The sequence below is a fragment of the Juglans regia genome, chromosome 2 (genome assembly GCF_001411555.2).
Source record: "Juglans regia cultivar Chandler chromosome 2, Walnut 2.0, whole genome shotgun sequence".
NCBI lineage: Eukaryota > Viridiplantae > Streptophyta > Magnoliopsida > Fagales > Juglandaceae > Juglans > Juglans regia.
The window spans coordinates 27,171,352-27,232,299 of NC_049902.1; the positions used below are offsets into that span (position 1 = coordinate 27,171,352).

Sequence of the window (60,948 nt, forward strand, 5' to 3'; positions counted from 1 at the left end):
TCAAGTAGTTATATACAATGGTTTTTTTTTTCCAGATTAAAAAGAATTGTTAATGCTTTGTTTATACAATTTGGGTTAGATTCAAATAGGCTGTGGAATAATTTTTATTGGGTGTGGAAGGAATAGCTCAGATCTGGATATTATTCTTGTTTTCGGAGATTAATAAAATAGATGGAAGGAGGAAACTTGGGTTCAGTTGTTTTTACCATAATTTTATTTTCTGTACTTTGGTTTCTTCATTATCTAGGAAATTGGTATAACCTTTTGGATGGACTTGACAGGGTTAGATTGGCTTGTTTGATAATTTATCTGATTTTGCCTCCAAGGTATTTAAATTCCTGTTGACTTTTTTATTCGATTCGCTAGTTACCTTGAATTTTATGTTGAACCAAGCCATAGCATTGAACGGTATAATCTCGTGTTCAAGTTTTCTGAAAACTTAAATAAAAAGTGAAACTTAGCTATTGTCGAGAAATGAAGTTGTAGAAGTACCTCTTGTGCTGCTAAGAAATATGCTGCACCGGGTATCGGATTAAAGCTTGGATGACAAGAAGTGATCATTTATGCATTGTAAACAAAATCAGCGTGTATGCAAGGACTGGTGTCTTCTTATTGGCTAACTTTAGGTTTAGGAATGATTAAATTGTTATCTATCTTTGGAATTTCAAGGTTTTCATTATTCTTGGCATCATTAGTAGTGGGTCGAGCTCCATTTTTAGGATCTGACAACTCCCATGTTTTTTCTTTGGAAAACACACGTGAGAATAAAATTATAAATCCATTTATGGCTGAACTTTACTTAAAGGACCTTTTATGCTTTACCTGATCTATATCTCTCTTTGGCATTTGTCCATTTATCTAAATGTGTACCATTCCGAATGGGATGGGGTTATTGCAGGAGGAGTTTGAGGAGCATGCTGAGAAAGCCATGACCCTGCCGGAGTCTACAACAAACGAAAACAAGCTTATTCTTTATGGGCTGTACAAGCGGGCCACTGTTGGAGCAGTGAACACCAGTAAGTGTCTGGCTCAATTTAGTTTCTCATCATTTTAAATTTTTTTTCAGTCTTTGTTTTCCTGTTGCTTTCTAGACTAAAAGCTTTTTTTTTTAGGGAACTTAATTTGCACCATTCATGGCCTTTTGTATCTGATTTGCAGGCCGTCCTGGAATGTTCAGCTTGAGGGAGAGAGCAAAGTGGGATGCATGGAAGGCTGTTGAAGGTAACGGTTTCCCTATCACAGTTAAAGCAGTATGGTTATAACTTTGTTGTATCTGTGGTCTATTCTAAGAGACGTCAAACCTTTTTGTTTTCAGGGAAGTCCAAGGAGGAAGCAATGAGTGATTACATAACCAAAGTGAAACAGCTGCATGAATAAGCTGCGGCATCGGCCTGATGTCTTGTTCATGCAGAATGCCTCTTTGATTCCTTGTGTTTTAGAAAACGCAAATGTAATAATAAAAAAAACAGTATCTGTAGTTTTCAAACTTTTAGCGTGTCGTGTCTAAGTCCTGTGGAAGTGATTATGCCATGTTATATCTTTAAGAAATATGTTCGGTGTCTTGTGTTTAAAAGTTATCCACTACAGGGCCTGCTTTAACTAAGCTTAAATTATGCTAGAACTCTTGATTTCTACTCGACTATTTGGGTGGGCAATTCAGCTTGGGAAGCTTAATTAATCCCTTTGGATCATGTTACCCGGCAGCATCCAAACCTGAACTAATTGCCTGTTGTGGTCTGATAGTTTCTTTTTATTATCGGACTGAGGGGAATTTCCTCTGGATCTTCTGCCTGAAGTGTAAATTTCTCATTTAAAAGTTACTTCAGGTGAAAGCTTTAAACCCTGCCAGTGTCTATTCATTCACGAAAGGCAATCTTTGGTCTATAAATCAGGGAAATGCTTCCATTAGCAACATAAACCCCGAGTGTTGGTTCCAGGTGTAACGTCTCGAAAACGAATGACCATTACTAATGGAGTAAATGTATCTTAAAGAAGAAACAAAGAAGTCAACCAAATAAAAGAAGTAAATAGGGGGAAAGTCAAATCACATAATCGTGCCAACCGGTCATCTTCCTATGTTTTCGCTTTCTCTAATCGAAGATCTTGAGATTGTAAATATCAGTCTCTTCGAACATTTCATACTAACAAAATGCAGTGTACAATCATCATCTAAGACGACGCCCTCTTTGCAGGGAATGGGTGGGGACTAAATTTTTGGACCTAAAACCTGATCTATTTTTTACTTTTGCACTGTAGTTGTTGTAACGGGGTGTTTGTTGGGAGAACCCCACCCCCTCTTCTTGTATCTCGATTTACTTGTGTTATTGAAATGCATGCTTGATTAGAGAAGAAAAAGAGGGGCAAAGGGGCAATGTCTTTCATTTGTTGGGTCGTAGACTCGGGAGAGTTTGGAAAAATAAGAATCTAAGAAGTTAAAGAGAATCTACCCTTTTCTCAAAGGAAAGAAGGCAGGCATGTATAGGTATAAGAAGAACAATGCGTGCAATAGTACTGATCACCGTGAATATAGGACTTCAGCAGTGCCAGTGGAAAGTCCTTTCCAACTTCCATGGGGCCTCTAATAAGTTGTTCAATCTTGGGTCTGATATTATGCAGCAACAAAGTATATTTTCTTCTTGGTTTTGCTAATTTCGTGTTTAATGGGGCATCTGAAGTGGAATTTCTACAAGGACAGGGATTAAGTTCTACAAGGACAGGGATTAAGTTATAAATGGTAGAGTTTAGATAGTGAAAGAAGACGTGGTAAGCCATAAGTGAGGCTGTTAAAGGTATTCATAAAAAGAACTACATTCTCCCACCAAAAAGCATCAAATAAATAAGGATGATTTAGGGCTTGTTTGGATAGGGAAATGATCTCATCTCATCAATTCAACTTTTTCAAATTCTCACACAAAATATAATAAACAATTCAATTTTTTCAAATCTTAAAATAATAATAATATTAAAAAAATAATATTTTAATAATATTTTATTCAACTCATCTAAAACCATCTCGTCTCATCTCAACGAGCCCTTACTTTAATATAGACAGCTCTCTCTTCCTTGGGGTACCCCCAAAAATGTAGGTGTACTCACTGGCTTAAAGTTCCAATGCCCCACTTGAACCTAAACTTATTAGCAAACATTAATGGCTCCATCATCTTCCTGACACCAAGGAAATAGCTTTCAGAGTAGTTGAGAGTTGGGTTGTTTGGTTATCAACTTAAAAAGAATGGGGTATGGTATTAAACTTGATTGAGTGATATAGTTAGAACCAATTTATAACTATGTTATAATTCGATGATAAAATAATATTTATTAAAATTCTATTCCATTTTAAAATGTTTCATTTTGGCAAGGACTGACTATGATTTTGCCTCCCTTGTCTATCTTGTCAAAATGAAACCTTTTACGTGTAGATATGAAATTGACATTACAATGAGCTTTCAAGGATGAGGGAAAAAAGAGAAGAAAACCACATATCTTGCAGGAAAAAGGGAAAGTAAAGACTACACCCACCAAGGGTGTAGCCGGTCCCAATAAGGCCAAATGCCTTTTTTTTTTTCATTATTTTTTTAATACCCTTAAACATTTAAAAATAAAATTCACAATATCATTAAAAAATACTTCCTTAATCACTTTAAAAAAAAAAAAATTGTGGGGAGAATTCATCGGACCAAACTCTTGGTGACTTCAGCTTTTTCCAAGTAAAAATGACCAAAGAGGGTAGCAATTCCTCGAGATTGAAAGAAGGAATCGTCCAAGTTATAAATCTTTGGAATCACCTGACATATTCTATAACAGCAGTGTTCATACAAAAATTAAGCCAGAACTGCATAGATCATCACTAGATCTCAATATTTTCCTGTTGTCTTGGGATGGATGTTAAAAGTATGTTTCCCAGTTTACCTTTGCAATTATGTGTAGAGTAAGTTTTGAAGATCTAGTAATAGGTTAAGATGCTACCATAAACAAAGTGGAAAGTTAATTTACATGAGACATCTAACTGCCACTACGGCTTAGAACAGTATGATACCAACAGAGGATATATCTTTGTTTGGATCGAGATGGGTTGGATATCCGATATTCTATTGAACGAAAGGATACCTTGAAAGATAATAATCCCTTACACGAGAAGCACCATCTCTAGCAAGAATCCCTTCAAGATCTCCTATAATTCTGGCCAACCATATCTCTAAATTCCTCTGGATTTCCTTTAAGTTGTTCATGATCGAGTCCAAAGATCTCCTTGTGGTCAGTTTGGCCTGGCTCCCCACCTCATCCCCATAATAACTCTTCGCAACTTCAGTTTGTAATGCCATGAGCTTCTGTCCAGTTTCTGATGCACGTTGCTGAAGTCGAAATGCCTCGAGTAGAAACTCTGTTTGCCTTTGCGTTCGAAACTCTGGACTAAGGGTTGGTTCACAGGGATCACTAGCCTGCTGTAAATATGTGGTAAGCAACTTTTAGCAACATTACAAACGGAAAAGTAATTTTACCTATAATACAAACAGAACAAAAGAAGAACAACCATTTGTAGGGGCAGGCTGAGGTTTGGGGTGGTGTTAAGGGGGAGAGGATCATTTACAGGCACATGCTGAGGGGAGAACTTGCAGTGTCAAAGGAATGTTTCACCGATCAGATCAAAGGAAGCACCGAGTGCAAAGAGGAATACCAGTCACAGGGCATATGATAGAACAACTCCTTGAGCTAACAAACTTTTGGGCCCCAAAAGCAAATGTATACTCTTCCACATCAAGATACTTCTAAAATTACTCAGTAATTGTGTCACATAGGATTTTGGCTCAAATTTTTTCCACAGGGCGAAAAGGCACATCCTTTTAGCTTCAATGCGCAGGACCAGCCTCATACATATGATATGGAGCATGAAAACAACGAGTCCCACATCCTATATGGAACAACCAGAGCTAAAAGGACCAAAGGTACACAGCCTTGTATATTTGAGGAACAAAAGTGTTTTTCAAGATAATGCTTCATTTGATTGATAAGGTATCTAAAAGGATCGAATGATAATCAAAGACTGCCCATGATTATGTGAAAGCACAAAAGCAATAAACTAGCAGCAGTTGAGAATTACCATTCTTCTGCATAGATCATCAATCTTCTCCGAAAGAGCTTGGCATCTCTTTGCCTGCTTCCTCATTAATGATGGTACTTTTGATAGATCACTCTTACCAACTTTTACTAAATTCAGTAGTTCCTGTTCAAGTAACTTTAGTTTAGAGGAAACTCCGGTGGATTCACCATCTACCTTCCAAGGGGATTCCCTTCTAGACAAGAAAAACATGTTTCGCCCCTCGTTAGTTGTTGAGTGTTGGCAATACATTCTTCAAAATGATCAGTGCTAGGCTGTTTATAAATTACCTTGGTACAAAATGCTTCATATGATACAATGATTCGAGGGATTCATACTGTACACCCTGCAAGATTAAACATTCAAACTTCAGGTCCAGAGGAAATACCTGCATTTTCTTTACAAATGTCCTTTTATATGTCAGTCACAATGTCAAATGCCTTACCAGTTTCTGAATCACTTATTGCATTCTATCTATAAAATTTGATCATTTCAACCTGTAAATGGTCAGAGAAAATCACACAATAGATGTTTGATAACTGCCAATTAAGTGTGATTTGTGAAGGCTTAATGGTTCATTATGTTTTACTAACTCTCAGGGACAGTATCCCGAGAACAGATTTCTGCCACAGAAGTCTTCAGTCTTTTAGCGAGTGCCTAAGATGCCACGTTTCAAAAAACCCCGGAGGAGCAGTTAAAGGGTGGAGGCAAAGAAAAATAGAAAACAAAGTAATAAAACAAATAAAGAATAAGGGACAGTCTGTAATATACATTAATAGCATTGGTAAACTGGATATAATTTTATTACTGCAAAAGTCACATTTCCTCTCTGAAAATAAAAGCTTAGATTGACAGCATGCAAAATGTTTGGCTAGTGATGAAGCTGATAGACCTGTGTACCAAAGATACAATGTGTTTCTGTATTAGTGGATAACTTTCAAACACAATTAATGGCTTTAGCAGTCAAGATTTGATGCCTTCGTCCTCTACTGATATTTACTTTAGACAGCCAACCTTAAGTGTTAAGAAGCAATATTAAAAGAAGAAAATGACCTCATAACTTAAGATAAGGGTGGTCCACCACTATCATTAGGCTGATTTGGGGGGATTTGAAATATGTTACTGTTCAACAAAGCTTTGTTGGGGAAATGGATTCGTATTCTCTAAGGGGAGAGAAGAGAGGGTGATGATCTTTTTTTGATAAGTAAAAAAAATAGGTTGATTATCCGGTCCTAGAGATGTATTTTTGAGGTTACAACCTGTTTCAATGCCCATCCCTTCAATTGGCTCTTCATTTCCTTGGAAGTGTATTTAGAGAAATAATGCGCCCTCGAAGGGTGCCTTTTCCCGTTTGCTTGGCAATCCTAGGAAATATCCCACCCACTGATAATTTAAGAAAGAGGCATATTGTAGTATTGTATTGGTGTTCCATGTGTAAACAAAATGGCGAAAGCATGAGTCAACTTTTCCTACATTATGAGCTGGCTAGGGAATTATGGGGAGAGATGTTCAACATTGTTGGGCTTTAGTGGGTGTTGTCCCAACAGTGGTGTGGAATGGTTGGCATGTTGGCAGAATCTTTATGGTGAACATAGAGATTCCAATGGAGGATTATCCCCCTATGATTACTGTGGTGTATTTGGCAAGAACGCAATGCTCAAACTGTTTTGAGTGTCAAAATGTTTTGAGTCTGGTTAAGGACAACATGCGAATCAAGGAAAAGATGCAAAATATAGATCAGTAGTGGTTCTAGTGACCCACTATGGAAGAATATCACTCCAGACCCATAAGAGGTACCAATGATTTAATTAATTTGAGTTTCGAAGATACAGCTTTCTCGATCAACATACAAGCAGAAGATTCACAAAATCACTTTCTTTCTTTTCTACAAGGTCGTGCCTATTCTCCAAGTCTGTGACAAGACTCTTAAGTATCCCTAACACAGGATTCTTCTATCCACGATATAAGAAATAGAATCCAAAATGACAATACAAGTGAACCAACGTCCACAGCAGAGGCCCTAATGTCAGAAATTGGACTTGACTTTAAGACCATCAACAACTAGGATATTATGCAATTATTCTGATCAATTTAAAAAAAAAATGTTCTTATAAATTTCTAAAGTGATGGTCAATTCAAATAAGGCTCATAATGTCATAAATTCATTAAGCAAGAATATATCATCTACTTTGTTAATATTTTCAGCAGTTCTTACTGTTTGCAATTTTTTTTGTTTCTCGCAGTCTACTCCAAAAACTAAAGGGTCCTAATTTTGAGGTAACCCATTTTATAATGAAGGATTTTAACCCAAGATAAATAGCCCACTATTCTCCAACAACAATCAAAAGGGTCCTTAACTGCCATTTCTCTCTGGTCTTGATCACCCAAGAATTAAATTGATGTTATTTTCCAACCATTTCTCAGCAACCAAATGAAGCAATTATAAAATAAGAGGAAGAAAATTGGGCAAACAGCATCAGTTTCAAATATAAATGAAGTAACCTTTTCTACAATAGATAGAAACAAAGTTTGCTGGTTTTGGGTTGTTCCCAGATTAGATAGAGGTTTCTCATGTAAAACAAGGCAGAAACTGTCAATGGACAGCTTTGCTGTCCATAATTCTTCTTTCCTTATTTTACTTATGCTTGTACACTTAGCATACAATTTTGACAGAATATAGTTTCCATATATAGGGTAAGAATCAGGGCTAGAATCATTTGGGAACTTACTTTCTTTCCATGTATAGCATTCTTGTAAAGTCTATATATAATATACAGAACACTCAAGGTCAATTCATTCGGCCATTCACACAATCTTGACAGAAACTACTGCCGAGCTTGTGCTTTTAAGTTCTGAAAACTAAACAAGCAGACCACCAAGCTTGATTTTTAAGATGAGCTTTGCTACTTATCATCCCCACACACCACACATTTTTTTTTTTTTTTTGTTTTATTCTTCTTAAACTAATTGAATTATTTTACTCATCATCCATATACCATACATTTGGTAAGAGAGAGAGAGGAGAAAAAAAAAAAAAAAAAAGCGTGGTGTGTGGGGATGATGAATAGAATTTTTCTTTTAAGATTAATTGCTCAAGGAGCCAGGCTTGACAAGCAGTAGCATGGGTCAGGCTTGATCATTTGTCAGGCGATTCATTCATGTTCGGTCGATTTAAAAATATCTCTTGGGAAAGCATTATAGTTCCTTTAGTTAGTAATCAAGAAATCATGACACGGGAGTAAGATAGTAAGAAGTTCTGAGGGAAAAATGCCCGAGAGTGAGGCAACCCAAAACTAAGCTCGTCAACTTAAGCACTAGTTTGCCGTGAGTTTCCAACCATTGAGTCTAATTCTGAGTTAAGACTTTCTTTGCAATAAACATATGATGTTATAGCAACAAAATTATGCGTTCCATCAATGTTTCTTTTTAGTTTTTTTTGCTGGCTCGGCCATCTATGTCAGTCAAGAAAGAGAACTGTTATACAAAGAATCATGCAAATACTAGATTCATGCATGTACAAGTACACCTCTATGTCTTGCTAATGCAGCATGTTACCATGCATGAAGATGCAATTGGATAGTTAATGGAATGGCTGATATACACTGATTAAGTCACGAAATGTAGGCTACTATAGAGAAGACTGGAGTACAGGAATCTTAATAAAAAACTTTGTTGAATCTCTTAACGCAAGGATAACTTCTTCTCTTTATTTTTTTATTATGGATAAAAATAAATTTATTAATACTAATGAAATAGCCGTTGCCCGAGTACACAAGGAGTATACAAAAGAAAACATCTAGTTACATTCTAGGAACCTGAACAAGACACAAGGAATCATGAACCTTAGTTCCATTAAGCACAGTAGCAGAAAACCAAAGCAATAGAGTGTGCACAAGGATAACTTCTATATCCTTGATAAAGTAGCTAAATGATTGACATAGGAAGCTGGTCAGGTTGGCTTTAGACATTCAGATTAGCACCTAAGCAAGATCTTTTTATAAACTTCTTGGTGCCCTGGAATAAGTGATTAATATTCCAGTATCACCCCACCTAGGCAAGTAGTGGCATCTGGATCACAAAGAAATGCCTATTCAAAGTCCTTCGACGTGGGTTGTAAAACCTCTTGTTATAAAAATAAAAATTTGAACATTATTATTAGGCTTTTAAAGTATCAAAAGAACTTCCCATTTGACAATATTAACATTAGACCTGAAAATTGAAGCAGCATTATTCTCCTAATGATTATCAGTTGGAATACATCTATCAAGCTCCTTTCGTAGAGTAAGATGCGTAAGCATGTGCTATATACTTATTTTAAGGAAGTAAACTTGAAATGCTTTCTTTTTATTTGTATCCAGTACAATCGAGGTACTTTAGTTCATTTAACCTCTCGATTGAGTCAATAAATTGGCAATCGATCAGATAGATCTTTATCGGATGATTGGCAATTATGTACTCCACCCTCTTTGTCCAAATTCTTCAAGGTCGTCTCTTTTTCTACCAGTGCTTTCATCTTGAACAAATTGATTCTTTATCCTATCCCATCCATCAGTGCTCATTAAACAAAACCTAACCATCTTTTATACTATATCCCATCTAATGCTCAATAAAGATCGTGGCTACTGTCTTATGAATATACTGAATCTGAATCATCTCTCTCATGTTGTTCACTCATGCATTAGATTGAAATCTTTCTTTCAACATATAAGCCTCTTCCAAGGGCCATTCTTTTTTCCCAACTGCTAAATAACGCTCAGTTAGAAATAGAGGAATTTGAACGAAGAAGAAATCACCCAATATTTTTTCAGTAAAGAACAAAAATGCCCTCGGTTCTCAATTTTCTCCGGCATCAATCCCTTCAAGCAATTCTAATACATTTTTATTTTCCTACCATTTTTAAGAAACCAAACGGGCATTAGAAAAGAAAATTTATACCTGGCCGAGATTAGCTCTTTCCGCCCAAAACTTGGAAGCCGAGGACGCCAACAACTCGGAATCAAACCCATTCTGCTGATGCTGATTAAGATGATCTTGTGGCTCCGGACCAGCATAAGCAAAGCTCACTTCAGCCGCACTCTCTTCTTCTTCCTCCCCAAACTCATGGGCAGCCGCGCTGGTCCTGGACATGAAGCTAATCATCTCGTCCCTCTCGCCCACCTCTCTCTCAAGCTCCTCCACGCGCGCCCTGTACTCCGCCTCCCTCTTCTCCAGCTCTGCCATCCTCTCCCTCAGCTCCTCGATCCCCTGCAGCAGCCGCCTCTCCTCCGACTGCCAAGCGTTCCGGTGGCTCGCGAAGATCTCCACCACCCGGGCGTTGGCCTTGGAGTCCTCCTTTCTGCGGGACTTCATCTGCCTCATCTGCTCCTCCGCTTGAAGGAGTCTCAAAGAGAGTTCCCGGACTTGAGTTTTTAGGGCTGGTACTAGAGATATTGAGTTCTTGGGAAGCAATGCCAAAGACACCGAGAAGCTCAGCCCCAGGTATCCACGCACAAGCTTCTTCATTTCCTCTTCTTGGTCTTCTTCTCCTTCTCCATCTTCTTCTAGAGGTCCTAGTTCTCGTTCTTCTTCTTCTTCTTCTTCTTCTTCTTCTTCTTCTTCTTTTTCTGCCATTAGTACGTCTTCGACTGAGAGTAAGACCTTCTAGTCTGACAGATACTAAGCTTGTTTTGCTTTGCTTTTCTTTTTGGAGGAGGGTCTGTTCTCTGATCAGTTTGTAATGCCTTTTCTTGTGTAGATTTTCCAGGTATTGGATTACGAAAATGGATCTTTCAGGGCACGGAATTCACGAAGATATCAAAGAAACCAACCAAAGTCCGGTCCTTTTTGGTGGACGCAGACGTACAGTTTGTGTGGTTGCAGACTTTAGAAACAAAGCGAATAAGGGTGAGCAAGAAAGGCTCCTTTATCTCATTCCCGAATCCCTGACCTTGCTTTCTCATAATCCATCTTTCTTTACATTTCTCTCTCTCCTCCCATTTAAGGTTACTTTCATTGTAGGATTAAGCTGAATTGATTTTAGTCTAATTTTAATTTTAATTTAATATTTAATTATTAAATTTATTTCAATTTAAATTTTTTTTTATATGTGGATCTCTAATTTTTTTAAGTTAACATGTTTTTATATGTGAGATCTAAAATTTTTTTTAATTTTTCATAAAAAATATTACACTCATCTTAACATCTAAACACATTTTAAACTCAATTTAGATGAATTTCACATAATTATCTTTACCACTCAATTCATAATTATTCATAAAAAAAACTAAGTTCAACTCAATATTTAAATGCAGCTCTTCATTAGACTTCGAAGATTTTTTTTTTTTTACCCGAAAATACAACAAACCTTATGAGAAAAAAACATAGCTCTAATTTAATTCATTCACTTTTTTTCCCTTACATATAGTTGGTTTGTACTCTATATCTTCCATTATGAGTTTTTAATGTCCTTAAAATCTCTTTGATATGTTAGCTAAATTTTAATTTATGATTGCTGATTTTCTTTTGCTTTAAATATAGAGTATTTATGTTATTTTGAATATTTACTTTAGAGTAATAATAGATATAATTTTAAGGTATATAAATTTTGTAAATTCTTTTTGAAAAAATATAGAATTCAAAATTAAAAAAAAAATAATTAATATAGATCTCATATTTACTCATATTTAAAAAAAATTAAAAATTAAAATATATTTTTTCTTTATTTTATGTTGACAAGTGAAATGATCAAATATTAAGAATATTCATCAAAATTATTTATACTTTTTTCTTTAATTTTAAGTAGACTGCAAATATAGATATGCCTTGAAGTGTATTTAATGCTGTTGAGAAATTATACCAATAATGACAAATATTTGTTTGATATCAAAATATTCATTATATGTATTTAAAAAAAAAAAAAAAAAAAAAAACAAACCACCTCGTGTCCATCTCACTCTAGAATGTAATCCACCAAAACGAAAGTGCAGGAGTTTGAGGAGTTTGGCACAGTGCAAAAGCCGAAAAGGAAGGACCTATTCGATTCCCTCAAGAAACAAGTGTCCTGTGTCCCACAAAAGACATGAATTATTGAGCTGACCTAGTGATTTATGTCTTGCAGCAGTTTGTCTAGAAAAACGCAAACCCAACAGCCACTCATTTTTTGCTACCTTTAGAGTGAAATCAATGTCTTTTAGGCCTATTTGGAAGACGCAGGCAAATGTGAGGAATGATGCTTGAACTGGAAATATGTCCCGAGTCTAACTGTGACGGTGTCGTTTGGGTTGAAGAAATAAGACGCAACATTTTGGGTTGGATCTTTATGAATTTCATTACTCTGCATTTAGGTGTTGCTCACCGTTTTACTTATTTTGTTATGAGTCTGTTAAACGCAACGTTTGGATTGATTCTAAACGGTGCATTTGTTTGTCCGTTGTTTTTCTTCATACTGTCAAGGTCAGATTAGCTTGGCCTCAATTATGGCACGTTTGGATCACAAACGCACTCAATTTATTTTAACTTATCTTATTTAATTATTATAATTTTTTTAAATTTTAAAATAAAATATAATAAATAATTTAATTTTTTTAAATTCTAAAAAAATAATAAAAATAAAAATAATATTATAATAATATTTTATTCAATTTTTAACTTTCATTTCAATTCAACTCAATTCAGTGCAATATTCAAATACAGAAGTAACATCCTTAAGTAAGGATGGCAGGCATTTGTGATGGTATCGAGAATTTGTTGAAGAATATTTGTAAGGAGGTTTGGGAGCCCTCGAAGTACTCCCGTAGCAATACAATTCTCTTGAGCAATTTATCAAACAACTTGTGTGCCCTCTGTTTTATTACTGCAATCGTAACAATTCATCTCCTCCACATTCTTTATTATAACAACAAACATCATTCTATTACACAGTAGCTGCCATCTCATTTCCTCATCTTCTTCCTTACAACAACATATATAAGAGGACTCTAATAAAATGTAGAGATTTGAAGCAGCTATATGGTGACCGATGGAAGAGGAGTAGAAGACAATGATGAGAAAGGGCAGATGCGCGAAATAAACAAATAGGATTGAAAATGGACTAAAATGAAATAAACTAAATCACGTATGGGCAGAAATAATACACGAATGAGTGAGAAACGATTTAAAAATTATTTGTAAGTGTGAACAATTACCGTTAGATATAGCAATAATACTGTAGTTAATTGTAAATTATAGATAAAATAGATCCTTCTTTTAATTTGTTTTCTTTAACACAAATAAGTGTTTTACATAAATCATTGAGAGTGGTATAACTAATTTTAAAGCAGATAACATTCACAACTCCCAAGAAATCATTTTGGCTAATCTTAATTCCACCAGAATGGTGCTGCCTGTTTGGGATAAGAACTAGTCGTGTCTGTCACTGATCTCTACTTTTCCTGTGGCATCATGATGTCTTTTTCATTGTGCCAGTGATACATGAATTGAAAAGGAGTTAATGCTAGAACAGTGAGCTTTTTCAAGCCAGCTTTTAATTTTCCAGACCAGCTTTTAGAGTTCGATCTCTTGGGTTCATCTTGTTTGTTTCTGGAACTTATCGAAAAAATAAAATAAAATCTTGGCTGTGCTTGGAAAATATGAAAAGGTCTAATTGACGGAGATTTATCATGTTAGATATATAAGCAGGATTTCATACCTTTTGCACCGAAATTTGGATCTTTGTTGAATTGTTCTATTATGAGATTCTGTCCTTCGAACTCCCACACTTTAAGATTTGAAAAGTATTTTATTTTATTTTATTTTATTTTATTTTATTATTATAATTTTTTTAAAATTTTTATATAAAATATAATAAATTTTTTAATTTTTTAAATTTCAATTTAAATTTTTTTAAATTCTAAAATAATAATAATATTAAAAATTAATATTCTAATAATATTTTTTTTAATTTTCATATTTTATCTAAAATTATCACATCTCATTTCTGAATCCAAACCAGCCCAATTCGTTTAGATACAAAAATCATCTCATTTCATTTAATCTCATTTCATTTTATCATTATAATTTTTTTAAATTTTTACACAAAATATAATAAACAATTCGATTTTTTTAAATCTTATAATAATAATAATAATATTAAAAAATAATATTATAATAATATTTTATTTAACTCATCTAAAATTATCTCATCTCACCATCCAAGTGACTCCTAAAAATACAATCTAAAAGAGAGAACACACCAAAGAGAGGAGAGTAATTCCTCAAAATTCATTGGTGTAACATTGCAACAAGGGAGTGTCAGGCACAACCTCCTTGTGCATCTTTCGTTTGTGCTTTCAACTTTGTTCATACCAAGTATCCCATTATGTCATAGAATACTCAAGCACACCACCTATTTAAGCATTTCTAATTTCTCTTGAATTCAAGCACTTGAAACTATGGTGAACCAACAAAAAATAAAAACATAGAGATGAGTTGTCGCTTGTCACAAGATGCATGGTGACATGGTTTGTCAACTGAATAATACAACCAAGGATGTCATATCAAATTATATTTACTCTGTCCTTATGTCACTTAACTTTGATTCAACAGTTTTCCCGACTATTTTATGACATTGTCAAAGGCAAAAAGACATACAACATATCTAGGACTTACAAATGAGGAAGCATGGAACCTTTTGCTCATTTCCGTATTTGGTTGAACAACACATTTAAGTATGAAATCCCGTCATACGAGAGAGGCCATGATATGATATCATAAAAAATGGTCACTAGATTTATTTAAAGAATGCTCAGTATGCAGTGATGGATAAAAATAATTAAAACAGTTGAACTTGCATTTCAATCAGCACTTTTAACTGTAACATTTCAACAATAATTAGCAGTAATTGACGCTGTTTAAAAATCGGATTTCATCACTTTTTTTTAAGAAGAATATTTGGGGAATTTTAACAAATTTTCATCTTTGAAATGAGAAAAAAGATAAAACAATACACAAATACATAATGTGTTATGGACAACTCACACTGACGACCTGTTTTCCCAAAAAAAAAAAAAAAAGGATTAATATCTACTTGTTTTCAATCCACGAAAATAAAAATATTTAGAAACAAATTTGTAAGTTCTCCAGACAGTTTTTGAAAACTGTTTTCAGAACAACACAAGCAAATATAAAGATATCTTCAGTTCTACTAAAGAAAGGATATGAGGTTTGACACTTTGACCAATTGCTAAAAAAGATGAAAAATAAGGATATTATAAGATATTTGATTAAGTCGATGCAGGTTAAATTTCAAGCTCATTATGAGACATACAGTTTAGAATCTTTAAACAGAGACCTAAGCCCATGGTCCCCCCACATCAGATTTTAACTATGGGATTTCTATCACCTCATACTCATGGGAGATGCTGAGAGGAGATTGCTTTGAAACAGGTCTATCTTCCGACCAAAGCTCCAAATTTACAGTCCCTGTCCCCCAGTGGATGAGACACTTGAAAACCTCGTTCACATTAAACCGATTGACTAGCCCCAAGCCGATACATTTATCAATGAGCACCCATTCCCCTGCATAAGAAGCCAATGGAAACTAACTTGATCAATGAGTAGGCAAAACATACAATAAAGTTTCAAAAGGTTACAAGATGATCTTGGTGAAAATAATTTCTACAAACTATGTTAAAATGGTGAAATAATTTAGGCGTAGTTTAATCAAGTTGGTTTGCTAACTCACCACAGTTTCTGTCATGTTCTTCATTTGCTTTATATGTTTTGTGGGTATTTTAACATACAATTTTGCATGTATGCTTCATTTTGCACTAACTATAATAAAAGATAAATGGGCAATCATATAACCAAATCATCGGTTTTCAGAGAGAGGTTATCCATAGCCTTTCATCCCCCCAATCAATGCTCCACTTTGGTTGTTCAGATCTCTCCTTTAGGCTTTAGGTGTACTTGGATTAATATTTTAGAGGCTATCATGTGCAAAGATATTCTTGGGAAATATAGTTAGGTTTCTAATTACATTACCTTCACATATCTATTTCCATGTAATTGACTCGTTTTTACATGTATTTATGTTTCTTATTACCTATCTAATTATATCTAGATCTATGTAATTGACCATAACTAAATTGATTTTGGGACACCCAGTGAGGATGGTTTAAAAGAGACATTGGAATACAAATTCTAAACCATAGATATTAATTGGGAATGTGATTATGCTGCAAGCCCCACCTGGGATATACCTAGATAGTTTGATTGTTGGGAGTTTTATGTTGTTTGGGTCTTAAGTTGTTTTATAGGCTGCTTATTTAATGCTTTTTATAAATTGTTTCATTTAATTTAAAGTCTGGAACTTTAGTGCTTTAGTCATGTAGGGTTTTAGCAATTTTCCTACGAATCGAGGAAAAAAATACTAGAAACCCTAGAACCAAGCTAGGTCCTACCCTTCTCTATTTTCTGACTAGAAGCATCACAATAAGCCCATAAGTCTGACACTTCCAGCTCTCAACAGATTCCCAATTTAAAATCCAACCTCTAATTTAATTTTGTTGGCCCTTACCATGTTAGCTTTTACCAATTCTACACCCTCAACTCTGTAGTGGAACTAAGTAGCCAACGTGACTCTAGTTGTTCCTTCTTCAAGCACTAGCCTCTTTCATATTAGATACCGGCATCACCACATCCGACAAACTAGTAATTACATCCTTTCATCAAGTCCTATTGCTTTGACAATGTAGCTCCATAAAGAAAGTGAGCGAGGAAACAGATTTTTTCCATCAGAAGGAAGCCAGGGGTCGTGTGACTTGGACCCCCTCAAAGAAGACAAATATTAAATTACAACAAAAAGAAGCCATTACCAAGGAGGTCATAATGCAAAAGCGAACAAATAATTGAGAGTCAAAGAAATTTCAATTTTTGAAGGAAAAAAATGGGTTGCAATCAAAAGGAAATAAAGAAGTTCCTCAAAGTTTCACATTTGGTCTTGGACATCCCAGCCTCAACATTTCCACCTATAAAGTTCCTTTTTTATTATAGGTAACATTTCCACCTATAAAGTAACTGCAGCATAACAATTCTAGGATGCCGAAGACATAATTGTTTATTTGTTCATTTAAAAGCTTGAGCATAATTTGATAGTTTTAACATATTGAATACATTGAGAAAAAAGAAGAGGAATTAGCGAACTACAGATATTTTTTTACTTAAAGCATTAATTTCCCATTTTTCATGATGTGCATTTTTAATTTCTTATTGTCTCCTGCCTCTTGGAAAAGTTGTTATTGACTGGAAGGACAATAAATGACAATATTATAAAGTAAAGCACGCTTAGGGCTAGTCTGGGCTATTTTTTAAAGAATAGAAGGAAGTCACTCCACCAGATCTAGAAGGAAGACAAAAATATAGAGGGCCCAAGTTCATCTTTGGGTGTCCTCAATTTCTTGGTTACCCAAGAGTTTTTTTATATTCCCATCACAGCGAAATAGCTTCCACCATGATGTCAATGAAGATTTTTGGCAGGTAAGAACAAAAAATCTTACCATTAGGCAGTTGATTCCCTTCATAAAACTGCTCCCCAGATTCTGGCCACACTTCATGCTTTGTCCCGTCAATGGAAGTGAATGACACAAAAGATTCTGTAGGGTGCAAGAGGGTGAACATTGGGTGTACTCTTAAGCACACAAGTCTGCAGCACACAAGCATAACCAAGGGTTATGCATACATTTCAGAAAGAAATAAAATGCATATTAGAAAAACATAGACACTGACACAAAGTTAGAACCATAAGAATATAGAAGATAATAAATGCATCAAAAGCTTTCCCATCTACAAAGTTGTCAGTTTGGTAGGAAAGTAACTAGATAACCTGAAATCAAAGAGACCTTTTTTATTACTGCTGCTTATAAGCCAATCAAGAATAGAGTGCAAATTTCATCATAAAATTGTAATAATTAACTTTTTCCATCTCAGCAATGCACGATAATAATTAAGGAAGAGAAAAGAACGAAGATGAAGAGAGCGTAGTTTTTGGAGCAAACCTTGAAAACCCACCAGAACCAGCACCAACTTTACGAGCAATAATGCTAGAGTCAATTTTGAAAATCTTCGGATTCTTCTTTGGAATGTATATTTTCCGTTGAAGAATCAATCCACCACTAATATCACATTCTAACATAATTGATTCATCCTCTCCTGCATGCTCAAGATTACGCCTACAAGGAAAGAGAACATAGAGAATACAATTACCCAAAGAGCGAAAAAATAGAATAGAAGAATAAGCAATAATGCTATTCCCAACATTCCTCCTTTTCAGGCAGCTGTAAAAAAAAAAAAAAAACAGAGTTTTTTCTCCTTCTTTATGCCAAAAATATTTTAATGCTAAAAACATGAGGTTTGGAAACTCACAAACATCTGAATTTTGTTTGTACTTAAACAGAGCAGTAAAGCAGATCAGCAAATGACCGCAGATCTCTGAAACAAACAGTACTGAAGTGGCTACATTTTTCTTTCCCCAAGTAAACCTCAAGATAAGGTTACCGCTCTTTGCCCAAAAAAATCCCTCCCTTCCCACAGTTGAACCCAAAAAAATCACCTTTTGAACAGAAGAAATACTGAGGTCAAACCTTATGATATGATCATCTTCCCAGCCAAAACATTAACCCCGATAACATGTTAGACTTAATTATAAGAACAAGAATTCACCAGAGAGTGTTGCTGAAACCACTATATTTTTATTTTTAAATTAAAATGAAGTACATGATAGCCACACAATGACTTCTCTTCACAGGTGCACTAATGCAATCTAGAATCGCATGCATTCTAACACCACAATGCCCAAGAAACAAAATTTTATTTCATCCACAGAATACATGAAAGAATACCTGTCAATTAGACAGGCCCATGGCAAAGGTTTTGACTATATAACCTATATCCATGGATCTCAAGGAGAAAAGAGAAGGTGGGGGGGGGGGGGGGGAATAAAGAGTTCCCCTCATGATCTCCAAGAGACATCCAATACCGCCAAAATTGACGTTGATACTATCCATAATTCCAATATCAAACTTGTTGCCTTTCTTGCTGTAATAGGTTTTCTTTCTATAAATTCTTCTTAAAACCTCTGTTAAGAAGCTGACACCTTTCTGAGCGCCATATCCATGTCTAAGCTTCATCCATTGCACAAGTGATATCAACGCTAAAGATCCTAAATCCAAGGGAAGGAAATTTAAATCTGCTCAAAAGAACATGGATCTGAGCTTGATGGGCTAGATACAAGTTGAAGATCCTTTTTTTTTTTATAAGTAAAATAAGTATTATTAACAAAGATGGGCAACAACTGCCAGTTACAAAAAAGTATGCCCTATTTACGAAGGCACGTTAGAAACTAAGAAATCATGAAGTTCCATGCCATTAAAGTCCACAGCAATGGCCCAAGTACAAAGAGTCCTAAAAAAGAAAACTTTTAGCTCCTCCATCGATCTCTCCTTGTCTTCAAACGTCCTCTCATTTCGCTCCTGCCACAAGCACCACATAATACAAATAGGAATCATCTTCCACATCTCTTTGATCTAGTGCACACCTCAGATAAATGTCCAACACGCCAATATATCCAGCACGGATTCCGGCATAACCCATGCTAGATCCATCCTTTTAAACACCTCATTCCAAAGCGTCCTGACTACCTCACAATGTAAGAGTAAATGATTCACCGACTCGCCCCCTCCTTTACACATACAACACCAGTCTACGATGATTATCCTCTTCTTTCTCAAATTATCTGTAGTAAGAATCTTGCCTAATGCTGCTGTCCACTCAAAAAAAGAAGCTTTGTGTGGCCAAAGCCTTCTCCATGGAAACTGTGCCTCTGGCACTTGTGCAAGGACCTTATAATAGGAATGAACAGTGAAAACCCCTTTTCCTGCAGGAATCCACAAGAGACTATCTTCCTGCTAAATATTTGGACGATAAGAGTACAAAAAACTATAAAAATCTGCAAAAACCTCCATCTCCCAATCCTGTGCCGCCCGGTTGAAATTGATATTCCAATGAAGACCCCCTCCTGAGATTCCCATAACCTCCGCCACTGTAGCATCTTTGGCACTAGCTATCAGGAATAGAATAGGAAACAACTCTTGGAGAGCACTGTTACTACACTATGCATCCTTCCAAAATCTGATCTTGGCACCTGAACCCACCTGAAATCTAGTGTGTCAATACAAAACCTCCCACCCTTTTCTAATGTACTTCCATAGCCCCCCTCCATGTGCCCCTCTAACTTCTCTAGTACACCAACCCTCCCCTAAACCACCATATTTATTTTCGATCACAATTCTCCATAGGGCATCTGGTTCCTTGGTATATCGCCATAGCCATTTACCAAGTAACACCCGATTAAACAACCGCATATTTCTGATGCCCAAACCGCCACTAGAGATAGGATGGCATACATTCTCCCATTTGACAAGATGAAATTTAAACTCTTCTCCTATTCCACCCCACAGAAAATCTCTCTGTAACTTCTCGAGACGACCCGCCACACTTGCCGGAATAGGGAATAAAGATAAGAAATAAGTGGGTAAATTAGAAAGTGTGCTTTTAATTTACCCACCCTTTCGACAAGTACATTCTCTTCCACCCTGCCAGTTTCCTTTCTATTTTTTCAATTACTATATCCCAAATTGAGCGTGACCTTGGAGCTATACCCAAAGGTAATCCCAGGTAAGTCATAGGAAAAGACGCTATCTTACAACCCAACGTGTCAACCAACTCCCTAATATGTTGAACCTCTCCAGTCAGTACCAACTCGGATTTATCATAGTTCACTTTTAGACCAGACATGTCTTCACAACCCGCAACTGGTCCCAATCAGCTTCGCACATAATAAGCGTATCGTCTGCAAACAGCAAGTGAGAGATAGTAGTAATACCCCTGCTTGGAGAACCAATCTGGAAACCCCTAACCAAACCATTAGCCAACAAAGCCGAGATCATCTTGCTTAGTGCCTCCATCACAATAACAAAAAGTAAAGGAGATAACGGATCTCCTTGCCTCAGACCACGAGAACTCTGAAAGAAACCCTCAGGGCTACCATTAATCAATACAGAGAACCGTACCGTAGAGATACACCACCTAATCCAAGACCTCCACCTTTCACTAAAACCACACCTACCCAATAGATGTATGAGGAAGTCCCAATTAACATGGTCATACGCCTTTTCCATATCCAACTTGCACATAATACCTGGGTTTCCAGTCTTCAATCTGCTATCCAAACATTCATTGGCAATTAGGACCGCATCAAGGATCTGTCCTCCCTTAACAAAAGCATTTTGAGACTTAGTCACAATTTTTCCCAGAACCTCACTTAAGCGATTTGCAAGCACTTTTGAGATAATCTTGTATACACCATTTACCAAGCTGATAGGCCGAAAATCTGAGATCTCAATAGCCCCGGCCTTTTTAGGTATTAAGGCAAGGAAAGTGAAGTTAAGGCTTTTCTCAAAATTTCCAAACAAGAACAACTCCTGAAACACCTTCAAAAGATCTTTTTTAATCACCTCCCAGCATTCTTGGAAAAAGCCCATAGAGAAACCATCAGGTCCAGGAGCCTTGCCTTCTACCATTTTCCTTACTACATTAAGTACCTCTTCCTCATCAAAAGCCCTCTCCATCCTGACCACATCCCCCGGTTCAATAATGTTAAACACCAACCCATCAAGAGTAGGCCTTCACCCCTCCTGCTCAGTAAGTATCTTTTCAAAAAAATCAACCATATGTTCTTTGATAACCTCTTCTTCTCTACACTCCACCCCCTTAATTTTCAACACCTCAATGTTATTGTTTCTTCTATGCGAGTTTGCAACACTATGAAAAAACTTCGTGCTCCGATCCCCTTCCTTTAACCATAATGCTCTTGACTTTTGGCGCCAAGACATTTCCTCCTACAAGATTATTCTCTCAAGATCTGTGCCCAACAAAGTTTTCTGTGCTTGTTCTTCTTCAGTAAGGGGCCTCCCCTCCTGTAGTCTTTCTAACACCTGTATTTCCATCCACTTGGTATTTTTGTTCTCCTCCACATTGCCGAAAGACTGTCTATTCCATATTCTTAAATCTCTTTTTAAAGCTTTCAACTTATTTGCAAAAATAAAGCTGGGTGTACTCTCAAACTGATACGAAGTCCACCACTGTTTGACCCTCTCCACAAAACCTTCTGATTTCAACCACAGATTCTCAAACTTGAAATACCGTCTACCACTCTGAATGCCTCCACAATCCAGCAAGATAGGCCAATGATCTGAAGTTGAAGATCCTACACTAACATATTTTAACCGCATGACACAAGCAGACTATCATGTGTAATTATAAGTGTACAGTGCATTCAAACATTATCTCGAATTGTCCTTATTTTTTGGTTAGAAAGTCTTTAGACACCAAAGGTGAGATGGTGAATGCAAAACCACTAAAAAGCTTGTCATCTACTTCAAATATTCTCCCTACTTTTGGGGCCTAGAAGAAAAAATAAAAAGAGCAGGTAGACAAAAGGTTAATTAGATGTAAAAATTAACAGTTGCCTCATACATCAGCCCGTTGTAAAAACTTTGGAGTGAATCCCTCTGTTAAACTTATGCTTCTCCAATAAAGACTAGTACTGAAAAGTAGTAAACTCACTCGATGACACTGTATTCCTCAGAACATCCAGCAGAGCGGAACTCAGTGCCGCTATATTCTTCATATCCATTGATATCAACCCTGCTGTGGAGCCATTGCATACCTTCATCCATGATTACATAAAGAAACAAAATACCAACCATAAAGAGAAGTTAATGCACATCACAATAGTATATTATGTTATTTTATGAAGAAAATAATACTAATGCAGCAGCTCCTAACATTATTAAAAAATCCTCATAAATAAGACTCAGTCGCAACTTAGTAGACTAGGAAGGGTGGCAATCAAGCCCCATGTTAAAACTAAACCAAAATATCAAATTAGCTTGATCTTATTTTTGCAAGGGCCTTTCGGGAGCATAAGAACAATTACATGCAATGTGGCACCTCGCCACAAACACATAGGAAAGGCTCAATATATTCTTTCCTCAAAAAATCAGATAAAGCCTCGTTGACCAGAAAACTTTATGGGAGCTACAGCAGCGAATAACACCAATTTGTAAATACAGACAGGCAAAGAGCGTCTTCGTTAACCCATCTATGGGAGGGTGGTGAATAGGAGTGTAAATGAGATTGCACATTATCTGAGAGGGAGAAGTTCTTAACATCTCTAATGATCTTAAGGAAGCTTCAATTGAGATCTTGACCAGTCTATTTGGAGAATAAGTCCAAATGTAACTTGTGCTTTCCTTGGGCCATTCAAGTGGTATCAGAATCAATCTCAGCCAGAAGTGTGGGACTTGAGCGATGCCACAGTGGAATGTCCTAACGAGGGGCATCGAGCATATGAGTGGGGGAGATTGTAACACTCCATATCTATGGGAAGAAGGGTGGTGGATGAGATTCCACATTGCATGGAGGAGAGAAGTTCTTAGAACTTATGATGATTCCAAGGAAGCTTCCATTTGTAACCTTGATTAGTCCTTTTGAATTATAAACCCAAGTGTGACTTGGTCTTTCCTTGGATCATCAAAGTCATATGCAAACAGATAAATGACATAATAATATTGATTGTAATGGTTACTAAGATGGGAAACTAAGGTGGTGATTGTGAGAAAAGGGGTTGTAGATGGTCACAAATGGTGGTGCCACCATGCCACAAACAGTTTGAGACAAGGTAGGGGCAACATAGACTACTGTAGAGAATAGTGACAATAACAATGACTCCCATGATATGACTAAACAATAATTGATTGTATTAGTATACTAAGATTTTATTGTCAACCATTTTCAAAGTACACAATCGAAAAGAAAGAGTAGATATCATCAAGATTATCCCATTCAAAAGTATTACCAGAAGGAAGGTGTGTCATGGAAATAATTCTACCCCCTATCCAAGGAACTACTTTCAGAATCCAACAACCACTTTTCAATTCAATGGGAGTCCTTGAAAGTTCTATTCCTCGTTGCCCAGAAACCTCTTCTGCATCTGGAATGCGCTTAGCCCTTTCTGCATTTAAAAACTTAAATCCTCAGCGGAAAGCATGATAACTTAGATATTCCAACATTGTCAGTAAAACTTATTTCTAATGATAAATAATATTCATCCCTTATAAAGATTATGGTGAAAAGTATAAATAGTATAGGATACTCTTTAAAGGAAGAATGCAAGACGAGTCTAAAATCATACAGCTTTTACCCCCAACTTCCTTCCAATGCCCACCCCCACTACCCAAGAAAAAAAGATAAAAATAATGACGAATTATCTAGTAAGAACTCTGGGACAGCTATGTGTGGACTATATGTAAACATAATAAACCATAACCATTGGACTATACCGCAAAAGATGCAACTCCTCAGAAAAAAATGAAGAAACCACAAAAATCAAAATATATAAAAAAAATGTGTTTAGAAGGTTTAGAAAACAAAATATATTGAATTTAAAACAAATTCACATATAGCCAGATCAATATGCACTCAATCATAAAGGTGTGTGCAAGTACACAACGTTGAAGAAGCTATATTACCCAAACAAGTCCTGTATTTCTTTTCACTGGCAGAGACCAACTTGTATACTTCCTGTTCTGAGGGCATCATAATCTGAAGAACTTCTCCATCCATGCCCCACGATTCAAGCTGTTGGAGGTACACAGATTTGATATGAAAACTTTACAACACTGGATCATGTTCATCATCTTTTTTATTTTGATAAGAAAGATTATAAATATGAAAATAGGCATAGCCCAAGTACACAAGTAGTATACAAGAGAATACCTAATTAGGAACTAGAGATAGATGCAAGAAATTCATGAAAACTACGATACTGAAATCTATAGCCATAGCCCACATAAATAAAGTCTTATAGAAAAAGTTTTTCAGATCTTCCATAGAGCACTCCCAATCCTCAATGTTCTGGTCATTCCTCTCCCTCCAAATACACCACAATAGACAAATAGGTGCCATCTTCCACACAGCTGCAATTTGAGAAATGACCGGTTGAGTGTGTGCTCTTTATAAGGGTAATCCTACCCCCTTTTGATAGATACATCATTTTCCACCCAGCTAGCCTACGCTCTATCTTCTCCAACACATCATTCCTAATGGACTTGGCCTTGAAAGGAGCTCCAAGAGGAAGATTGTATGTTGTCTTTTACGATATGCATATCTTAGACTATTCAGCATTTTACCTAAAGAAGAAGAAGACTTACCATTGCACCTCCGCCAAGCAATAACTGTACATGCAGCCGACGCTTTGGCCTCTTCCATAATCCTTCAGTTTTTGAAACTCTCACAGTAACAACTGACGCCTGAATTTCAGCAACATAGTGTGTCAACAGATATTCACCTCTAGTGAATTCATAGCCATCGCCATCATCTTCAAAAAGAACACCTTCAGCTTTCCCTGTAAATAAAACGATAAGTATGTCCCTAGAGCAGGAAATGACCTTTTAAGCCTAATCCATGCAAGACTTTAAATATAGGGAGCAAAACCTCCAGACCAAAAACCTTTCGGGCATACAATAATGTTTCAAAATATGATCTGCGTTTGGTGCTCCATTTTTACTTGAAAAAGAAGTATCATTTTATTGGTGAGCAAAAGACCCTGTCCAAGTACACAAAAAGGATACAAAAGATGCACCTATCCAGAAAATGAAAAAAAAAGGTCAAGAAAGCCTAGAAACTAAAGCTGGAAGCCTGGAAGAATATAAATTTGCAGTCATCCAATGGAGTTCTAAAAAAGAAATCCTTTCAACTATTCCACAATTTTCTTAATATCCTCAACGCTTTGGTCATTACTCTCCCTCCAAATGCACCATATTAGACAAATAGGGATCATTTTCCACAAAGTTTCACCTTGGTGGTTGCCAAACTATATCCTTAACACATGAAAGATCCTCCACATGTCAGGCATAACCCAACCAACTAGAAAAGATTCAAACAGCTTGCCATATTCCATTTGAACTACCATCCTCCAAATGGATTTCCTTTTTATTGGCATAATTCCATAACTACTTCTCCGCAACTTGCCATATTGGGGAGTGCACCTTGGACCAATTCACTAAGTGAAATTTGTGCTCTCCCCCACACTTACACCCCTACAGGAAGATCCCTCTGTAATTTTCAATACCCAGCCAACCTTCTCGATCCTTGGTATCAACATTCCCCATTGATAATTGAGGAAGGCGTGGCTGCAATGAAACTCGTTACAGATGAATAAATGGAGGAAAAAAAAAACCAGAGGCTTTATGTAACTAAACAAAGTAGCTATCCCATCCCAATGTACCATGAGCATTAGAGCAACAATGGATGAGCTATGATCTTGTTCTAACACAGGAGGATTTCACAAACTCTGGCTTCCCTTACGCCTGTATCACAACTTCCACCATGCCACCAACCTACGCTGATTTTGCTGCACATATACAAACCTTGTTATCTCTCTACTCATCATCTCTGAAATAAAATAAACTCCTTCCTCCGTTGAGAGCCCAAAAACCTTAAGGCCTTGTTTGGTTACGCAGTTAAGATGAAATGAGATGAGATGTTTTGTTGAAAGTTGAATAAAATATTGTTATAATATAATTAATATTATTTTTGTTTTGGGATTTGAAAAAGTTGAATTGTTTATTATATTTTGTGTGAGGGTTAGGGAAAGTTGTAATGGTTATATGAGATGAGATGAGATAGTTTGATTTTGTATAACCAAACCAGCCCTAAGACTTCACCCAAGCGACTTGAAACGCAATATTCACTCAAGGCTACATCCTCTGATTAAATTAAAACCCTCTCCTTATCCCATAAGGATGGGACCTGCAGAAATGCATGAGTCCCACCGTCGAAGATGTCAGATTCAGGTGGGGATAAGTTGTGTGTGTGTTTGTGAATGAGTGAGAGAGAGAAAGAGAACCTATGGCGCACCAAATTTATATGCATCGCTAAGCGTAAAATTCAAGTCTATTCCAGAAAAGCTGAATGCAATAAACTTACCATGTTCATCTAAAGCCACAAGAAGTGTCAAGTCATCTGAAGGACTAGCTGCACCAACATGTTGATGAGGAGGACCAGAAGGTATAATTGATCCACCTTGTAAATATAAAGCTGGCAAATCCTGAAGTCCACAAATAAATTAAAGGGACAGAGAGCATACAAAACATTAAAATCCATAAACATTAACTGTCAAAACAAAGATGTAGGAATAGATACTGGATGAGAGTCATCAAAGTCAAAGCGCAGCCAAGTTCCATTGGGTATTGTCCAGTCCAATTTATCCAGCCCTTGATCACGCATCGTGCTAATCAAATGGCAAGGTTGTTAATAAAAATTTTATGGGTCAAGTACAAGATTTATATATGATGAGAGAGAGAGAGAGGGAAGGAGAGATCTTTATTCTGTAAAGGGTTACAAATTACACATTCAAGATAAAGAGAGTTATGATTTTCAAAAAAAAAAAAAAGTAAAAACTTTTTATTTTACTTTTCCCAGTGACGCAAATAATGCCTATTGCGCAAAGTGGAATAAAGCTACATGAAAGAGAAGAAACACTGGAGTCATAACAATCTATGGACTTTCAGTAAGACCAAATTGGGGAGGAATAGGATGAGAACCTTGCATATACTAAAACTGAACCCAAAAGAAAAGAATTTTCAAGCTTCCTTAAGCTGGGATCTTTTGTATCTGCAAAAGCAATCAATATACATTTACAAACATGTGTAATATGTAATAATATTCTTAAAATCCATCTCACGGAATTTGACTAGGTAACAACATGAGTACCCACCAGCGAAAAAAGTAGGCATTGCCACTGGAGTACCCACTGTATGAGCCATATAGAAGAGAGTGTATATGTACGGTATAAGGCGGTAGCGCCTTTTCAATGCCAGGCGGCAAACTTCTTCACACTAATAAAACTGGAGTAAGTTCCAACTAATTGTAGGCAAAACAGATAAAGAACGATACAGAAATTGGACAGGGGCAATCGGTAATTTCTGAGTATACATAAGACTGGAATGAGTCATTTCCACTTTTAGGGTACGAAATGATATAAGCTCTCTATATTTTAGTACAACACTTGCGCACTAGAAACTCAGGTGGACAACTGTAGCATGATAAAACAATTGTAATCATCCTCAGAGTATTAAATAGACTTCAATGGGATGAAAATTCCACAATTCACACTTCATATGGCAGAAAATGCGAAAAATATCTCTTTAATTTTCTATGATATATTGAATATAGAGAGGTAAGTACACAAGATTTTTCTAATCTGATAGGGCTATGGTACCCTACTAGAAGTACTCATCACAAAAATATTTGGTCTTCTTTTTCATACCCCCCATTACAAATACTCTAGCCGCCTCTTTCTTCAACATAATTACTTATCTTTGTAAAATAAAGTTGTGATGTGGCAGAAAACAAAAAGCTAAAATATAGGAAGGGGGCAACATATTAGTTCAAGAGGGACCAAATAATCCTATAATATGAAAAGTCTTACTTTTTTCCTATGAAAATCCGCTGATACTCTTTCTAGGATGTAAACTGATTAGTCAAATCCATATGAAATGAAAATTTCATGCAGGCATTAAGGGACTGGGATGGTTGGTGCCTTACTCAATTACAATAGGGTAATGTTTTGCTTGTTACATTTCACTTTACACAAATATCATTACTATTCTACTTGAGACTTTGGCTTAGGCAGTCAATGGATGTGATTATAAGCAGTATTATATTATTTTAATGTATTCCACTGATAAAAAAAAAAATATTACTTTAATGTATTCCATGGTAAAGAGAACATTTTATGTTAACCAACAGATTAAAATGGGTATGAAGCACATGGATATGAGTTATATCTTTAAATGGAAGATTGTTAGAAATTATCCTTTCATTAAAAATCAGCTTTCTTCAGTGTCAGATCTTTTATAGCATACCCAGTTCCAACTCTGGATAAAGGATGGTAATGTTAGATGGAAAGCTAGCATAAATTTTTTATCACAAGTGATAGTTTAACATCAGCCATTATTTAGAGGAGAAAGGGATAGGAGTAACAAAGAAGGATACCATATAACAGACAAAAATGGTTTTTTTAAAAAAATAGATTATTTATAATTCATATGTAATTAACACAAAAGTTTCAGAACTTCTATCGTATATTTAGGTAGTTACTTACGAAGGAAGTGATTTTAGGAATTCTGCTGCAACTAAATGAAATTGAAACCAACCAAGGAATTCTCTTAGTTTTCACGAATTAACTTAGTTATCATATTCTTAACTTTCTGCAGTTTTAAGTATGACTTACAATAACTAAATTACAAAGGCATCCTTTATACAGCAGTAAAAGCGTGTAACATAACTATCCTACATTTAATTAAGGTCAACACTCTAATAAAGATGCTTGAGGTGTTAGCATAAAGACCAGGAGTATCCAATCTTGCTACGTATGTTTTCTCACTTATCAATATCATTCTAACATTTTGGGTTTGTCGATGAAAACGGGGGAACATATTGGGGAGTATCCAAGAGTATTATCATTCAATGAAGATGCTGTATAGATATGGCTCACTTTGTTTCTTTGAGATGATGAAAAATAGGCTAACCTCTCAATCAAACAATTATAGAAACATATACAGCAAGAAAGCATACACGACATTGGATTCCAGCCTCACCCATATTTTATTCATTTCACGATGATCCTTTCAAATGTGAAAATAAGAAACACTAGGACAGCCAGTTGACATAAACTTATAGGGAATGAATTATATATATAAATTATCACAGGTCCATTTCTAAAAAGAATTATACATCTGCAACTAATCAAAGTGGCACAGTTAAGTGCTCCAATCATCAATAACTTAAAATGCTCATCACATACAAACCACAAGTTAGAAACCAGTATAATGTAATTGTTGTAGTACTAAAGGAGGACAAACCTCTTCCCCAAAAGACCAGGGTTCATGGTCAATGGTGCCAGTTTCAGAATGCCCACGGCAAAAAGGAAACATAGCGCCTACGCCCATCCACCTTCCAAAAAGCATGGGTGTTGCATTTCCAGCGAACCCACCAACATCAGGTCCCGAAAGTGGCTGACCACTAAGTCCCTGAACACAAACCAAAACCAAAATTAGAAGTTCCATGTTGAAAAGAAATTAGAAGTGTCCTGTCAAAAAAATTGAGTATGAAAGTGCATCTCTAGAGAAACTATTCCGTAAAAGCAAAACAGTTCACAATCTCCAAAACTGAACAAAGTGAGGGAAGAATTCATACAAATATCTAATGTTAGAATTCAGACAGTTCACAATCTCCACTACTATTCATTATTTTATTATTACTTTTCACCTATTTTTCACTACTATTCAATATTCTATCATTAATTTTTCATTACTTTTTCACTACTATTCACAAAATATCTGAGATCACCTCACTATCCAAACGCAACCTAAATGAACGAAAAGGGGGCAATTGTTTTCAGAAAAGAGGGACACTGTTTGCAATACCCTTCCCTTTGGACATTCCGCAATACAATTTTTGGCTTCATAAAGAAATAGCAGTACCCTTCCCTTTGGACCTATCTCGACTTGAACTACCCTAATTCAAAGACCAATTAAGTCTCTTAAGCTCCCTCTGTTTCTTGGAACCAGCTTTCTTGGACTAAGAATGGCTCATCTCAATGGCTACGAGAAGGGCCATAAATTGCTCTTCGTAACCCACACACTCCATTCCCACCATATGTTGAATGTCCTTTACCATTTTGAGTACCCAATCAAAGATCTCAAACTCATTTGGTAATTTCAATGGGAATGGCTCCCTATCCCCACCATCTCCCTCCCTTCCAATCAGGTTACATCCTTCCCATTCAACCACAGTACCCCCGTTGATCTCAACATTAACAGAAGGAAGGGTAATCTCCTGTGTTTCAGGAACCAAAAGCACATCCTCACTAACCTCGGTAAGCTTTGTTGTAGCTCTACGAGGCTATCTTCCACGAAATCCACACTCCTCACGTCTCCTTCCGATAACACCTCATGAAGCTCAAACACAGTCGATGACACCTCCAACTGGGAAGGTGTTGGTTCCATGTTAAGTATTGGGAGTTTCTGTGTGCAGGACTCAAGGAAAAGAATTTTCAGAGCCATAACTAAACCTTCTTCCTCTACACGCAACGGTAGGATCTGCTCCACCATCGTTGCCGAATTCACCGTTGTGGTGAGGGATGTCAATGGACAGCTTTGCTATCCATCATCAATCTTCTTTCCTTCTATTCTTCTTTCCTTATTTTATCTTTACTTCCGTTACTTAGGCTTGTACAGAATATATAGTTTCCTTATAAGGCTAAGAATGCTAGAATCACTCGACAATTAGTTTCTTCCCATGTATAGTTCTCTTGTAAAGTTTCTATATAATATACAGATCACTCAAAGGCCAATTGATTCGGCTATTCATACATCGTATTTTCAGTTATCTTGACATGGTATCAAGAGCCGGTTGAATTTTTTTTCTCTCTCGGTTTCGTTGTTGCCTGCGTGCATCGTATTTGGTCTCGGTTTCGTGTGTCGGCGTTGTCTGAGTCTCAGCAGCATCTCTCGGCTTATTTGATTTCTCGCGTATCACGACAGACAAAAGCGCTTTGTATTTTTTTCGGCAATCTGTTTCTGGGGTAGCCTTGTCGGCAAGTTCTGTCTCAGTTGTGGGCATTTTCGGCATCTTCTCCCTCCATCGACAAGCTCCTCTTCTGGAGTGGTGTTTTTCGGCAGCCTCTGTTTAAGGTCTGGGTATTTCTTTTCCATTTCTGAGTTCTCTGTTTAAGGTTCTGGATTGGGTGGTTTCGGCACATTTTTTTTTTTCGGCTTGGTATTATTTTTTTGGCTTCTCACATATGTCGGCAGAAAGTAATCTATTGGGTCCTTTAATTTTATTCTCGATATTTTGTTTTGCCTCGGATTCCATTTATTTGCAATGGATTCTGCACCTGTGTCAAATTTACAGGCAAAAATTATTCTACTTGGGCTTTTCAGTTTGAACTTTTCCTCAAGGGAAAAGACCTTTGGGGCCATATTGATGGCAAGGATGTTGCACAAACATCCAATACTGAAAAATCCAAAGATGTCGTGTCTACTCCTTCTTGGGATGTGCTTGATGCTCGGATCATGTCTTGGCTTCTTGGTTCGGTGGAGCCACATATTGTCACCAACTTGCGGGCTCATCGCTCCGCTCAATTCATGTGGAATTACTTGAAAAAGGTTTATCATCAAGATAATGATGCTCGTCGCTTTCAGTTGAAACATGCGATTGCCATGTTTCAACATGGTAGTCTTTCCATCCAAGACTACTACTCGGCATTTTTGACTCTTTGGCATGAATATACTGATTTGGTTATAGCGGATGTTCCTGTTGCCGCACTTTCGACTATTCAGAAGCTTCATGCGACTAGCCGGCGTGATCAGTTTCTGATGAAACTACGCCCAGAATATGAATCTGTTCGCTCTTCTCTGCTGAATAGATCTCCTGTTCCCTCTCTAGATATTTGTTTTGGTGAGTTACTTCGTGAAGAACGTCTTAGTACTCAAGCTATTCTAAAGCAATCTCATGGTAGTTCTGAGACGGCAACTGTGGCTTATGCTGCCCAAGGACAAGGATCACCTATGACTTCTAAAAATTTGCAGTGTTTCTGCTGCAAGGCATATGGGCATATTGCTGCCAATTGTCCTAAAAAATATTGTTCTTATTGTAAGAAAAATGGTCATATTATCAAAGAATGTCGTATCCGCCCCCAAAATCGTCAGGCTCAAGCATTTCAGACTTCTGTGTCTGTTTCTCCCGCAGCGACTTCTGCAGCACATGACTCTTCCTCAGGTGTTTCCTCTGATCTTGCACCTCCTGCAGCAACTTATTGCACCCCTGAAATGGTGCAACAAATGCTAATTTCAGCATTATCTGCGATGGGGTTTCAAGGTAAACATTTTACTAAACTCTGGTACGTAGACTCGGGAGCTTCTAATCACATGACAAATATGCCCATTGCTCTGTGTCATGTTCGGCCCTATGCTGGTCAATCTGCTATTCAAACTGCCAATGGTAGTTCTTTACCAATAACTGCTGTCGGAGATGCCTCTTCTACATTTACTGATGTGTTTCTTGCTCCTCAACTTTCCACGAATTTTATTTCTGTTGGTCAATTAGTGGATAAAAATTGCGCTGTTAATTTTTCTGGTGATGGTTGTGTTGTGCAGGATCAGGTAACGGGGAAGCCGATCGTGAAGGGACCTAAAGTGGGGCGTTTGTTTCCACTATTTTTACCTGTTCCAGCACTTTTTCCAGTTTCTTCTATTACGTCTTTTGCTTGTAATAATATTCCTAATCTGAGTATGGTGTAGCATCGTCGTTTAGGCCATCCCAATACTCAGATCCTATCTCATGTATTGAATTCTGGTTTTCTTGGTAATAAAGAACGTTCATCTTTATCTCGAGTGTGATTCTTGTAAACTTGGTAAAAGCAAAACTCTTCCCTTTCCTTTGCATGCTAGTAGAGCTTCTCACTGCTTTGATCTTATTCATAGTGATGTTTGGGGACCTTCCCCCGTTAGTTCACATGAGAAATTTAAATACTATGTGACTTTCATTGATGATCATAGCAGATTTACTTGGATTTATTTTCTTCATTCTAAATCTGAGGTTTTTCGTACTTTCACTAAGTTTTTAGCGTATGTTGACAATCAATTTTTTGCGACTATTAAGACATTACGCACAAATTCTGGTGGTGAATATTTGTCTAATGAGTTTCAGGCTTTTTTGGCTTCTAAAGGTATTATTCATCAACGTTCATATCCCGCTACTCCCCAACAGAATGGAGTAGCCGAACGCAAAAATCGCACTCTTCTTGACGTGGTACGTACTCTCTTGTTAGAGTCCTCTGTTCCATCCATGTTCTAGGTCGAGGCTCTGAAAACTGCTACTCATTTGATTAATCGTTTACCTTTCCAAGTCTTACACATGGAGTCTCCCTATTTCCGCTTATTTGGTAAGCAACTTAGTTATGATAATCTCCGTACATTTGGTTGTGTATGCTTTGTTCATTTACCTCCTCATGAGCAACATAAATTATCTGCTCAATCTGTTAGATGTGCATTCTTGGGATATAATGTGTGTCAAAAGGGATTTGTTTGCTATGATCCTACTTTACATCGCACACACATTTCTAGGAATGTTATTTTCTTTGAAAATCAACATTTCTTTCCTGTGTCTTATGTGCCCTCTCCTTCCACTGTGGTCCTCCCCTCCTTTGAGCAGCAATCCTCAAATCTTCCTCAAGTCAACTCTCGCTTTAAACCAGATATTGTGTATACAAGACGCTCCTGCCCACAGTCTCTTCCCATGGCTCATCCGATATCTGATCCTAACATGCTTCAGAACCAGTCAGTTGCAGCACCTCCAGAGCCCTTGGTACGACGCTTTTCTTGAGTGTCTGTACCTCCGGATAGGTATGGTTTTCCTTCTGGGCCCTCTATTTCAGCTCTTACTGTTGCATTATCCAATTTTGATATTCCCACATGCTACTCACAAGCTGCCAAGCATGACTGTTGGCAACAAGCTATGCAAGAAGAAATTGCCGCTCTAGAGGCCAATCATATCTGGGACATTGAGCCATGTCCTCCAACAATTGTTCCTCTGGGTTGCAAATAGGTTTACTCAGTCAAGGTTCAATCTGATGGAAGTTTGGATCGTTACAAAGCTCAGCTTGTTGCTCTTGGGAATAATCAGGAATATGGTGTCAATTATGAAGAGACCTTTGCTCCTATGGCTAAGATGACTACTGTTCGTACGATTCTAGCTCTTGCTGCTTCCAATGATTGGCCACTACATCAGATGGATGTCAAGAATGTTTTTCTTCACGGGGATCTTAAAGAGTGTATTTATATGAAACCATCACCGGGATTGTTTTCTCCTTCGACTTCGCATGTGTGTAAGCTTCGTCGCTCTCTTTATGGTCTTAAACAAGCTCCAAGGGCCTGGTTTGATAAATTCGAACCGCTTTATTACAATTCTCATTCAAGCAGAGCAAGTATGACACTTCCTTGTTTCTTCAGAAATCAAACGAGGGTATTGTTATTCTTTTGGTTTATGTTAATGATATTGTGATTACTGGTTCCGATTCTATTTTACTTGGCCAGCTCAAGACTCATCTCTCTGAGTCATTTCATATGAAAGACCTTGAGTCTCTCACATATTTTCTTGGTCTCGAGGTGCATCGTAGTTCATCTGGTATTTCACTCAATCAACATAAGTATGCTAGTGACCTGGTGGTTACAGCTGGCCTACAGGAGGCCACTTCTATTGATACTCCCATGGAATTGAATGTCAAGCTTTGCAAAGAGGAGGGTGATTTACTTGCTGATCCCAGTTTATACCGGAAGTTGGTGGGTAGTCTTGTCTATCTCACCATTACTAGACCCGACATTTTCTTTGCAGTACAACAAGTCAGCCAGTTTCTTCAGATCCCACGTCATCTTCATTTGGCTACTGTCCGTAGGATCATACGCTATGTTCAGGGCACTTCTGCCCGTGGCTTATTCTTTCCTACAGGCAATTCTCCTCGACTTATTGCTTATAGCGACGCTGATTGGGCCGGTTGTGCTGATACACGTCGATCCATTACTGGTTGGTGTGTGTTCTTAGGTAATGCATTGATCTCCTGGAAGAGTAAGAAGCAAGACAGAGTCTCTAAGTCATCTACAGAATCTGAGCATCGGGCAATGTCTCTTGCTTGTTCCGAAATTATTTGGCTTCGAGGTTTGCTTGCTGAGCTAGATTTTTCTGAGATCGATCCTACACCTCTACATGGTGATAATACGAGTACCATTCAAATCACGGCCAATCCTGTCTATCATGAGCGCACGAAGCATATTGAAGTCGACTGTCACTCTATCCGTGAAGCATTTGAAGCTCGTGTTATCACACTCCCACATGTTTCCACTGAACTACAAATTGCTGATATCTTCACCAAAGCTCTCACTCACCTTCGACATTGTTTCTTAAGTGGCAAATTGATGCTTGTTGATCAACCCGCATCAATTTGAGGGGGGCTGTCAATGGACAGCTTTGCTGTCCATCATCAATCTTCTTTCCTTCTATTCTTCTTTCCTTATTTTATCTTTACTTCTGTTACTTAGGCTTGTACAGAATATATAGTTTCCTTATAAGACTAAGAATGCTAGAATCACTCGACAATTAGTTTCTTCCCATGTATAGTTCTCTTGTAAAGTTTCTATATAATATACAGATCACTCAAAGGCCAATTGATTCGGCTATTCATACATCGTATTTTCAGTTATCTTGACAAGGGAAAGCATCCCAAAATGCTTTGGCGCACGAGTTTGTGCCACCCCCTAGCTGGAAAGCCATCCATGATGACATCTTTCACTCCAGAGGGCACCAACGTGCGAGAATCCAACTCACGTGGTACCACCACACGTTGCTCAGTGTAGATGCTGTCGGAATCCAACTCAGGTGTCGCCGGCGTACCCTTCGCAACCATCGAAACCACCTCTGATGGCTTGGTTTAGGTCTCACCGGTTGATGGGCCTGCTTCACCAGCGCCCCGTCTTCTCCAAACGTGACCAGGGCCCGCCCCTGTTGTAAGTTTGATTTGGCCCACGGTTTGAGGCCCATTACATCGGCCCAAATCCATTTTAGCATTTCCTTTACCCACTGGATCCTAATTGAGTGTAATGTTTTCCTCGGGCCTAATATCTGGCCCATCAGATCCCATACCTTTTACTCTACACAACTTAAAACACGTTCAATCCTCTCCTGGAGAAAATCAATCTGCTTTTTCATTTCCAGCAGAGCAGAGTACATGCCATCCTCTTTCAAGCTAACAACACAGCTGCCACCACCATATTGCCTCTGCACAGCACCTCCTTTCAGACTAATAGGCATGTCAGACCTTCCCTCCTTCTGCTGGAGGACCTCTCTGTACGATCGCCTATTGGGTTGGTTCACTACCACCATCTCCTCCTGATGGCACTTGGGCTGCCCCTCCTCTATTGCTAGCTACAAAGCCACCCTCTCTACCAGCCTCCCTCAGTGTATCCACCATCTTCCTCCATCCCTTGTCATCTCTCTCCTTTGGAATGAAGATGAAATTTCTTCTACCACCACCTCCATACTCCACTAAAGCCATGTAACCACCGCGTGAGTTAGAGCATCTCTACGCAATGAACCCTTTGTTTCCCTCACGATGAGCCGAATAGAACACTTTTCCTCCTCCCCTCAAACAGTCCTCTAAGGCTTTGGCAAACCAGAATGTTGTGGACCTCCCCAGCCTTATTTCCTTCACAACTCTCCAGCTCCTCTCCGCGATGAGCAAATATTTTCCATCCCTCAAGAACTCAAAAGCTTTTGCTTCTATAACTATCTGATTCTGGAATCCCATTATACAGTTCCAGTCAAATAGTAACCTCGCCGTTAAACGCCCCCCACCACCATTGAAAACGTTATTAGAAAGTTGAGTATCTTTAATAAAGCATTACTTGAGAAATGGTTATGGAGGTATCATCAGGATTGCGAATCCTTGTGGAGGGCCGTGATTGATTCAAAATATGGGAGTGCTTTTGGGGGGGGGGGGGGGGGATGGAGTTCTAATGAGGTACCAGGTACTCATGGTGTGGGGGCGTGGAAAAGTATTAGGAGTGGTTGGGATGATTTTGTAAACAGGTTTTTTTTGTGGTTGGTGATAGTTCCTGACTTCGTTTTTGGCATGATCAATGGTGAGGTGGTAGGGTTCTTAGTGCTGTTTTTCTAGATCTCTTCATATTTTTCAGAATTCGGATGCTTCAGTGGCTGAGATTTTGGACTGTTCTAGTGGTTCATCCCATTGGAATGTTCGATTTTCTAGAGCCGTTAATGATTGGGAAATAGAGGCTGTTTCTGAATTGTTTGCCTTATTGTATGCTACACATCTTGGGCGGGATGAGAGTGATAAGATGGTTAGGAGGCATAATGGTAATAAGAAGTTTTCAGTTCCTTCTTTGTACAAGTTGTTGTCAAGGCCAAATGGGGTACATTCCTTTCCTTGGAAGAGTGTTTGGAAGAGTAAGGTGCCTTCAAAGGTTGCGTTCTTTGGCTGGTCTGCTTCTTTAGGGAAGATTTTGACATTGAACAATTTCGGGAAGCATGGATTAATTGTTTTGGATTGGTGCTTTTTGTATAAGAAAGCCGGTGAATTGGTGGATCATTTAGTATTACATTGTGAGGTGACTAGGGTGTTATGGTATGAAGTGTTTAATAGGAGTGGCATGGCTTGGGTGATGCCTAGGAGAGTGGTGGATCTTTTTGTTTGCTGGAGAGGTTAAAGGGGTAATTTGCAAATTGCTGCTGTTTGAAATATGATCCTTCTATGCCTTGTGTGGTGTATTTGGGCGGAGAGTGGTCGATGCTTTGATAATAAGGAACACTCGGTGGATGAACTTAGACGTTTAATACCTTATTTCAATAGGCTTCAGCTATTGTGTTTAATGGAACAAGTGTCCATGATTTCCTTCTTTCTTTTTCTAGTTCCTGACTTGTAACTAGATTCACTTTTTGTATACTTCCTGCATAATTGGCTTTGTCTTGCTACTTGTCTCAATAAAATTTCTCATTCATCAAAAGAAACAAGCCATGATTCTATAGCTGGCCATCAGGAGAGGCTCATTAAGGATCAACTTTTGACTCGTGAGATCATCTCTAGAAATTGTTGCTCTTTGTGCAATACACACATGGAGAACATAATTTTTTTTCATTGTTCCTTCTCAGAAAGGATGCAGTGCAGTTTATGTGAGAAAATCAATACCCCATGTAGAGACTGGAAGAACTATCCCCAAGGATATTTCAAACTCAGAAAGAGAAGACATCTCCCTAAATCTTCAGCAAAAATATTGCTTCTGTTGCAGACTATTTTACATTTGGAGGATGTCCCTAGGATTTAACATTTCTTGAATACTTTACCACCAAACAGGAAAAGGAAAAAGAAAAAACTAAGATGGTTCCTTTCAAAACTGATCGGAAGGGCTATTGGATGGCTTAAGAAAATAGCCCTGGAAGGAAAATTTTATACTGGACTTCCAGTGAAATTCCAGATCCCTGCTCATAAAAAAAACACCTACAAACTACTGGCGCTAATTAAGAACCGCTTTAGCCCTAGACTCCTAGTTTGGCTTCACATGACCACCATAGAGACAGCTCCAAGGTTCTCCACAGAGCCATGGGATAAAGAAAAGATTTGTAGAGAGTTGGAAGGAAAGCCAAAACCATAAATAACAAGAGAATCAAACGAACAAAAGCAAAAACCTCCAATTTTGCTTCTGGCAAAGTGGAGTCAGAAAAATACTTACCAATTGAAGTACCATGGAGATACTCATGTGAAGGTGGTCCCAATTTGAAAGGTTATCTCCCGTCCAGGTTGCAGCGTACCTTTGGCTACCAGTAAATCCAGCTCTGGTGAGAACAAAAGGTCGCTTATTTTCATTTGCTAACTTCATGCCTTCATATGTTGATCTTGCCATCAGCATGCCATACACCTAGAATGGGTAAAACAATAAATGAGGAAACTTCATGATATATTATGCAAGTCAATTTCCAATAATGGATCTTTCAGGACCAAAGCAAACTCAACTAGTATATATCATCCATGCCCAGAGATTATTTTCAAAGCATGTTGACAGCAAAAGCTCGTCAAGAAGAGTGTAGGGATAATAAAGCATGTAACAAGAAAGAAACACAAGGCTAGGGTCACAGAGTAATACATTGTGGTAATGAGAGTGATTCTGACAACCTCCAAGCTCATCATCTCCCTTATGGATATTGCTTTCAGGCATCGTTTTGGTTACAGACTAAAAATTGAAAATAATAATAATAATAATAATTAGACAATTTTTTTAAAAGAAAAAAGTATAAAATGATAATGTAAAAATGTCAATACCAGATAGAATTGTTTAATTACCTTAAAAACAGCTGGTTCATTCATATCATTCCATATGCCATCAACACCATTAGATATGAAATCTTTAACTAATCTAGCCCACCAGGAACGAACTTTTGACTGTGTAAAGTCAGGGAAAACACAATTCCCAGGCCATACCTCCCCTGAAGACAGATTGGAAATACAGTAACACATCAACTATCAAAATACGACGTACCAGTGTAAATTGAATATATACCAACAAAAGGCCTTCCATCTGCTTTTTGAATCCAGGCATCACTTTTGGAACCATTGTCATAGACAAAATAACCCTCTTCATGTTTGATTCCAGGGTCAAGCATCCAGATAGCTTTGAAACCGTTCTGGTGAAGATCATTTACCAAAGACTTTGGATTTGGGAAACGATCCTGAAAGATATCATAATTGCTTATTTCAATATCCAGAATTGTGTCAAGAATTTAATACAAGATAGCTAATTCATTCCCAACTCACTAGGAACTTACTTTTGTAATTAAAAGTTCACAGTAGTTGTAGCATGTAGCACAATATAGTGTCAAGATAACTCAAAATACCATGTATGAATGGCCGAATGAAATGGCCTTTGAGTGATCTGTATATTATATAGAAACTTTACAAGAGAACTATACATGGGAAGAAACTAATTGTCGAGTGATTCTAGCATTCTTAGCCTTATAAGGAAACTATATATTCTGTACAAGCCTAAGTAACGGAAGTAAAGATAAAATAAGAAAAGAAGAATAGAAGGAAAGAAGATTGATGATGGACAGCAAAGCTGTCCATTGACATATAGAACCTAACATGAACACCCTATATATACCGCAATCAAGATTAGATAATTGTAAATAGAAAATGCACAAATTGTTGAAAAAATAAAAAAAAAACTAAAAAGGAAATAAAAACTGATCTGAGTACCTGGAGAAAAACATGGATAGTGTAATTAAATAAAGAAAGAAAGAAAGCTGCATATACAGCACATGGGGATAACTTCCCCATCTCCCCTCCCACTCTCTCTAATTACCGATTATCCTCCCACTCGAGAAAGAAAAAACAAAGAGTATAGAACAAAATAACCATTAACAAAGAGAGGGAGAAACCTCAAACACTCTTCTAAACTCATTTGAAGAAATCTGCTGGTGGGAATTCAAAAGAAGGAAAAAAAGAAAGAAAGGGGGAGAGTTTAAGAGAAAGAGAGAAGGTGAACGCCATTGGCCACCCAGCCATCATCGGCGAAGGAGGAATAAGGGAGTTTCAGTCTTTAAACAATAATATTCTATTTAGATCACAGTTTTGGCAGGATTTGCATTACCCATACATTATCCAGCATTCTCTAACCTTAAAGCTTTGCTTAGCCACCCCAAAAAGCAGCAGAAAACTATAATTCTGGCCAAACCGGCTGGAAAACTCATGGCTGCCCACAACCTATCCTACTTAAAGATTGGGGATTTCTTCAATTACACCAATAGAGTTATGTTTCTTAGTTGATTTATTATCCTGAAGTGTTGATTTTGACAAAACATTAGTAGATTGTGAAGAGGAGCTCTAACCAGGGGCATCTCGAGTGAAGGGCAAAGACGGTCTCTTTATGAAACCAAAAATTATATCATGGAATATAAGGGGGCTGAATAAGAGTAACAAGCGGCTCTAAATTAGAAACTTACTTCATCAATGGAAGAGTGATATAATTTGTTTACCGGAGACCAACTTGGAATTTGTCACCAGAGAAATAGTTTGAAGTTTATGGAGATGTCAACATGTTGGTTGTGGTCATACTTGCCATCTAAAGGGACATCCGGGGGTGTTTTAGCTATGTATGATAAAAGGGCGGTGGAGAGAATGGATGAATGTGCAGGAGAGTTTATTGTGGCTTGCTCCTTTAAGCATATAGAAGACGGATTCTTGTGGGCATTTGCAAGAGTATATGGCCCCAATCTTGATTCAGAAAGAAAGCTATTGTGGGAAGAATTGGTGGGGCTTCTTAATTGGTGGGAGATACCAAAATGTATAGGGGGAACTTTAATGTCACTCGCTTCCCAAGTGGAAGATCGGATGCATCTCACATTAACCCCGCCATGAGGGGTTATTCTGACTTCATTTTCGAACATGAGCTTATGGATATTACTTTAATCGTTCACATGGTCCAACAGCCGTAAAAACCCATCTTGGACAAGGATTGATAGGTTTTTGATAAATCCAGATTAGGAATTACATTTTCCGGATGTAATTCAAAAGTCAAGTAGTCACAGAATTTGAAAGAGCAACATTGATGGAAGAGATCTCTTGGAGACAAAAATCAAGGGAACTATGGCCAATGAAGGGAGACAAGTGCACGAAATTCTTCCATTGGGTGGCTAATTTGCATAGGGAACAATGCAATTGAGGCGTTGATGGTAGATGGTGCAGTTTCCTCAGACCAGTTAGTCATCAAGAACCACATCATACCGTACTACGAACACCTACTCTCATAATAGTACGCATGGAGACCGAAAATGGATGGATTAACTTCTGAATTATTAGACCAACAGGGTTCAGGGTGGTTTGAGAGGCTATTCGAAGAAGATGAAGTGTGCAAAGTGATCTGTAACATGGCTAGTGATAAGACTCCAAGCCCTGACGGTTTTACCATGGGTTTCTTCTAAGTTTGTTGGAAGTGATCAAGGATGATCTCATGAAAGTGTTTCAAGAAGTTTCATGCTAATGAAATGTTTGAAAAAAGTCTCAATGCTACTTTTTTAGTTCTCGTTCCTTAAAAAAATGGGGATTCATTGATGTTAGAGACTACTGCCCTATTAGCCTTGTGAATGGGGTGTACAAGATCTTTTCCAAAATTCTGGTGAATAGATTGAGTACAGTGATGGAAAAGTTAATTTCAAAGCCTCAAAATGCATTTGCCAAAGATAGACAAGTTCTTGATTCGGCAGTAATTGCAAGTTAAGTCTTGGACGGATGACTCAAATCTAAAGAACCTGGATTACTTTGCAAACTAGACATGGAGAAAGCTTACGAGCATGTCAACTAGAACTTCTTGCTTTATCTACTTGCAAGAAGTGGTTTTGGGCTGAAATGGTGTGCTTGGGTAGCATATTACATTTCTATAGTTAGCTTTTCTCTATCTTGGTGAATGGTTTGCCAGTGGGATTTTTTACTCCTCTTGTGGTTTGAGACAGGGGGATCCGCTCTTTGCATTACTTTTCAATATCGTGGAAGCTCTTAGTAAGATGATTTTGGGCCTTGTGGAAGGTGGCCTTCTCTATGGCTTCTCGGGGGAAATGGTGATTATGGCTCTATTGATATTTCTCATTTGCTTTTTGCCGATGACACTCTCATCTTTTGTAGAGCAAATCATGGGCATATTCAATCTTTGAGGACTCTCCTCCTTTCTTTTGAAGCTGCCTCCAGTTTGGGAGTGAATCTTTCAAAGTCTAAATTAGTGCTGGTGGGGGTTGTCCCCGATGCGGTGAATCTTGCTTGCCTCCTGGGATGTAAGATATCTTCTTTACCTATGAAATATCTTGGCCTACCGTTGGGTGCTTCCTTCAAATCAGAGGCGATTTGGAACGACGCGATTGAAAATGTGGAACGTAGATTGACTTCTTGAAAGAGGTTATACTAGTCTAAAGGAGGAAGGCTTACTCTAATCAAAAGTACCATTTCTAAAATCTACCAACCTATTTTCTGTCCTAGTTCCCACTCCATACAAAGGTAGCTAATCGTATTGAGAAGCTGCAACAGGATTTCTTGTGGAATGGGACAGGGGATGAGGTCAAATTTCATCTAATGAACTAATCAATTGTTTGCACACCAAAATTTGGGGATGGATTGCGGATCCATAATTTGATAAAGTTCAATCAAGCTCTTTTGGGTAAATGGATGTGGTGGTACCAACAAGAAAGGGGGGCCCTATAGAAGTCAATTATATATTCAAAGTTTGGGGAGTCTTGGGGAGGATTGCTCAAATAAGGTACGTGGACCACATGGGATGGGTTCGTGGAAACACATTAGAAAAAGGATGGGAGACTTTCCTAAGCCATGCACGTATTGAGGTGGGTGATGGTTCTCGAGTCAAATTCTGACATGACACAACAAATGGTGCGGTGAACAAAGTCTCTAAGAAACATTCCCTTGCATTTTTTAGCTTATAAGGGCAAATGATGCTTCAGTAGCTGATCTCTTGGTCTTTTCTAGTGGTTCCCCTCAATGGAATGTAGGTTTCATTAGGGTAGCTCAAGATTGGGAGTTGGAGGTTATCACAGAGTTTTTTGCCTTGCTATATTTTACATCAAGGTGATTGAGGGCACCATAGATAAGATCAATTGGAGCCCCTCCAAGAAGGGTAGATTCATTGTTAGATCGTTCTACCAAGTTCTAACTAGCCAAGGCATGACCACTTTTCCATGGAGGAATATATGGAAGACGAAAGCTCCTCTAAAAGCATTTTTTTTGTTTTGTTTGGACAGCCTCCCTAGACAAGATTCTTACGACAGACAATCTGAGGAAACATCGTGTAATGGTGTTGGACTAGTGTTGCATGTGTAAGAAGAATGGGGAATCAATAGATCACCTGTTTTTACATTGTGTGGTGGCTAGGACCATGTGGGATATTTTTTTGCGGGAATAGAATTATCATGGGCCATGCCTCGTAGGCTGGTGGATTTTCTAGCAAGCTAGAGAGGACTCCAAGGCAATCCACAAGTGGAACAATATGAAAGATGGCCCATATATGTATGTGTTGGTGCATTTGGCAGGAGAGAAATGATAGAAACTTTGAAGATCGCAAATCGACAATGGATAAGCTTAAAGTTCTCTTCTTTAAAACCTTGTTCTTTTTTTTATAAGTAAAAGTTGAAAAGTGGTCAGTTCTTTAAAACCTAGTCCTCATGGGTGGGGGTCATTGATTTTAATGGACTAATTGTCCATGATTTTCTACTTTCGGTTGTAAACCCTAGTTAGGTACTTCTCATGTATACATCATTTTCTTATGAATAAAAATTATTGACTACCTATCAAAAAAGAGAGATGATCTATACAAGCCCAAAATAGACAAGCTCTGCGTAGGGCTTTGTAAAAAAGTGAACCCACCTTGAAAAAGTGTAAAAAAAAATATTCATTTTTAGTGGGACCTACTTTTTTACAAAGGGCCTACGCAGAGCTTGTCTATTTGAGACTTGTATCTAGCATTACTCATCAAAAAATAGATTGTGAAGAGTTGAAAAATTACCAATACTAGTGTTTGATAAATTGAAACATGTGACATTTTTTTCAAAATTATACACTAGAAACATGTAAATTAGTGGTTAAACTTGGTTGGTTATGATTACTTTACACCAATTCAAAATTTAAGGCTTGGCATAAACTGAAAATTGGGGATTTTGATGAGTTAGCTTATAATAATCTTGAATTGATGTGTTTATCATGTAATTGAGGTCATTCTTTTTATTGATTAAAAGCTTAAAACAGATTAGGTATCAAACAAAATGACATCGATTACAATTATGTCGTTTTGAGGATTAGCCAATTAAGGTAAAATTATTATTCTTTTGGATAAGCAAGAAAGAAGTAAGGTAAAACCTAGTTTTAGGGAACTTATCATTAAAGGCTATAGTAGTAACACAAATTGGCCAAAGTAGGGGATCATCATGCTAACAAGGGATCACACAAACTAGTCATACGGAGTGAATGTATGACCATGAGTGATGAAGTCTAGGGAATAAGGTTATTGATACTATAGTATTTGAGAGTAGTAGAATGATTTGTTGCATACTGTAAATTATTACCTAATGGTTTTGCTATTCTATTTTTATTGAACTAAAATCCATTTAGTACTTTCTGCATAACTTAAATTTCATGGGCATGATGAAATGAGGAATGTATATTCTTTGGATCTTCTTTAAATAGATCCCAAGATTTAATCTGGATTAATTTAACTTACAAAGTTGGTTCATTAAAATTCTCTCTATGTTTTTTAGATAATACCACGTATCAAGATCCTATTGACTAGAGTTTTTATGAAATATTGAGGAGTTGATAATACAAGTGTGCGAGAGCCAAATGATTTATCTTACTAAGATTATTGCATTATGTTTTCATGATTATTATTTGGTTCAGTATTTGGTAGTGTAGACTTGATTTGATGTTATGTAACTATAGAGATTCTTGTTACGGTTAGTTTCTGGACTTATTTGTATATGATGACATTTTTTTATAAGTAAGAAATAAACTTTATTGATAGAAAAGATGTAGCCGAAGTACACGGAAACTAGCCACATTACAATCCAGCCTTAACATTACATATATTCTTTGATAAGTAATTGAAGTTCTTTTAAAGACTGCAAAAGGAATAACCCATGTATACAGGAAGTATACAAGAGAGATACCTATCTAGGATTAGAAAAATAGAAGAAAATCATGAAACTCATCATATTAGAATATATTGATACAAATGAATATAATATCTTAAAAATTTAAAATAAATAGAAAATAATGTGATTACTCACGCATTACAATTGTTTATATCCCAGATTGTGCTTCCATATTGCCATGTTAGTTTCACATCGGCGATTGTCGTTCTCATAGGGGCGTCAAATAGGGTAAAGTCAGCACTTAACTATTCCTATATTTTGAAGGACTACATTGAAACAATCACCAGTTCAGAGCCAAAATTGGAAGCCTACTACTGTTTAGGAACTAAAATTGTATTTTGACCCAAAAACTTTTTTTCAGGTAGTAAAAGTATAAGAACAACATGATTTATGAAAAATTCAATTCAGATGACCAAGAATTAATGTCCCATGGAATGATCATAGAAAGGACCTTTTTTTATAAGTAAACAACTAGGGACCATTTAAGGAGGACATGCCTTGTCAAAAGTGAAACAACGAAAGCCATCCATGTAATCGATATCCATCCATATGACATCACAAGGTATGCCTTTCTCCCGCATTGTATTGGCAATCTACAAAAACGAGAAGTTCAACGATCAGGAAAAAGAGAAAGCTATACAATGTTAAAAAAAAATATAACCCCCTCCCAGAGCAAGTGAGAATATACAAACAGCACATATCATACAAAATGAGCATAATAGTGTTCCTAAATGCTCAATATCAAGTGGAAGACGCAAATGCGGAAATTACCACACACATATGGTCCACCTTAAGGTATTTTAGAGAGTGTATTAATCCTAGGTTTTTCATTAGAATGCATGCCATGCCTAAACTCTTATCTATTGTCAGGAATAAGAAATATGATGATTTTGATTTCTCTTTAGCAAAAAATTAAAATTATATATATTGTATTTGTCAACATATGGACAATCTTCTAAATTTCCCCAAAAAAATCCAAAGTAGTATTTGAATATGTACTACCACAAGCACGCATAAACACATGCATCATGCATGCAAGGAGAATTGAGGGAGGGTAAAATAGGGAGATGCTAGTTTAATTGAGATAAATAGAAATAATTAGAAAGTACCTACCTCAAGAACCCTTTTATCTGAGTTATAGCTCCAACGACATTGGTGATAGCCTAGCGACCACTTTGGGGGCATAAATACGGATCCTGATGACATATCATTAGTTATTCAGCATATACTTCTCTACCAAGTGGTAAATTTTGTGTCTAAAGAACGAGTTAGTGGTTGGTAGTCAAACAGTTCATGGTCATAATGGAAACTATAAGAATCATTAATATTAGAAAACCCTTTTAAGTACCAGTATCTGTCGCATATCGGATACTGATACAGATTTGCACGTGGTCAGATACATTTCTGGAAATTAAAAATGTTTTTGAACTTCAGACACAAGCCAAGCATGATCATATAAAAGAGTAACAATCTGATTCCTGTGCATATTAATCTTTGACAATATGAAGGAATAGGGAAGACTATAAGAAAGTAGTGAGAAAGATGTTGGATATTGGAAGGGACACTTGGGATGATGCTTGAGATTTCCATTGCAAGCGCTTCACTTGATGTGCAGACGCTAAGACCGTTCTATTTAAGGATGATGATGATCATGAAGGAATGAGATGGTCACAACTGGATCATCTTAACTGTAGTCTAGAGTTTGAACATGCTAATTTGCCATCAAATATTTCTTTAAAATTGCCTCTAGATATGTTTTTAAGCATTTTGACGCCTTTTTATGTTGTTTTTTTGTGGCATAAAACTAACATTAAACTTACATAAAATATCTCTAAGGCCTCATTTGTTTTCACAACTATTCTCATTTCATCTCATTTCATCTAATCATTACAATTTTTTCAAATTCTCACACAAAATAAAATAAACAATTCAACTTTTTCAAATCCCAAAATAAAAGTAATATTAAAAAAATATATTCTAACAATATTTTATTCAATTTTCAACTTTTATCTCAATTCATCTCATCTCATCTGTGAAAACAAACAAAGCCTAAATTAATTAATTAATTGTGGATCCCCATCATTTCATATCCTAGTTTCCTTAAAACTTAGATTTTCATGTATATATTTTCTTCTACATGTATCAGTATCAGTGCTTTTGACATAAGAACTTGTCGCAAACCTTAATTTTGTTTGCTCGTGATAATAGACAAGTTCAAGATTTGAAACATGTATCCAAGTAAATCTGAGTTCTCACAAAGGAAATAATGTGTCATAACAGCATTGAGAAAAATATCCTTGTGCTAGAAGTACAATTCAATAAACAGAATTCTTGGAATATCACCAAAGCCTTCATCAGAGTTTCTCTCTAATTTTTACAAGACCAAAATACTTGCTTACAAAGAAGCAAAATCCTAAAACAATATAGGAATAGCTCCAAATAAATAAAAATAGAAGTTAAAAGGCCTTTAATGACCAAATAAGAGCTATAAGTCAAACAAGAAAAGGCAAACCTACCAAGAATTACATGAGCTACACTCAGAGATGTAAGAGTTAGCAAACAATTGCTATGTTTAATACCTAGGAATTAGAATCCCATTCTTCATCCTTCTCCTCTATTGAAGAAAACTAAACCTCAAATTTTGAATTGCCAGAGATGTAAATCCCTTGCAATGATAATTTCACCTATGGCTCACCTTGGGTCACATCTCAAGTTGCATCAAGAAAGCTCTCCAAAAATTATAGTTGGCAAAAAGTAATGATGTATGGTTCATTGGGTAAAAAATATGATAATTTCACCTACCGCGTAGGTTTGAATTAAATATGATAATTTCAACTACCGCGTAGGTTTGAATTAAATAATAATAAGACCCATCAATCACCAAATTTTAGGTTCATCTATAATTGAGTTCGTCACTGTGGCCGCATTAACATATTTGAATTGTTATGATAAGGGATTAAAGAAATAAAAGATAACATTGTTTAAGAAATTACCAATTGCATGAGATAAAGATCTTAAGACATCAGTGGGTGAAGAAAATGGACCAAATGTAATAACTGGATATGAGGATGGAGCAACAAATTGTATTTTCGATTCCTTCCTGAGGTCAATCTGCTTATGAAAAGAAAAATGCAAACAATAAATAGGTAAAACTTATAAAGTCTAGAGGTTTCAGAAAGATTAACTTCCATATGATTCATTTATCACAGCACCTCACAACGCTGTGTCGTGTCAGCAAGAACTCCCAATGCCTCTCCATTGGGGAGAAGAGCTAGCACCCAAGGATGAGACTGGTACAAGGACGTAGTTTCAGGACCATAACCCCATGCATCTGTGTTCCAAGTAAAAACCTAAAAGAAATGAAACCACTATATTTAGAGAACAAGGATAATGCTTGCATGGATCAAATATCAAGCAAATAACTTACTCTCTTTCCCGTCCGCTCAAGTTGTCCACTAACTTCTCCAGTTCCATAAAAGGAGGTGCCAGCAGGAAGCTAAACCAGAAGCAAATTACATCACATCAATTAATGAGGAATCATGTTAGACTTGAAGTTGCAGCAGAAAAGAGACAAAAACAATGTATCTGTTGTAATATATTGGATAGAAAATATTGTACAGCACGTTGAGGACAAACTATTACACAGTAGTAACTGACCTCAATTTTAACGATCTGCCTCCCCAAAAGACATTCAAATGTTGGGGTATATAGGGGCACCTTGTGACCTGTAATCGGTTTGTCCCTATCCTTGCTGTTTATAAAAGATAAACTAGGATATGCTGCATCTCTATCATTTGCAGAACAATCAAATCGAAAGATTCCATCTTCCAGTATAGGTTGAAATATCATATCCCCTGAAGTGACATCTGCAGTGATGCTCTTTTCTTTGTAATCAGCCATTTTAGATGTCAACCTTCTACTAATTAACTCCTTACTAAGCCTCTTCTTCCTGCATATCACGGCTTGCATTAGGAAGCCTCTAACAGGTAGTGTTCACTCAGTATCCTACTCAATTTTCCTCGAAACATAGCAGAAAAGGATATTCAAGTTGAAAATGACATTACAGGTCGTGTCACAATATGAGAATGTAATCTTAAAGAATCGCCTATAAAGTTGGAAGCACGTACGAGATGGTTTGTAGCAGATATTAAAAAAAAAAAAACATGAGAAACGATCACTTTACCCTCACACGGAAAGGAGAAATTTTCAGGTGAAGGATTTTTTAAAATCTAGAATGTAGTAAGATAAATATCATTGTTTTAGGTTTATTTTTTGTAACAACAACACTGGACTATATGCAGTAAGACGTACTTCTCCCAATCCCAAACCCCAAAGGCCCAAAACAACAGAGAGGCTGTCCCCAAACCCCTTTTGAAAACAATAAAGGTCTTTTTGAGGACAATGGGCAGTGCACCTTACTTAGATTTGGCAATGTATAACGTTACCTTACCGCATTATGGTTAGTGCTAGTGTGCTGCTTATAAATTTTACTTATTTTTTTTTCTTTTGGTTTTTATATTTTTTAATATATTTAAATATTTTTAAAAAATAAAAAATACACAAATACATTAATAATTACTTCTTTAATCAATAAATAAAAAAATTAAATATACGAACGGTCAAAATGAAGAGATAAAATGAGACGACATAATAATATTATTCTTTCTTTTTTGAAGCATTAACATAAAACACAAATGCTAAGGCAATGAAAACACGTTGTTTAATCAGCAAACAGCAATCAGCCTATCAACTTTCCAACCCACCAAGTTTTTCACTAAACAATGATGGTTAATTTTTTAAAATTGAAAGGATCCCTCTACAAAATGATGGTTAATAAACCGAATTTTTACGTAGCAAAACTCTTTTAACCTATGTCTATGATAATGAGATCACGTAGCGGACGCCATGGGCTCATTGCAGAGCATAGGTAGTGGCTTCTTCATCTTCATCTTCATCTTTAAATTTAAAGAATGCATCTTTAAATTTTTGCATATAGTATTTTTTTAAATTTGAAAAAATGCTATTCATTCTTTAAATATTATTTTACTATTTTTTTCGCTCTCTTATCTATTAAAATCAACTTTATAGAATTTATAATAAGATGATTTTAATACATAAAATTTATATTAAGTTAATAATATAAAGTTGATGTTAATTATAAAATATATATTAAAAAATAATTTTAGAAAATAAATAAATAATAATAATATTTTATTATTATTTAATTCAAAGATGCATAAATTAATGTGAAACTGTTTTTTCATATGCAAAATCATTATTCAAAAAAGATAATTTTACATGAAGATGCATAGAACACTATTAATGCTCTTGTAAAATAAAAAATAAAAATAAAAATAAAAATAAAGACAGTCGCAGCACAAGCGCAACAAAACCTCGATAAGTTTTTACCCAAATGAGTTTATAAAAACTCGGATAACAACGTTAGATGTTTGAGAAATTCTTTTATAAAAGAAGCAGTGATAACCTGAAGAGGCCCTCTGAACCAAGAAGACCGTGCTTCTTCAACCTCGATACTGACGATGATCGTCGTCCACTCCAGTTCGAACTCCAGATACAGCAACTTTTATAGAAATGATGCTGCTGTTGGTGACTGTGCGCGAGGTCCAGTGTACCTCCACAAACTGCCAAACTCAATAATTGTGCTTCTCCCATTGGTGGAGCCCGTGAACTTCTTTTTTCTTATTTTAATGATAAAATATTCAACAGTAAGAGAGAGAAAGGAGCGTTTGAAGTAAAATATGGCAGCCTGACATGGAAGGTGACGAAAAGGCTTTTGAACCTATGCTCGAAATAATAACGCCCGCAGGGAGAGCCAACCGTCGGCACGCTTTCACCTTTACATTATCCGATTGTTTTCATTAGCATCAGAGTATTGGTAATGTCATCAATTAAATTTGATGAGAATTTCACTTTTATAAATTTAATTAATTATTTTTAATAATATTAAATAATAGATTTTTTTAATTTATTATTATTCTATTAAAATATTAATTTTACTCTTTTTTATTTATTTTAATTCTAATCATAATTTAAATATTTATTCATTATTAAAAAAATACATATTAATTTTTTAACATTGATATTAAATTTAAAAAAAAAATTGATATCAACTAATAATAATATTACATAACTAGAACTTGAAGTACTCCAACAAGATAATGCCGCATCATTGAAATGATGATTGATAGAGACTCGTCGCCTTTGTGGTTGAGTTTGGAATTTGGGAGGTTGGTGCTTTTGAGACGAAAATGAATTTTTTGGAATTGTGAGCTCGCACGAAACGAATAACACGTAAGAGAGATAATTTTTTATGCCAAAATAATATTTGGTCAGCAATTTTGACTCAATAGATTTGGCTAATAAAAATTATCAAAGTTAAAAGTATTGTAACTTTGTTGAGTCCACTACAGTAAGTTTTTATACAATCTAATTAAATTTTGATTAAAATATAATTTTGTTGAGTCTACTGCTAGTGGTCTTAGCATATCGGTAATTCGTGAAGGAGCAAAAGTAATAGGGATAAAATTATATATTTTATTTTGTATTTTTATCTTGAAATAATAAATATTATTTTTTAATAATAATATTTAAAAGAAAAACTTCATATTTTACAATTATACTAACTATATATTAATTAATAATTTAATTTAAAATTAAATTATTATTTGCCAACTATCTTTTTTCGTCAATCTAATCATCCAACAATCATATCTATAATTTTTTAATCCAACAAACACATTTTGTCAACCCTTCTTCTACCCAATAATCACATCTACAATTCTTGAAACCAACAAACACATTTTGTCAACCTTTGTACTTCTATCAACCTTATTTGTTGTAGTTAACAGTCTCTGATTAAGCCCTATAAATAGATAACCTCTAAACTATTTCTCACTCATCTTCTTCCAATTCTTTAAATTATTTTCCCTCAATTTGCTATAGATCTCGGGAGTATTGATCATATTGTATATGACGATTATTCTGATCATGAATTCGATATGATTGAAGCAATGACGGTAGAACAAGAATGAAAGGTTATTGAGGGAGCACCTGCTTCACGTTGTCATAATCTTCAATGTCGTACGTTCATCAGACGTGATCCATTGGAAGGTCATCAACGTTTTTGGAATGATTACTTTATTGAGCTACTAATATATCCACACGATGTTTCTAGGAGAAGGTTCCAAATGGGTCGTGGTCTATTTGTACGAATTCATTCTGCAGTTGAAGTTTACGATGATTATTTTGTCCAAAAAATCAACACCAGTGGAAGGCTCGGATTGTCTTCCCTCCAGAAGATGACTGAAATAATTGGGATGCTCGCATATGGGTAATGGCAAATCTTATGGACTAATATGTCAGAATCGGAGAACACACCTCACGGGTGAGTATGAAAAACATTTGTTAAGGTGATTGTGTCTTTTTTTCTAATGAGTACTTGACATATCCAAACAGCAGTGATGTAGCAAGGTTACTAGATGTTGGACAAAGGCGTGGGTTTTTAGGAATGTTAGGTAACATTGATTGCATGCACTGAAAATGAAAGAACTGTCCTAGTGCTTGGAAAGGTATGCATTTTGGCCATGTAAATGAACCAACTATTATTTTGGAAGCTACTGTGTCTTACGATTTTTGGATATGACATTTTTTTTATTTGCCTAGTTCTCATAACGATATCAATGTACTTGATCGATCATGTGTTTTTACTACATTGACCGAAGGCCGAGCTCCTCTATGCAACTCCTCAATCAATGACCATGAATATACAATGTGATATTATCTTGAAGATGGTATATATCATTCTTAAGCAACATTAGTCAAACTATTTATACTCCATAAGGAAAAAAAAAAAAAAAGCATTTTACTACCGTCCAAGAGTCTGTAAGGAAAGATGTGGAACGTGCATTTGGAGTACTCCAATGTATATTTGCAATTATGCGTGGACCTGCTAGATATTTCAGCCGTGAAGTTTTAAAGGACATTATGTATGCATGCAGTATCCTGCACAATATAATAGTTGAAGATGAGTGCCATATATATCTTAGTGCAGACCAATTCATTTACGAACAATTGGATGATAGTGTCCTTGAACCAATATCACACGATAATATACCTGAATTTATTGAGTTCATTGCGCAACATTATTGTATTAGAGACATAGACACTCATTCTCAACTCCAAACTGACCTCATCGAACATTTATGGAGTACGCATGACCTCTCATAATTTATTAACCGAGTATGCTTCAAAAATGCTAGTATTCTAATTATGTGGTTATTTGTACTACTTCCAAGATGTGGTTATTTGTACTATTTCAAAAATGCTAGTATTTCGTTAATTTCACAAGAATGTCATTCCTCCGATAATTTCACCAGGTGCACTTTTACGACTTGCAAATAATATGTTATAGTATCAAGTCATTAATAAGCTGTGTAAAATGCTAGCAAAATCCATGTCACCAGAAATTAAAAAGAGATGTGATTCCTAGAGGAGTTTGAGAAACTCAATACATAAGATCTACAATAAGAGACCCCATATGCATTATTCTTTCCACCTGCTCCCAAGTATATAATGATATCCATAAAACGTTAAAATTGAACATCAACTTATGTGGAATCGACAGTATATCATTTACTCATCTACTAAACAATGTACATGAATATAGAAAAAAGAAAAAGGAAAAAGAAAGTTCATTTCAATTGATTCCAATTAGGGCAACAACAAAATGAAATTCTCACAATACATGTATAATTTCACAAGTCAATGCCATTCCATAGATGCTGCCTTAAAATCCATTACGAAATCCATGTATCAAAATCTATTATAAAATCACTAGAGCAATTAGGACTGTAAGACTATTGGTTCAGATCGAAAAAACCAATTAGACTAGACCAGGCCAATTAAGCAAAATCATCCCTAAAATTGAGAAAGCAAAATTTAAAAAAAAAAATGTAAATAAAAACCCTAAAATCATATATGAAAATCAACACTAGATTAAGCAAAACTTCAGCAAAATCAATTTCATCCCGAAAATCATAGTAATAAAAATGATAGCAACATATATATAGAGAGAAAGCGCTTCATTTACCGTAGATTCAACACTGAAGAGCAATGGTGGTGATGAATAGCTACGCCGTTGGAGGAAGTACAGCGTGTAAATGTGGGAGATCAAAAACTTGGAAATTATCACATGTTTCAGTTTTGAGAGCAAGAAATAGAAAAGCTTGACTCAGCCAGAGATGGTGAATGAATAAATTCTTGAGAACGAGTAGATCTACGGTTACCAGCAACAATGCAAGAAAATCTTACCAATTTCTATAAATGCAAACGAGTTTCCGTCGCAAGATTAAGTGAGAGTCGTTGGGGTTCCATCCCACAGAGAGAGAAAGAGAAATAAGTGATAAAATAATCAATAGAGGATGAGCAGTAACCATCCAAATATTTAGATTTACTGTATCTTATAAGCAAAAAAATTGCATTTGTCTCTTTCAATGTAGTAGATTTAAAGTCGGTTTGAATAGTGAGATGAGATGGTTTTAAATGAGTTGAATAAAATATTGTTAGAATATTATTTTTTAATATTATTATTTTTTTAAAATGTGAAAAAGTTGAATTATTTATTATATTTTATGTGAAATTTTGAAAAAGTTGTAATGATGAGATGAGATGAAACAATTTCTAAATCTAAACAGGGCCTTAATAGGATTTCTAGCTAAATCTTAGTTTGCATTGGTGTTTGCCTACACCAATGCTAATGCTCTTAAGAAGGCAAATATTTTTTTAAGGGATGTTTAGACTTTGGAGGTAAAATCCTTGCTAAAATTGTAAGTGAGATTTTAAATATATTTGCTTAAGATAAATGTTTGAAAAATGTTTTTGTCTAATAAAAGTAAATTCATAAATTAACATGATTTGAAATAGTACGTTAAATTATAAAATTGCTTCTATTGTAAAGTAGATCTAATATATTATATAAAATTTTGTTAATTTGTGAGGTCTTTATGTGGTTTGTAGCAGTCTCTTTTTTAATGAAGATGCATATGTTTATTGTTACCTTAATATATCTGTATATTAAAATGATATATTGTAATGAAGAAGTGAACTATGTTGAAATGTGGAGTTTTTGAGAAGTTGGCGAAAAAAAGATCGAAGATTATTCTTTCTTTGTATAAACATGCATTTCATTAAATTAAATGATTATGATACATTTCAAAGGGGCTTCCCGATACATACCCAATTGTAACAAATACAATACTCAAACATAAAATAATAATAATAATAATAAATAAATAAATAAAAGGGGCACTGAAACCAAAAATTTAGTCTACACTCATTTCTCTCTATGGAAAATTATAGGGATCCCGCTGATGTCCCACTCCCCTTTTTTTTTTAATTTTTTTTTATTTAGTGATTAAGAAAATGTTATTTAATAGTATTGTGAATTTTTTTTCTTTTTTTTAAAATATTTAAAAGTGTTAAAAAAATTATGTGAAAAAAAGTTTTAAATATTTCTTTTATTTTTTATTTTTTATTTTTTTCACATCATTTTTTAACACTTTTAAATATTTAAAAAAAAAAGAAAAAAAATTCATAATACTATTAAACAACATTTTCTTAATCACTAAATTAAAAAAAAAAAAAAAGGTGAGTAGGACATCAGCGAGATCCCTAGCATTGTCCTTCTCACTATTCTTGAAAAATTCAAGGGATCCATATGAGGCAATTGTTTTGGACAACCAGCAAAGCGAATTGCAATGCCACCACCAAAGATGGTGGGCAGTTGATTCATGTTGTATTTTGTTGCTATGAAGGTTTTTTCAAAGAGACTTGTTTCCTCCACCTCAAGATCTTAGGTTGCAAAAAAGGGTAATATAGTTGTGTGAAATTACCAATTATTCCAAAAACTTAACCTGATAGAAAGAGATAGATTTTATCATTTATTTTATATTTTAACATTCCTCCTCACGTGTGGGCAAACTCCTCCTCAATAGATGACCCGGCACGTATAATATTTAATTAAATGGAGTAGAGTATAAAGTCAGGATTCTAACTCAAAACATTTGTTCTGATACCATGTAAAATCATCAATTGTCCCAAAAGGTGAAGTTGATGGGAAGAACTAGATTTTAATATTTATTTTATATCTTAACAAGTTGGATAGATGGGTTCGAGAGGTCTTAGTCGGTGGTGGTCTGAAAGGATGATGCACATTTGTATCAGCGTGTATTATCCATGTGTTGAAGGTATCGAGGCAGAGTGGGCCAAATCTGGAGGTGCTGAAGCCCTTAGTCCAACACATGTTGTCCAAATATGCTCAAAGGCATAACAAGGCGTAGGCATCATGCATGAGCTAAGCCATCACGCGTAGGTTGTTTTGCGATTTTTTCACTAGGAATCTAAAGATTGGTGGCTGGAGGATTATGTGGTGGGGCACATGTGGTTGTGGACATGGATGAAAATATAGGTGAGTAAGAAGGAAGGAAGGGCCTTCCACCTTTCGACGTTAGTACACAAATGGTAGAGGTGAGAGGTTTAGCTAGGGAGTTGTAACGACCTGACCCAATAATTTAGGAAGCAACATTACAAGGTAAGTAACTTGATCATAAATTAGGATTAACATATACTAGCTAGTTATATATTATTATTAAAGCCAGTTATTAAGAAGCCAGTGTTTACGTATCACGCATGTTATGATATTTGCAAGCACATCATTTATCATGCTTCATTCTGCATATTATAGTTATGTATGTATTATGTATCTTATGTTGCATAAGACACGTAAGCTTTCATAAGATCAAGTGTAAGATAAGCTCATAACAGTTAATTAGATAACCTGATATGAGCCCGTGGGAATGAATTTCCTAGAACCCACAGTCAATTTGAAAACTCCCCAAGAAAGTCAAAATCAAGTCAATGGATGGAGAACCTAGACCCAATGAGAACTCGTTATAAGAACCTAGATTATATTAAAATCTAGACCCGTTCAATAACCCGTCTCAAGAACCCAGATTACAAAGGAGGAACACCACAAAAGTTGTGATTTCCCTTTGATAAGTTCAAAAGTTCAATTAAGAACAAGAGGAGATAAACTCAACTCAATGAATAAATTCATCAAATTTCATAAATTTCATAAACTGATTAAATGAGGCTACATAGAGTATTTAAAGCAAAACCTAATGAAACCCTAGCCAAAATAAAACATCATCTTCCAAAAATACCCCTGAGTGAACAGTACCGCGGCTACTGTACGGCGCTACAGTACTCGGCTACAGTAACCCTAACCCTAGTTCAATAAAATAATAAATTTTCCAACATGCCCTTGCATAGGCCCCCTTAAGTGCTTCCCATAATAAACTAAATTATTCTAAACTAATAAAATAAGTGCTTTAAATGAATTAAATAAGTTCAAGTGCCCAAAGCCTTTAAGTCATGTTGTTGCCCTTTCCATAGTTCATCAAATGAATCAAAGCTGAATCTTTATTATTTAAACTCTTGAACTTGTATTTGGCCAATCTGGAACATGTAACATATCTTTAAAACTACGCCCACCTTGGTTCCCATCATAACCATTCAGATACATGATACCGATTCAATTTTATGGTAGGTGTTCAACCCAAGGACTCAAGCGTGATCCACCATAGTACGCCAAAGTACTGCACAATCGACTTCCTTTGCTACAGTAAGGGAAGTTAGTGCATAACCTTGCACACATGATTAACTATCTTGGCCAGCCAGATAAGTCAAATAAGTCAGTTAATTCATATAAATCAATCAGGCATAGCATAAGCATCAGTATGATTAGTAATGATTTTAAGTTCTCACTATGAAATATTTTATAAAAAATATTATGTTAAGTATATTTACGTTATGATGAGTTTCTTACTGAGTCATTAACTCATTTTAGTTTATTTTTATATTTGTAAACCACCCCAGGTCAGGATAATTATGACGATAGAGCTGTAGGATGTGACTTAGTTTAGGGAGGCATGACAGTGGTCTAAATCATGTACAGAGATTTTAAGTTATGATTTTTATGGCACAGACTTTAATAAATTTTAATAAATGCTTCCGCGCACTCTCTTTTATGATCCTAATATTTTAATAAAAAATTATTTTATTTATAGAACCTTTGTACCTGGTACTTCCTTTAGAATAAAATAAATTTTTTTAAGTCAAGATTCAATAGTAGCATTCTGGCTACCGATAATTTTTAAAAAGTGACTTTATTATTAACTGTGGAGAGTTGGGTGTTATAGTTGGTATCAGAGCCCAGGTCGAAGATTCTCTAGACTTTTATAAAAAAACATTTACAAGGAAAAAGGAATTTTGAAAGTTGAAAGTGAAAATAAAAAATCTAGGCCAAGGTCTCCTCAAGGTCCTACTCTGCAGTATGTATTTTTAACTTTCACGATTTAATTGTTTTAATGAAATTTTTGAATGGAATTTTTTTAGATACATGCATGTCAAAATGCACCGACTACGTGAAAGGGCTTTAGCGGATAAGGTGAGGAAGTTTCTAAATATGAGGTTAGCAATCTTTTGTTTCAAGACTGATGAAGCATCTTGATCATGAGAAACAATATTATATTTTGTAGAGTTTGATCCAAGGATATTATGAATGAATTTAGTGGATTTTGGAGTTATGAGATAGATCTATGTATGGTGTATGATATTTCATGATAATTGATAGAAAATATCTTATGTTCTATAGGTAACACGATTTTACATCAAGAAGGAGGTGTAAGATATCAGAATTTTAGAGAGTTTTAGGTTACGATATATTGAGGTTATTATTTTAGGTGGAACATTTTATTATTATTTCATGTGGAGAGTTTTATTTATGTGGAGATCATTAGTTACTATTGTATGTGGAGTTAAGATAATTGTTGGTTGACTTTATTATTAGGTGTTTAATAGATCTCATTCTCATTGTTAAAGTAGATACTTGTTTAGGTTTGAGTTGAATTTGGAGTGTATGATAGTTGACACGTAGCTTGTCAACGTGTATGCTTAAAGGTTTAGTAAAGCATCGGACCAAAATAGGGGACGATTATAATTGTTGGAATATTAAGTTCGACTAAAATATTGAGTAAAAGAGACAAAAAAAAATTAAAATATAAGTTGTTGGAGGTCTAGAAAATTTCGAGGACAGAATTTTTATAAGGAGGAGAGTTTGTAACGACCCAACCCAATAATTCTAAAGTCGTAATATTAATAACTTTTATTGAGCCTAAATTATATTTAATGTGCCATATTGGATAAGCCAACGAGCAATAAATTATTAAGATTGATTATGAGTTTTAATTAAGCTCAATAACTAGGTTAAATCTCATTTATTATTTATTGAACGAGTTAGACTCCTCTTAGAATTTAAAGATCAGCTGTTATAAATTTATTTCAATTTAAAATCATCACAAGTTGAAATCTCA

At 36.0% G+C, this 60,948-nt stretch overlaps 3 protein-coding genes across 7 annotated transcripts in view; 1 reads left to right on the forward strand and 2 right to left on the reverse strand.

Annotated features, from left to right (window-relative positions):
• LOC109004014 (acyl-CoA-binding protein) overlaps positions 1–1,639 on the forward strand; it is a 1,983-nt gene extending 344 nt beyond the window's left edge. Inside the window, exons 2-4 of one of the 2 annotated variants that reach the window (XM_018982390.2) lie at positions 899–1,016; positions 1,159–1,221; positions 1,316–1,639. In XM_018982390.2, coding sequence (XP_018837935.1) covers positions 899–1,016; positions 1,159–1,221; positions 1,316–1,377 — 243 coding nt within the window. In that variant the 3' untranslated portion in view covers positions 1,378–1,639. Of the gene's footprint in view, positions 1–868; positions 1,017–1,158; positions 1,222–1,315 lie in introns of those variants that run through there. The other variant, XM_018982388.2, reaches the window with a different exon arrangement.
• Positions 1,640–3,765: 2,126 nt separating this feature from the next.
• Positions 3,766–11,040, reverse strand: LOC109004013 (coiled-coil domain-containing protein 136-like). Of its 4 annotated transcripts, none has more exons than XM_018982386.2 (4): positions 10,031–11,040; positions 5,386–5,441; positions 5,099–5,288; positions 3,766–4,442 (listed from the first exon to the last, which is right to left on the reverse strand). In XM_018982386.2, the coding sequence occupies exons 1-4, from the start codon at positions 10,703–10,705 to the stop codon at positions 4,089–4,091; spliced, it is 1,275 nt and encodes a 424-aa protein (XP_018837931.2). In that variant the 5' UTR covers positions 10,706–11,040; the 3' UTR covers positions 3,766–4,088. The 4 variants fall into 4 exon arrangements, with proteins under 4 accessions (XP_018837931.2, XP_035543387.1, XP_018837932.2 ...); XM_035687494.1 differs by having other exon boundaries at positions 3,766–4,439; positions 10,031–11,035; XM_018982387.2 differs by having other exon boundaries at positions 3,766–4,439; positions 5,099–5,291; positions 10,031–11,034.
• Positions 11,041–15,288: 4,248 nt separating this feature from the next.
• On the reverse strand, positions 15,289–52,346 carry LOC109003359 (alpha-glucosidase 2). The gene is made up of 23 exons (XM_018981471.2): positions 51,984–52,346; positions 50,156–50,447; positions 49,926–49,994; positions 49,711–49,848; positions 49,492–49,609; positions 47,612–47,694; positions 46,996–47,091; positions 40,360–40,528; positions 40,143–40,285; positions 39,946–40,032; positions 39,535–39,720; positions 30,097–30,264; positions 27,948–28,068; positions 27,775–27,844; positions 27,374–27,461; positions 27,158–27,278; positions 25,381–25,574; positions 24,700–24,808; positions 24,027–24,182; positions 22,733–22,835; positions 18,106–18,279; positions 17,608–17,753; positions 15,289–15,628 (listed from the first exon to the last, which is right to left on the reverse strand). Exons 1-23 carry the CDS (start codon positions 52,169–52,171, stop codon positions 15,435–15,437), a joined length of 3,213 nt encoding a protein of 1,070 aa, XP_018837016.2. The 5' UTR covers positions 52,172–52,346; the 3' UTR covers positions 15,289–15,434.
• Positions 52,347–60,948: the final 8,602 nt, after the last annotated feature.

Bases quoted from the DNA above. Each gene is read 5' to 3' on its own strand.
- LOC109003359 (XM_018981471.2), bottom strand. From the start codon at position 52,171: ATGGGAGAAGCACAATTATTGAGTTTGGCAGTTTGTGGAGGTACACTG. The intron at 28,069-30,096 runs GTTTGTCCTCCT...CAGTTTTATTAG, and splicing joins CCTGGTCTTTTGGGGAAGAG to TGTGAAGAAGTTTGCCGCCT. The intron at 27,845-27,947 runs GTGGGTACTCAT...TTGCTTTTGCAG, and splicing joins AATGCCTACTTTTTTCGCTG to ATACAAAAGATCCCAGCTTA.
- LOC109004013 (XM_018982385.2), bottom strand. From the start codon at position 10,705: ATGGCAGAAAAAGAAGAAGAAGAAGAAGAAGAAGAAGAAGAAGAAGAA. The intron at 5,292-5,385 runs GTAATTTATAAA...TTTCTTGTCTAG, and splicing joins ATGAAGCATTTTGTACCAAG to AAGGGAATCCCCTTGGAAGG. The intron at 4,443-5,098 runs GTAATTCTCAAC...ACATATTTACAG, and splicing joins ATGATCTATGCAGAAGAATG to CAGGCTAGTGATCCCTGTGA.